This window comes from Topomyia yanbarensis, chromosome 3, assembly GCF_030247195.1.
Source record: "Topomyia yanbarensis strain Yona2022 chromosome 3, ASM3024719v1, whole genome shotgun sequence".
Taxonomy (NCBI): Eukaryota; Metazoa; Arthropoda; class Insecta; order Diptera; family Culicidae; genus Topomyia; species Topomyia yanbarensis.
In genome coordinates this window covers 312,587,049-312,659,137 of record NC_080672.1, presented here as the reverse complement: position 1 = coordinate 312,659,137, position 72,089 = coordinate 312,587,049, and the positions used below count along the sequence as shown (strand labels likewise).

General features: G+C 38.7%; 3 protein-coding genes across 4 annotated transcripts; 2 read left to right on the top strand and 1 right to left on the bottom strand.

The window, feature by feature from the left end:
• Positions 1–11,333: 11,333 nt before the first annotated feature.
• On the top strand, positions 11,334–12,663 carry LOC131691924 (cuticle protein 19.8-like). The gene has a single exon (XM_058978685.1). It carries the CDS (start codon positions 11,459–11,461, stop codon positions 12,416–12,418), a length of 960 nt encoding a protein of 319 aa, XP_058834668.1. The 5' UTR covers positions 11,334–11,458; the 3' UTR covers positions 12,419–12,663.
• A 16,346-nt stretch (positions 12,664–29,009) lies between these two features.
• Positions 29,010–52,678, bottom strand: LOC131690397 (citron rho-interacting kinase). Its single transcript, XM_058976127.1, has 6 exons — positions 52,264–52,678; positions 52,045–52,142; positions 51,830–51,982; positions 49,173–51,019; positions 30,239–32,379; positions 29,010–30,144 (listed from the first exon to the last, which is right to left on the bottom strand). The coding sequence occupies exons 1-6, from the start codon at positions 52,499–52,501 to the stop codon at positions 29,102–29,104; spliced, it is 5,520 nt and encodes a 1,839-aa protein (XP_058832110.1). The 5' UTR covers positions 52,502–52,678; the 3' UTR covers positions 29,010–29,101.
• Positions 52,679–56,101: 3,423 nt separating this feature from the next.
• LOC131689896 (transmembrane protein 134) lies at positions 56,102–60,166 on the top strand. 2 transcript variants are annotated; one of them, XM_058975253.1, is made up of 2 exons: positions 56,102–56,699; positions 57,011–60,166. In XM_058975253.1, the coding sequence occupies exons 1-2, from the start codon at positions 56,497–56,499 to the stop codon at positions 57,324–57,326; spliced, it is 519 nt and encodes a 172-aa protein (XP_058831236.1). In that variant the 5' UTR covers positions 56,102–56,496; the 3' UTR covers positions 57,327–60,166. The 2 variants fall into 2 exon arrangements, with proteins under 2 accessions (XP_058831236.1, XP_058831235.1); XM_058975252.1 differs by having other exon boundaries at positions 56,978–60,166.
• Positions 60,167–72,089: the final 11,923 nt, after the last annotated feature.

Below are 72,089 nucleotides of genomic sequence, written 5' to 3'. Positions count from 1 at the left end.
AGCTCGGCCAACCGACTCGCACAAAATTCGGCCAACCTACACAGAAAAAAATATTTTGTAATTTTAAATTTATTTTCATGCACATATTTGGAGCATGAATATAAATGTAAAAATTTTTACACGCTCATTGCTGTAAAATGAATGACATGTAATATTACACGAAGGAAAGTGTAAAATTGTATGCTTTTTCATGCTCCATTTGAGTGCATTGATTTTAACGTACTTTTCAATCAAAGTTTTGATTCAATCTTTGTATGTTTACATTCGTATTGATTTACATGTCGTTTAAATTTCATTATTTTTTTGTGTGTACCCCAATGCATATTTTTGATCACGATTTACAAAAACAAAAGTAAAGTTACACTGGAAACCGTTATACCATTTTGTTGGGTTTTGAATACCCTTTCCGGCGGCACCACGTTTCTGGAAATCGGATGTAAATTGATTCATGTTACACATTTAACTTTACAAAAACAAAAATTTACTCGTCAGCGCCCGAAAAAGAACAAACGTGCTCCTGTACAAACGACAACGCAAAAGCACCCGAAATTATGTCGGTACATGGGCGACCCAATACCCCAGCGAAACCACTATAGATCTACTGCGCATTATTGTCTTTTCATAAAAGACACTCGGCCAACCAGCCCCGGTCTCCCCTACTCCCACAGATATTAATCCACAAGGAATAGCAAAAACTAACATAAACCATTTAGCGTAAGATGTTAGCTGAATGATTCTTGGGGTTAAAGCGCAAAGAAACAAACAATTTAGCACCGGGCAATGATCTGCTATAAATCATTAGGTTCAGCTTTGGATTTCAGACAACATCCTCAAATGACGTTGTACTTTTGAGTGATTTCAAACACCTTCTCCCCTATCGTAGCCTTTCGCCACAAATTCCCCCTCCACCTTTCTAGAACACAATAGTAAGTATTATGAAACGAAATAAATTAGAGAATTGGCAAACTATTTACGGTGAAATAATATTGCAAATTGTTTCCGGTGTTTACTGAAAATTGGAAAAAGTGAATAAATAATTTAAACGAAAAAATTATCTGACAGTCCCATTCGGTTTTTCTTATAAAAAAAAACCTGTTTTAATCCACCTAGAGGTGCAATTGTGCCTTTCTCATTTTTCCAAACTATGATTTAATAGCTGGTTCGTACAATATAACTTTATGGAAATGTCTTTCATTCTTATTACACTTGGTAAGTATATATAAGAGCACCTTTTTGCATTCATCGCGGTATCGGTTTGAATCGGAGTTTTCTATGTGATCGACCTCCACAACCCGTAACTCCGGTGCTGGAAGTCGGATGGAGATGGAATTTAATATAAGTTTCTGGGAACGCAACACCTTTCATTTGAGACTAAGTTGAGCAAATCTAGCCATTTTCGAGAAACCAATATAACCGTTATTCTGACTTTGGATGCTTCCGGATCCGTCGATGGTGGCCAGTGTGGCCAAAGAGACTTTGAATGACTGTTGGGGACCTAGATCTACAAATTCAACAGTTGTGTTTACATTTTGGAAAAAAATCACCTTTTTACATTCATCGCAGAATTCGTTAGAATCGGGATTTGCTGCGTGATCGTACGTATCACCCTGTAATTCAGGAACCTGAACTCGGATCCACACAAAATTCAACAGCAGCTGATGGACCTTTAATTTAAAATTAAGTTTGTCAAAATCGGTTCAGAAAATTCCGAGAAACCGATTTGGACAAATCAACAAATTTTGTTTTGTAACCATACTCTTCAACTCGTAATTCGGAACAAGATGTCGGTTGAAAATGAAATTCAATAGCAACCTATGGGAATATTATACCTTTCATTTGAATCTTAGTTTGTAAAAATCGGTTCAGCCATCTCCGAGTAACCGATGTGGACATTTTGTTAACAAATCCGCACATACACACACATACATACACACATACACATACACACATACATACATACACACATACATACACACAGATATTTTGCAATCTCGGCGAACTGAGTCGAATGTTATATGAGACTCGGCCCTCCGGGCCTTGGTTAGAAAGTCGGTTTTTGGAGCAATTGCATAACCTTTCTATATAAGAAAGGCAAAAGAATAATATTTAATTAGCTTAATAAGCATGACTTCAATGTTATCTTCATGTGATTATAATTTGCAAAGGTTGGTGGAATGCGTTTGAACGTGTAGGGAATGGGGGTTTAGTAGAGTGGGTGTGGAGGATGCGTCAGAAATCCTTCATCTTATTTCGGTATACGGGGTGGATGAAGGAAATCTGGGCGTGAGGGTGATCCAAGAAGAGGGGAGTAATGAAGGAGGGAGGTGTAAGGGCAAGGTGGGGAGGGGGGGGGGAAGGGGCGGCTACGCAATACTCAACTGCATATTTTGCCTTCCATTTGAGACTTGGTTTGAGAAAATCGGTTCAGTCATCACCGATGAACCGATGTGACTTTAATTGTGGAATATGCCCGGAATTCCGGACTTCCGGAATCGTCGATAGTGGACAATATATTCAAAGAATGTTTGATTGGCAATCAGTGATCTAGATCTACGATTAGAAGTAATTTGGTGACCATTTCAATAGTTTTTAGCCTCTGAGGTATCCTTACTAACACCCCTGTAACCCCGGAAGCAAGAGTCAGAACCGAATGAAATTCAGCAGCAGTCAATGGCATTACTGTATCTTTCATTTGAAAGTAAGTTCGTAAAAATCGGTAGAGAATTCGTTGTGGAATGGGTGTGATATTAGCTTAGGAACTTGGCGGGTTCCCCGAGGGCGTCATGAACCGTCATAGGTGGCCAATGTGGTCAAAGCTGCTTTGATTGATCATTAGTGATCGAGACCCGCAAACTAGAGTAATGTTACATCAATTTTAATATGTTTTACATCATTTGAACATTATGGTGGTACCAGTTTATATGGGAATTTGCTGTGTGACCGCACTCTTCAACCCGTAACTCCGGAACCGGAAGTCGGATCAACTAAAAATTCAATAGCAGCTTATGGGAGCGTTATACCTTTCAGATGAAACTAAGTTTGCGAAAATCGGTTCAGCCATCTCTGAGAAAATTGTGTGAGTTTAAATGACACACACACACATACACACACACATACATACATACACACACAGACATTTGCCGATCTCGACGAACTGAATCGAATGGTGTATGATACTCGGCCCTCCGGGCCTCGGTTAAAAAGTCGATTTTTACAGTGATTGCATAGCCTTTCTTTATAAGAGAAAGGCAAAACATAAAATGAGTACCAATGAATTTGGTCATCATTTGGATAATCTGTATAAGGAAACACTTTACAATTGAAAGCTGACTTCTATAACAACCTGCCATGTCATAAAGTACACAACAAAAATAAATGTACCGTAAAACGGGGTATCTTTGATCACCGGGGGTTTGATCAAATGAGACGTTCTTCAGTAAAATACGATAAGATGATTCTAACAAAATCATCGAAATAAAAAGAAAACCATATGCTAAACATATCTAGTATCTATCGGCAATGATTATTTCGTCATTTAATGTACATTTTATATACTCAAATTTAAATTGAAAATGACACAACTCTCCTGCATCTTTTTAATTTGTTCAAACAATCCCTCGTATTTTAACGATTTCAATCAACATCAACTGAACTGATCAGTTATTTGGAAACCGTAAATATTTTTGTTCAATAATTCATTTAACATATACGAGAGATTTTTGGTAACTATTTAATTTCTACTATTTTCCTGAAAAAGTTCGATAAATGTCAGCTGTATCCTTCTAGGCAATCTTGCTTTGCTTCGAGACGTCACAATATCAGGTCATAAAATTACTTGCAGATATGCAATTTACACAACATTTCGAGCGTTATTTCTCATTTCGATATACATATACGATATACACGCATAAGAATCAGGCCTTTTTGAATCAACAAAACGTTTAGTTGAATCTAAAACGTGGCGAATGACTGTTTCAAACTGAAATGGGCGTTTTTCGAAAGCATGTATTTGGTTTAGTTTAACAAATACTTCTGTTTACATTTTCAATAGAAACATTGTTGAATCAAAATAAAATTTGTTAGATCTAACTGATCCCTTTGTTAAAAACCAACAGAATCTTTGTTTAATTTCAACTAAATTTGAGTTGTTCTCTCCTTTGGTTGATACAAAAGATTTGTTTTTGTTTCTTCAAACTTGTTTGTTCGGTTAAACTTATCATGATTTTGTTGTTTCAAACGAAATATTTGTTGAAACTACTGAAAAGACAACAAATGAACTAGTTGGTTATTAAACCAACAGTACTGATTGAATCAAACCTGAATCTTGTTTGTCACTATATCAAACGGGAAAATTGGTATTTAAACCCAATTTTTTTTTATTTTTGCTAATTTTTTTCCTGCGTGTTCGATATACAGTTACCCCGAAGAAAAGGAATGAAAATTTGCAATAAAGTAATTTTATTCTTATAGTATAACGAACTAAAATACCCAACAATTTGAACGTATCGAATATATGGGTACTAGTACTTGTTTTAAAAATGCAAACTGTTATACTTACTTGAGTTTAAGAAAGTTATTTGAAAAACTTTAGAAAAAATTATCAATGTTCCCCCGTTTTACGGTAATGTTAACGACGTGTAAACCAATACAGTTGTTAACATGCATTACTTGAATCGAAAAGTTGATTGAAAATTAAGATAAAATCAATGAAAATTATTAGAACATTTAAAACCATGTGCTTATACACATTTATGCATATGATATTACTCATCATACACTTTTCAATCATATAACAATAAATAGAAATCAATTGGCTTTTCAATGATTGAAACTGTAATTTTCAATCAACGTGAAAAATTATAGCAACATTTGTTGAAAAAGCAGTAATAGAAAGATGCAATTTTACATCTATTTTTTGCTTCAAGTAACTGCATGAACATGTAAAATGTAACATTACAAAATATTTTCTTCTGTGTACATATTAAAAAATTACTAATAATAACGGTACAAATTCGTCGCTGTTGTACTGTCTTATCGTCGCTGTTGTGCTATCTTATGACAAGCGCCATTTTGCACATATCGAAAAAAACGATTTATAAAATTTGAGATTGAATATCTTGAAACTTGTAAATGGTGTAAACAGTTCAAAGGAGACAATTGATGCTTCTATCTATTCTGTATTAATCTCTCAAATTTTGCGAAAATCAGTTGACTATGTGGCGAGTTTTTACTATAAATGTAAACGAAAGTCGCGCTCACACGTGTCATAGGTGTGTATTAATGACAAAATTTGTATGGCATATCTAACTCAGTTTACCCCAAAATGGCGTTGGTCATAACATAGCACAACAACGACGTTATGACCAGTATCCAGTATTATGACCATTTGGCACCTTTCGAGAAATTAATTTTTATATTTATTACAAAAGAAATGTACAGGATTCGCTCAAACTTTGAAAACTCATATACCAATCGACTCAGCTCGACAATTTGGGACGTCCGTCCGTACACTAATGTCATGTAATTATCTCAGCAATGGCCGAACCGATCTTAATGAAACTAGTTTCAAATGAAAGGCCTAGTGTTACCATTTGACACTATTATTTATAATTTTGTTTGAATAAAAAATCCGACACGCGAAATGTCACCAACTTCAGACCGTTCGCACAACTATTGCACTGACATCTAGCTGTTTATAAATTGGCTGAATGACAGTTCGGAGTATTATTTACAAGCGTACAAAAGCATTTTGCCAAAAATGAGCATAAAAAAGTAATTTGTGATGGAATTCAAAAGAAGGAATGGTATCACTTGGCCGAAAGCGGTTGAACTCCGAGCATCATGTTTTCTACCGAGAATTTTTTCGAATTGAGCAATTCATAAACCATTCGTTGCTAAGACTTTATTTAAAGTACTTAGAAAAATACGTTCTGTATATCACTTTTTTGTTAGTGGATTGATCATTGATCCGTATACACCAAGGTTTTTTTTACGCGGGGGATACGTACCGTGTAAAAAAATCACGTTAATTGGAAATAAAATGATTGAAATGAATGAAAAGGATAAAACTAATAAAAAATGAATTGAATAAAGATGAATAAATAGAACAAACGAATCAAATAAACAAAACGAATATAACTGATAAGATGAATAAAAAGAAAAACAAAATGAATTGAATTAAGCTATGTTAAAAAGTTATAAAATAATAGAAAAATAAATTGTGTCAAATAAATAATTTGGACGAAATGAATAAATCTGAAAAAATTATCAAATTATTAAAATGAAGAAACATGAAACATTTATAAACTGAAAAAACCGAATAGAATGCTTAGAAGGAAAACAATGAATAAAATAAGTTAATAAATGATATGAATAAAATGCATGAAAAAATAATCTGATCAGAATGAATCCAATGAATGAAACGAATAACATACATTAAATGAATCCAAATGAACAAAATGAATAAAGAGAATGCTGAATGAAATCAATAATTAAAATAAGTTAATAAATGATATGAATAAAATGCATGAAAAAATAATCTGATCAGAATGAATCCAATGAATGAAACGAATAAAATAGATTAAATGAATCCAAATGAACAAAATGAATAAAGAGAATGCTGAATGAAATCAATAATTAAAATGCAAAGATCACATACTTAAAATTAGTCAAATGTTCAAAATTTTGGATAAAGCAAATGAATAAACCGGATTGTACGAATTTGAGAACTATTGTATCAGAAAGTTATGAATTGTTTTCGAAAATCCCATCATCTGAAAAATGGCTATTTAGTATGCAATGAACTTTCCAAAGTTTTCATTCTTTTTTGTTTTTACCTTTTCGTTTTCGTTGTTCTTTTCTTGGCGGCGTCGTTTAATATTATCTGGTGTTTCTACTTTATTCATGGACCTTAATTAGTTATAAGGAAGTTATAAGGAACCTGGAACGTTCAAATTGTTTTGGAATTCAATATTGGATAGTAAAGTAAGACAAGATCACATGTGCTTTCAAACCCTTTAAACAGAGAGCGACAGACGGGGAATGCGATTTGTGAATGGGAAAGGTAGACATTTCAGACTTTTCATTTGCATCGATGTAAATAGTGTGAAGCTATGCTATGTCGATAGCACAAAAGCCAGTCTCTTTTCAGTTATCCTTATAGCTTGTATATTATTTCGTTCGGAATTTTCGTTCAGGAAATATGAATAAATGAGTGCTATACAAACCAATACTTCGAAAAAGAAATGGTTCTAATTTTCAGGATAAGTATTTAATTTGTTGGAAACGCAAGCGGCCAATGAAAGTGGCACTTGACATAATTTTGCTCTTGATGGATGGACATACTTGACATTACAAGTCTTAATTTTCTGCGGATAAATATTTTTCTAGTTACATTGGTTATCAATTGAATTGTACTTAGTATAGAGCAAAAATGGACAACAATAAGTTAGAAGAAACATTGTACTTAGATCCCCCATCGAGAGTGTAATCTTTGGAAGACTTCTTTTCCCGGAGCTAATTCGTAGATATTTTTAGACACTGATCCCTTATTCTTCATAATACTTCATGCCAATACAATGAATATATATTTTCAATAATACATCACAAAAAAAATGTTCTTACTTTTCACATAACATATTTGAGCATATGATTCATTTAAAATTCAATTCAGATACGAAAAGTTTAAATAACGCAATTTTCATCTTCAAACATCCATATTACCCAGTTGGGTTAAATATTTTTCTAGATAGCCATGAATTTTCTTAATTATAGTGTATATAAAAGCTCTGAATAGAACTGAATTAAATTTAAGTTGATGTAGTTTTAGATTTTTGGTCGCCTACCTACCCATAGTTCAACGTTTCGGGAAGATACACCTTTCATCTTGATGCTGTGAACATTTGAAAACAGTTTTAGTTTTGTCACAATTCAATCATTTTGCAAATTTTCTCATGACTACAAATGTTTTATTTACCAGATAGAATGTAATATTAAGCTTGTTTTCTTCTACACAAAAATGAAAAAAAAACTATTTACAGAGTAACGGCAGACAAAAATAGTATTGTTTTCTCAAACCTCAACAATTACATCGCACACGTGATTGAACATAAATATTTCAGATTATCAGAAGATCTTATCGAACAACTTAGAAATGGATAGAGAAGCAGCAAGAAAGATTTGAGTCGTGACAGTTACCACGAACACGAAGGAACGGAGGTAGAGAGAGAGAGAGAAAAGAGAGAGAGAGAGAGAGAGAGAGAGAGAGAGAAGAGAGAGAGAGAGAAAGAAAGAGCAAGAGAGAGAAAGTAAGAGAGAGAAAGAGAGAGAGAGAGAGAGAGAGAGAGAGAGAAAAGAGAGAGAGAGAGAGAGAGAGAGAGAGAGAGGGAGAGAGATGAGAGTAAGTGAGAGTGAGATACAAAATACAGCTGCTCTCGCTGATCCTACGACTATAATTATATGAGAAATCTTTTATCTCACTACTAGGTTGATTACTTGGTGATCTATGAATTAATATACCCCCCATCATCTACCTTACGGTTGAACGCAACGCCTTATTCAAGGGATAAATACATAAACTCTAGAAAAAATTTCACTATGAGGTCAACTTACAAATTATTTTGTCTTTGAAGAAAACTTACATATTAATTTTTGAGAAATAATTTATATATTATTGAGGTAATTCACAGAACGTTTTTAGAAACGAATTCCTTGAATCACGTAGATGCGTTTCCATACCCCAATATTCAAAATCGGTTTAGTTTAGCCTCTAAAACATCAGTAAAGCCATATTCTGTATGTAACGGTCTCATTTTTAGATAGTGGAAAGTGGTAAGCGAGGAATAAAAATACAAAATGTTTTATATCTTCGCCGCTCGTGAACGGATTTTGGCAATCTATAGCTTGTTAGAAAGGTATTTTCATAAGCTTTCTAACTAGTTTGCGCAATGCTGTCACCTTGTTGCAAAGTTATTCACTTTGTTTTGACAAAATCAACAATATCTCGGAAAGCAAACAACATATCGAAAAACAAAAATAATGGTATCAAATAGTCACGTTAGTCCTTTCATTTGACACTAGTTTCATTAAGATGGGTTCAGCCATTGCTGAGATAATTACATGACATTTTGTACATACATACACACATACACACATACAGACATTGTCTCAATTTGTCGAGCTGAGTCGATTGGTATATGAAACTCGGGCCTCGCAAAACGTTTTTAAAGCTTGAGCGAATCCTATACCTTTCTTTTGTAAGAAATGTAAAAAATCGTATAATGGTATCTTTCGCTCTATAATGTAAAAATGTGAATTAAAGGTACATTGATTGAAATAGTAACAAACATGACAAACAATGTTCCATAAATACCTCCTCGCCTCAATGCGACTGCACGCTCCGCCAAATAGATCTTTGCCACACACATCCAAAGCCAACTAGGGCCACCATTTGTACACCTTGTTTCTTAAAATTGATGTGCTTTGTGTGTTTCAAACAGCCTGAATAATTCAAAACCGACCGAACCGAACAAACTGTATCTTTGAAATCAACGGTTTAGATGCTATTGATTTTGAGCACGAAAACGATCTTTTAAAACACTGTACGCTGAAATATGACACCGAGCAACGTAGGTAAATGCATAAGATCACATAAAACGTATTGCTTAGCTTCGACGCGATGTGCTCCTAGTCGGCGTTCCAATATATTAAATTTCCAGAAGTTCTCTAATTCCAGTTTGTATTTGGGTATGTCAAATATGCTCGTTCATTACCTATTCGAAATAGTGATGTGGGTTGACAACTTCGAACCGGAAGGATAGCGGTGGAGTCGTGTTCAATAATCCCAAAACAGGAATTTGGCGATCTCGTATATTAGCGTATCTACGTGCGAAGGACAGTGTTTTCAATGAGCAATGAAATAAAATTCAACATATGACAATTATTAGCAGAATTCTATCATTATCGCGTTTAGAAGTGCCAGTAAGTACCTCTTCTATAAACAGAATCTTTCAGGGTATTCAATTACTTCCAATCAGCGGTTGGAATATGCGATCATTATCACGCCAAGCAGTTTACCGCTCATCCTTTTCTTTTTTTTTTTGATTGGTGGAAACTCAATTTTTCACAAATCTACAAATTGTCTACTCATTCGTGTGATTTTCTTTGGCAGCATTTGTTATTTTTAGACAGCAACAAACGTTGTAGGGTAATTTGCCTATTATGGCAGTAGAACCTATTGTTACCCTATTTCGTACCTCTTCAATTCAACCCGCTTGGCTTCCGGCCAAAAATTCATGTCGTAGAAGGCGCATGAAAACATACGTACCTAAATCAAGATTTTTGGTGATATCCAGCGAGAATCGAAATATAGAGTTAGACAGAATAATTCTACGTCACTACCTTTGTAATAACAATTTACCAGTCCGCATTCAGAAATTAAACAGCTTTCCTACTAAATAATTAACTACATAAACTCATCCGAATCATGGTCAACAATCTCTGATGCCCTTTCAAAACAAATAAATGATGCAATCTTACACTCACAGCAGTGCAAAATCTACAAAAATGTCCTTTCTGTCAGCTGCCGGTTTTATGCTTCTCCTGTAGGCCCACCTCCGTAAGAGCAGTTCTCACTGAAAGCAGCAGATCAAGGTGAGGGCCGGATCTTCAGAGCTTTTTTTGTGTTTCTTTCTGCGGTTGTGTTGCGTCCTGCCATACGCATGTTGCTATAGGGAACCATCGGCAGGTACTAAGCTAAAAGAGACGACGGATAATTATCCATCTGCGAAAGCTGAACTAGTTCTGTAATAAGAATAAAGAGGTTGATAATCGACTTTGACTTTTCGCGCATGCTTTACACCACGCATGGGCTTGTCTGGGATACTTGAACTTCAAAGACAATCCGGAATATTTATAGATAGCATAGACGCGAATAATATGTGAGATATGTAGCAAGGTTGTTGCGGCCAGGCCGAAGAGTTAATTTAGCCATTGTTTCGTGTTTCTCTAAGCTACTGGTTTGCAGGTTGGTGCTTTCAACCGGTTTACAGATAAGGGAAGTCTAGAGAGATGTTCTGATCCCACCCTTTTTTCCATCCTGTCTGACGCATGTTTATACGCTTTAGTACGTATGTGCTCGCAAATACCAGAGAAGCCGGTTCCGATCAGGCGGAATACCTAGTTGCACAAAAAATCACGTTTAAAGACTACTTTTATTGTATCAGGTTCAATTTTTTTTCCGCTACTAAAATTGATATCGCCAAAAGTATGCTGAAGAACAAGAACGTTGTCGACGTGAAAATAAATGTCTCGAAGGATGCCAAGCCGGTATGATGGAACAAATAGGACAGCAGTATAAATAGTCCAGTAATTCGACTCTCAAGGCATCAATCGTGTTCAATCCTCCGCAAAAGCGAGTACTGGTATACCAGCAGCGCTAACGTTTAAAGTATTATCAAATATGAAAGTGTTTATCGTGGTCTCATCTCTGCTGGCTGTTGCCACTGCTGCTCCATCGGTGTTAACGCAGCAGGTTTACGCTACCATCCCAGCTACGACATACATCGCTGCCCCAGCGGAAGTGACCAGCCAATTTCACGCACAGGATGAACTAGGTCAATACTCATATGGATATAGTGGAGGACTTTCCGCGAAGACGGAGACCAAGTCTCTGGATGGAGTGACTCGTGGATCGTACACATTCCTGGATGCTGACAACAAAGTGCAAACCGTTAGCTATACCGCTGATGCCGCTAATGGTTTCCGCGCCGAGGCCAGTAACTTGCCAGTTGCTCCAGTTGAGACCCGAGCTGCTCCTGAACCAGTCCAGGATACTCCCGAAGTCGCCCAAGCTAAGGTTGAACATTTGGCCGCTGTTGAGGAAGTGAAAGCACGTAATAGCGCTGCTGATGAGGCAGATGCCGCAGAACCAGCCTCCGTTGTTGTGAACTCTGCCCCGGTTGCCGCTATTACTCCAATCACCACCTACAACGCTGCCGTCCCAACTATTGCCTACGCTCCTGCATCTGGTTTCTCCTACTCCACTTCTACTGTTTCCCTGAAACCACAACCTGTGGCCATTTCCACATATGCTGCCCCAATTGCAGCACCAACTGTTGAGGTCAAAGCTCCAGCATCCTTTGCCTATTCCACATACACCCACAACATCCCTACTGCCGCTATTCAGTACAGTGCTGCCCCAGTCACCACTTACGCTGTGAACGTGCCAGCTCCATCGTACGCCTACGCCTACAGTGCACCTGCCTACTATACCTCGGCCAACTTCGCTCCATTGATCGTGAATGCTCGTTCTGCTCCCGTCGCCGTGCCAGAACCTGTTCAGGATACTCCCGAAGTTGCCCAAGCTAAGGCCGAACATCTGCAGGCTGTGGCCGAAGCCAAGGCTCGCAACCTACAGTAAACACAAATATACGCGCACACCGGTGGTCTCAAGTAGACCTCAACGGAGAACGACCTACCAGTAACGCAATCTAGCTCACCGGAAATAAAACTGCAAAACTATTGTAAAAATGTACAATTTCGAAATAACTGCAACACTTTAGCTTATATATGGAATGTAAATTATGCAATCGTTAAAAAGGACGCACCTGTGCTGAAAAACGCAAATAAAATAATAAAAAAAAACAAATGGATGTCAAATACAAATACGTTTTTCGTTATTTCATTCACATATTGTATCTACCGATGCATAGAGCTTCAAAACAACGTTTTGGGGTACTTAATAATTCAAGTCAAAACTGTCCGTATAAGCGAGTTTACATATTCCACATTGTCTGGCAATATTACATTTTTTTAATTTATCATTGTATGCTATGGAAAATTTAACTTTTGAACCGAAAGAGATAGAGCTTGATCGTCTTCGACAAAGCTGTAGAGAAGAGTATCTTTTATAAATAATTTGTAACATAATTACAATTTTTACCCTTAGTGAAGTTATGCGGGTTCAAAAACAGGCAAGAATAAAATCAAGATCAGCCATAACTCTTTACAAAATAATCACGGCTATTTGAACTCTTCGGGAAAGTTGCGTTTTGCAATGATAAAAAACACCTTCAAACATTGCACTATGGTCCCGAAGCTGCGTTTAGGAAGACAAAACTCTTTGCGCCCAAACCGTTGAATTTAGATATACTATGTCTTCGGCAAACTTTCCTAGAACTTTCTTGCCGATTTTTTTAAATTAGTTTAATTAGGGTGGTCCTTGTAGTTAGAGTGTTCAAATTATGATTTTTTAGATGTGTAAAATTCAGCTACATAATGTTCTACAACGTTATAAATCAATCAAATTGAAACAAGATTTCTGAAGAAACAATATGGCTATCTCTAAATATTTAAGGTAAGGTCTTTTTATGTGTTAATTTCTCGCAAATACTTTGTTCAAGAGATTTTCAGAGCTTTGAGAAATGCATATTTTTGCTGAAGCTATGAAGTTTCTATCTCTTTTGTTGGTGTAGTTACAGGCGATTTTCATCACAAAAATGTTTTTTTTTCAAAGCTATATATCTTCCAAGATTGCAAATAGATTTTCAATCTGTTAATTTCATTTGAAAGATGCTAACTTTTTTAGTTTTTAGTTTAAAAAAAACTGCGGAAGCGTTATTTCTGTAAAAAATTAATTATTTTTTGAAAATTGTATGTTTTTCAACAAAAAACCTGTATAACTTTTCAAATAGACGAGATAATAACTTTTTTTCAGTAAAAATATGCACCATATAAAGTTCTAAAAGAGCTGTGAACAAAGTATTTACGATAAATGCATGTACGAAATGGTAAATGACAAATAGTGATTTTAGGGGTCACGTTCTCATCGTTCAATCTCTTACGGTCAACCAACAGAGAAATAGTTGATTTGTATGATAATGCTGAAAGCCACCGGCAATTCTGTTGAATATGTGTCACTTTTTGAAAGAACAGTCTTCCGTACATCTAAATGATTGCGTGGATTTACAGTACACAGTGGGACGAGCCCGGACTTAAGTCCATATATGAAGGTTATGCGATATTCTCACTAGTATTTTTCTCGTATCAGATGAGCCATCAGAGACATTTTCGCGAGATTTTAGGTGATTTGAATGCAAAATGAAATTTTGACAGCTTTTTGAAGGGCATAACTCAAGTGTTTTTGCTGTATTTGACCATAGGAACTACATAGGTTATTCTCGTTTTTCAAAGAAACGGTTGATTTTATGAATTGCATTACTTCACCAAAATTATCCGTGTGATAAAATTACATCGTAAAATTGCCAAAAATAAGTCACTAGTTGGTTTAGTTAGTGTTTAGATAACTGTTTGTCATGATTTTTTATTGAATTCGAACTTCTAAAGCGATAACAACAACGACGCCCGTAAATGCCCGCGATCACACTATGCTCATTCGAAAGATTTTCATTTTCTCTTTAAAATGAGCCTATGCTAGTTTTGCGAAAACTTGCGATAAGCAGTCAAAATTTGAAAAAACTGTGAATGGAGACGCATGGTTATTACTGATATTTAATTTGAATATTCACTTTATGACTAGAATAATGACACTAATTTATGCACAACTTTCAAATAGCATTTAGAGCATGATCTACAAGGGTTTTACTAGTGATCAAGAGTAAGGAGCCGAATGGGAAGTATGGTTTTTAAGTGGTAAAGGAATTAAGAATGTTTAAAATTCAGTAAATATTTTCAACCATTTGAAATCTGTCATAAAATGTTTCATGAACTATTTTTGCTAACTTACGCAATAACTGTCAAATTGAGTGAACACAGTTCTAGTCATTTGGTGAGACTATTTTTTCCGAGTTTGCATAGCGCTGATATAGCTTAAGGGTATGCGATATTATCCTAATAAAATAAGACCATTTCAAACTGAACCATATACGCGAAAAAAGGATTTATTTTAATTTAAGGTATGAAATAAGCAATCTAAGCAACTTAAAACACACCTGCGAAAACAAAATCGTTAACCATCTTGTTGATTAGTGAATGTAAATCAATATTCCACTAAGACGCTCAAAATGTTTATTTTGAAAATGAAAAAAAATGTAGTTTTCATGCCAAGTAACTAATGAATTAAACGTTTCAAAACTAGTCGATCACATCTTATTTGATCCCTAAAAATAATAGTCATTTCTAAAGCCACATAATGAGAATCAATTCGTTTCAATACGGATAAATTAATAAGTTCCAAAATTACAATTGAAAGAAATCTTCATAAAAGACAAAATATTTACTTTTGAGCCACTCTAATGAGTAGTAAAGTTAATTTCTATTTTCTACAACCAACATAGGAATTCAGCGCACAAAAATGTCTTTAAAATTTTTTTGAACCTTCACAACAAAATAATTATTTTTGAGCCACCCTAATGTATAATGATTTTTTTTTTTTGCAAATGTTAATATCAAAAACGATTTAGCACACGAAAATTAACATACACAAATTTTAAGAACGATCTAGAAAAAAAATTTTTTTTTGAGACACCCTAATGAATAGTAAATGTTCATTTTTGAAATGTTTTAATATCGAAAACGAATTCAGCGTACCAAAATTACATAAAAACGTCCTATATGAACCGACACGGAAAAGTTTGGACTTTAGTCCACCTTTTGTTCTAAGTCGTGCCACTGTGCAGTAGTGTCAATTGCCAACTATCATTAAATCTAAATGGGCCAACAAAAGTTATCTATGCCCACTCAAGTTAATCCGTTTTAGTTCTAACCTGTGCTCAAAACGAGTGCTAGAAAGAAAATGCTTTTGTTCATGTCTTGTTTTCTTAAAATGAAAGCTTGAAATGAGTTTGTTATTCATAGCAGCGGAAATTATTGTATACTTTTCCAATATTTTTGCAATGTTTGTAGTATAAATTAAATATCGATTATAATGATGGCTGTCGAGTGTCAGCAAGTTAAGGTAAGGTTCTCAATTCTTTGTTACTTCGAAACAAATGAATGTAACAGGTCTGAAAATCGCTAACCGCAAACTGGCAAAATAACCCATAAAGCATAATTCCATAGCATTTCTATAATGCATGTTGATAGTACTTGCTTTATTGGCCATGTAATAGATAACTTTTATTTAGAATTTACCATAGTACTATTAACACTATTATAAACTCAAAAAGTGACACATAACCAATAGTATTCCCGTGACTTTCGGCATTATGACACATATTGACTATTTCTCAATTGATTTTCTTTTGTTATTTCATACATTGATTTATCGTAAATACTTTGTTTGCAGCACTTTTAGAACTTTGTATGGCACATTTTTTTGCTGAAGTAACAAAGTTATTAACTCGTCTATTTGAAAAGTTATGAACGATTTTTGTTTAAAAATGCACCATTTTTGAAAATTAATTTGATTAAGCTGGGGCAAATCCGACCTAGTAAATGGTTTTGGCTGTAAAATGCTCATTTTACATCGGATCGTTTTATATAGGGTGATGAGCCTATTTGCGCCATGTTTCTATTATCACGCTACCTATATGAAGCCGTTGGTTAGAGCAGTGTCCGCCATCTTTGTTCAACGCATTGAGCCAAATGGTAGCGCAACAATAGGGGCACTCGATTTGAGGTTTTGTTGCGCTCAAACAGGAGAATTTAACTGTTTTCAACGCATTTGTGTTATTAAATTGGTTCTTAACAACGAAGCAAAGCTGTTGATGTCAATTTTAACGCATTCCATTGATTGTAGGGTAAGAAATTAACGAATTAGTGAGGCACCTTGCTTAGTATGGTGAAAATAGGCACTTTACCCTACCAAATTAAAGGTTAGACATCTGCGCAACTTTCAATACATAGCATTTTATTCACATTTTGGGAAAATTTTGCGATACAAGCGGTTTACGAAAAAGTTCAATTTTGCTGTTTTCAAAACAGGTGGAGCAAATCCGACCGCCTAAGTAATGTCAAAATCACGAGCAGTAGCACGTAAAGATATTCCCATTTGCACCGGAGCAATTGCTCGACGAATTCGGTTGGTAAATGACTGGGCAGTCCGTAATATAGACGTAATATAACTGTGGTTCGCCACAGTGGTCCTTAGCCTCTTGTCGAGTAACTGCTATCCCTACCTCACCGCGGTGCCAGCTAGGGTACGAGTAACCATAGGAAAGATCGGGTAACCAACCCCGGTGGGACCATAGTCGTATGCTGACAGGGAAGGGGGCCTCCTCTTTTCGGAGGGTGAGTCCACCCGAGCGTCTTTTGCCCATGTTAGGGGCGGCTCAAAACAGCGTCTGTTATCCATGTTAGGGGCGGCTGATTATCGTCCTCGTGTCAGCGTGGGACTCTAAATAGAACTGACATGATGGTCCTCCGGAGAGACAGGGGGTTAGGGAAGGCCCAACAAGCCGCCCTCGAAAACTAACCGTTACGAACAATGCAGAAGAAAATACGAATCGGAACAATCGGCAAAGACCTACGCGACGAAATAAGGACTGCGATTGGAATACTCGGAACATGGAACTGCAGGTCACTCTGCTTTCCAGATTTCGACAGGATAATCTACGACGAACTCCAACCACGCAACTTTGTGGCACCATTGGGAACCGGCTTTGTAGTGCTGGGTAGGATGCGTCAACGCGTGATTGTATGGACTCCGATAAACGCAAGGATGTGTAAGTTGAGGATCAAAGGCCGTTTCTTCAACTACAGCATCGTCAACGTACACTGCCCACACGATGGGAGCCTCGACGACGAGAAGGAAGCGTTCTATGCGAAGCTGGAGGAGGTGTACGACGTCGCAACGCAACGGGACGTGAAAATCATCATCGGTGATATGAACGCTCAGGTAGGACGGGAGGTAATGTTTATACCGGTAATCGGGCCAAACAGCTTGCACACCGAATCGAATGACAACGGCCAACGATGCGTGAACTTCGCAGCCTCCCGTGGCATGGTAGTTCGAAGTACCTTCTTCCCCCGCAAAGATATCCACAAAGCCACCTGGAGATCACCTGACCAACGCACCCAAAACCAAATCGATCACGACGGGCGATTCTTCTCTGATATCACCAACGTTCGTACCTACCGCAGTACGAATATAGATTCGGACCATTACCTAGTTGCAGTATGCATGTGCTCAAAACTCTCAACGGTGTACAACACTCGTCGTAGTCGGACGCCAAGGCCCAACATCGCGCAACTTCGGGACGCCGGGGTTGCCCAAGAGTACGCACAGCGGCTGGAATCAGCACTACCCACCGAAGAACAGCTGGGCGCAACTACTCTTGAAGATGGCTGGAGGGAGTTCCATTCCGCCATAGGAAGTACTGCTATAGCGGCACTAGGTACAGCGATCCCGAGTCGAGGAAACGACTGGTTCGATGACGAATGTAAGCAGTTAATAGAGAAGAATGCAGCACGGGCAAGGATGCTGCAGCACGGAACAAGACAGAATGTGGAGCGATACAAACAAGCACGGAACAGGCAAGCCTCGGTCCGCTGGAAAAAGAAGCGCCAACAGGAGGAACGAGATCGCGAAGCGATGGAACAACTGTACCGCGTAAACGACACCTGGAAGTTCTACGAGAAGCTGAACAATTTGGGCAAAGACTACGTTCTGCAAGCCGATATGTGCAGGGACTTAGACGGCAACTTTCATACAAACGAGTGTGAGGTGATTGAGAGGTGGAAGCAGTACTATGACGAGCACCTCAACGATGAAGCAGCAGAGGACGAAGGCGGTACACAGTGGCGGATTTCCCTAAAAACCTGGCCAAAAGTCGAAAATGGTTTTGATTGACCTGCAAAGGTACATACCACGGTTTTTTGAGCCGTAGATTACGATTTTGATGTCAGATTTTCAAAATTCCTAATGGCGGCTACAAAATGGCCGACATTTTAATCTAAATATAAGCAAATTTTCATGAATGAAGATTTAATGGTTCCAATGTATGCCAATAACGTTTATAATGCATCGAATTTTAAATTGTGTGTAGTTAAATGATAGAATTTGTTGATTTGCACGCATTAAGATATTTGGGTGTCTAGATGATGTAGGTATTGTGAGAATTGATTTTATTAGTCATTTCTAACGATGTATTGTGAAATATTATATAACATAGCTTCAAAACTTTTTAACTCTGTACGATTATTACTCAAATACTGTCCGATGCACATATTTCTCAAAGAATGAAAAATAGTATTTTTCTAAATTATAGAAAAAAGCCGATTCTGCGACGAAATGTATGGAATGAAAATTGACAACAAGTTTGCATGCAAATTTCAGTGACTAAAAAATGAATATAACAAAAATATGAATACAAGTGAAATTCACTAAGATTTATAGTTTTATTTCAATTTTTAGACCGAGGTTTTGTCCAAAGTCCATTATTATGATGAAGCATCCATATAAATTCATGCGTTATACTTGGTCAGAACATGCTTGTACTGCTTCCTGGTATAGTTTTGAGCAACCACGTTTTGTTGTTATGCTTGCTGACATACTACGACTGACAACCTTCTCACAAACAAATTCGCCAAGCTGGAGTGTACGCCAAAGTGAACTTTATGGCCAAACCACGGCTGGAGATCCCAGTATTCTTTTGTACTACTTTACTGATTTTCGTTCGTAGTATCCAGTCATATATTTCACCTGTAGATTTGTTCTGCTTTGCATGATCAAACGTCATAGTTTCCCGGTAACGTTTAGGCATGATATTCATAATCGATTTTTGAAATTTATATCCTTTGGCCATCACTTCTGTTGACCTCGTTGGTTTGCAATAGGATCGACCAAAATTATTTGCGTCTTTTGCGTGTCACTTTTGATAACTTTTGAACATGTTCATGAAACTCGAGGAAATTTTCCCCACTAAATATACAATTCTTCCTGATCAAAATGCAGTATTGTGCGACTCGCAATGACAACAGCAGTAATTAAAAGTATGAGTCCAAATTTTAAACTGAAAATCTTATAATCCGACCTCGTCCCACTTAATCAAAGATTACTCAAAAACGGGCAAATTCGGACAAGAATTCTATAATGTTACAAATGGAGAATCGTTCACGGAACACAAATTGCTTTGAAACATATTGGACATACGTGGACAAAAAAAGTATTTCAATAATTTGGCAAAAATGTGTGATGAAACTGACAGCTACAAAAGCGTGAAAGTTATTGACATTTCCTATAAACAAACAAAATAATATCTTTTAACATCAATACATATAAATAAAGTACATACTGTCAGCATAACTTTTCATTATTCTATAATCGAAATCGGCACTTTTATCAAAGTCCAGCTAAACTTGAATAACATTGATATTTCGAGCGCTTGATAAAAAAATGTGAACAAAACGCGATAGTTTAACCTGTTTGGATGTGCCAACACCTCAAATATGGAAATTTTGGAGCGTTTCACTTAAAATAGCATGCGGCAGCACCATCTGAAGGACAATATATGTACTAGAACCCAAAGTACGACCATAAAATTTTCGACTTTTGGCCAGGTTTTTGGGCAAATCCGCCACTGTGCGGTATGGCAACGGATCTTGGAGCACGCGCAGAAGACGATAGGCTGCCGGCCACTGATCACCAAGAAGTCAAGGAGGAGATCGGTCGGCTGAAAAACAACAAAGCTGCTGGAGTAGATCAACTACCCAGCGAGTTATTAAAATACGGTGGTGAAACACTGGACAGTGCTCTTTCTGGGTAATCGCCAAAATTTGGGAGGAGGAGACTACAAAATGTACCGTGCACAAAATTTCATGCGCGCGTTCAACCTCAAACATGCTTTGCCTTTGTGTACAGGTTCGCATCGAACACCGAGCCCAAGCGAACGATGTGCAAACTTAGGTTTAAACACCATGTGCGTACATAAGAAAGGCACACACAAAATAGAATGAGTCAATGCTAGTGATGATGGGCGAGAGAAAGCTAGTATCAAGAACCTGTGTGTACGAACACCGCGTACGTACACGGGGTTCGGTTGTGCAGACGAACATGTGCTCGTGTTTTGGTACGCATTAACGCGTTCGAGTTTGCACACGAAATGATGGTGTAGGATGAGCACAGAACTAGAGCGAACATGGTGTTCGATGTTTATTTGGGAAGACTGTGCACGAGTACGGTTTTCCTGATAAACTCACACGATTAGTCAAAGCGACGATGGATCGGGTGATGTGCGTTGTTCGAGTATCAGGGACACTCTCGATAGAAAGTGTAATAAGCGGGGATAGATACGAATGACACGATCTTCAGGAAGTCCGTCCAGTTTCTTGGCCTCGCCGACAACATTGACATATTGGCACGGAACTTTGAGGCGATCTCGGAAACGTGCATCAGACTGAAGGCTGAAGCCAACAGGATTGGACTTGCCATCAACGTTTCGAAGACAAAATACATGAGAGGAAGAGGTTCTGGAGACGACAATGTGACCCTCCCATCCCGAGTTCGGATTTACGGTGACGAAATCGAGATGGTCGACGAATTCGTGTATTTGGGCTCATTGGTAACCGCCGACAATGATACCAGCAGAGAAATTCAGAGACGGATCTTGGCGGGAAATCGTGCCTACTTTGGACTCCGGAGGACGCTCCGATTGAACAAAATTCGCCGCCACACGAAGTTGATTATCTACAAGACGCTGATTAGACCGGTGTTCCTCTACAACCACGAGACCAGGACTATGCTCGTGGAGGACCAACGCGCCCTTGGAGTTTTCGAACGAAAGGTGTTGCGTACCATCTATGGTGGCGTGCAGATGGAAGACGGAATGTGGCGCAGGTGAATGAACCATGAGTTGCATCAGCTGCTGGAAAAATCGTCCATCGCGCATACCGCAAAAATAGGACGTTTGCGGTGGGCTGGAGACGTTGTAAGAATGTCGAACGACGACCCGGTGAAGATGATTCATGAGGGCGACCCTACAGGAACAAGAAGACGGGGCGCACAGCAAGCACGGTGGATCGACCTGATATAGGACGACCTGCGGACCCGTCGAAGACTGCGAGGCTGGCGACAAGCAGCAATGGACCGAGTGGAATGGAGACAGCTCCTGCATACAGCAAGAGACAACAAGGCTCTAGCCTGAACGGTAAGGTAAGGTAATAGCTCGACGAATACAGCATTTATCACGTTTTTTGTCTTTCATTTGTAATTATGAACCATTATACAAAAATGACAATTTGATAAATAAACATTTTCTTAGCAAAAAAAGCTGTCGGATTTACCCCACTATTTGGAGGTCGGATTTTACCCACCGCGTCATTTTTCATTACAAAGCAAGTAAAATAAATTATGAAAAAACATGAGCCAAATTCATCTATAAACTAAGTAGGACTTAATTCAAAGAATCTAAATATAAACCTTTTCTATGCGATAACTTTAACAATAAGAAATATCCTGTAGTTGATTTTGCACAAAAATCAAATCAGAAGTTGTAAAAACACACTTATTGTCGTTTGAGCATCTCATTGTAGCCTAATAAAATATGGCCGTGCCACCATTATGATCATTTTCGATGCTCTACACGACAACACTGATATTACTTTGCGTAGTGCTTCCGATTTTCAATAACAGAGGGGGTCGGCTTTACCCACACGGTGGGATTTTCCCCCCACCCACCCTATTTGTTACACAAAAAGCGCTCTCGCAGTTTTTTCACAAAAAAAATAAAAAGGTTACGATTTTTCATATGAAATTAGCAGATTGAAAAACCATTTGCAATCTTGGAAGATATGCAGCTTAAAAAAATAGAGATGGAAACTTCATTGCTTCGACAAAAATGTGCATTTACAAAAGTTCTAAAGGCCACCGGAACTAAGTTTTTACGAGAAATTAAAACATAAAAAGATATTAATAGATAATCAATTTTTCAAGAACCACCCTACCTTAAATATTTAAAATATCATAACACATGAACCATTAGAGATAGCCACATAGTTTCTTCAGAAAAGTTTCTTCAATTTAATTAATTAATAACTTTGTAGAATATTATGTAGCTGAATTCTACATATCTCAAAAGTTCATACTTTGAACACTCTAACCACAAGGACCACCCTAATTAACCTAATATAAAAAATCGGCAAAAAAGTTCTAAGAAAGTTTGCCGAAGATATAGTATATCTAAATCCAACGATGTGCGTCATAGTTTGTAATACCAGCAGCCATGCTGTGTACAAAGTATACATATTTTGGAACCTAATAAATATACCTCAGTCTAGCGAAATTTGATTTAAAAAGTATTTACCAATTGGTTGCTTGAAGTCTCTGTTATACGTTCAACAAGTTGTGCGGCCTGGAATGTTTGAATCATCGCACTATTCAAATTTTCTTACCATTATATTAGAATTGAATGAATATGGCGTAAAAATAAATTCCTTCAATTTTGGTCATCAAACAGTGAGATAACACGGTTCTCACAAGCCTCCTATCTCATGCCCCCATGCGAGTCTAAGTCTATTGATGATTATTTGGTGTTAAACTGTGATGTCCCGTTCCATTTTTTTTTTTTCAAAAATTTCTGCGCAATGATATTGTTAGAACCCAAAATCCCTGCCATCTTTTGAGTTTGTTCTGTTCCCAAGCACAGTTCGTTGGGATAATTCGATCAAAAATACTTCTTTTCAGCCAAAAGATGTTATTTTTTTTTAAATTTCACAAAACTTTGGTTTTAAACTGTGAAGTCTCGTTATATATTTTTTTCAAAATTTCTTCACGATGATTTAGTTGGAACTCTAAATTCCTGCCATCGTTTTATTTTTTCTGCTTCCAAACCCAGTTCGTTGGGAAAATTCGATGATACTCATTTTCACACACAAAGCAGAATGCCAACACTCGTCGATCTGCCTGTCGGTTGGTCAGTCAGCGTTGACACCATGTGCGCTTTACTAGTTTGCACAGCGATAGGCAATGTCAATACAATAGAAGTATTGCGTGAATTGAGCTAAGGCCTACTGAGGTATTTTTGTCATGTTTCCTATGTTGCGGCGAAATGTAGCACTTGAACCTTCTGATCCGTTTGAATTGACCGAGAGGCGTATTCTGGCTGGTATGGCGTCTTCGATACTGAGGTACAGTGTTCCAGTCGAAAGGGCTACACTGAAGATGAAGCGAAATCGAGATAAGCTGTACAACGTGTTCCGCCCCATGGTCATGTCACTCGCAAGCGTGTACAGAACCATATCGGGGAAGGCAGTATGTGTCATTGCCGGGATGATCCCTATCGGTTTTATTTTAGCCGAGAATATCGAGCGTTACTTACAGAGCAGTACGAGAGGTGCGAAGTGATTGGCGAGACCTGATTCGGCCAAGTGACAACAGGAGTGGGGTAACGCGGAGAACGGAAGACGGAGGCTAAACCAAAAGTTTTTTTTTTCAATTCGTTTATTTGATAAGGCAGGTTTGCGTTAGCTTAAAGGAGTCAATTTTGTTTTGTTTTACATTTTAAATTACTTAAAACTAGGGGATTACATATTGATTTTTGAAATTAAACTAAGGCGCATTTATAGCTATACATATACACAAGGGGGTAATATCATTTTCGTAAAATTAGGGGGTCATTTAGTTTTTATGGCAATATGGTTTGACATTTTTAGCAATGAGATTATTGGAGCAAATAATGTTTAACTAAGGGGAAAAATTTTTACGACTATCTTAAAAGTAGAAATAATTAGAGGGCGTGATTAAATTTTGTAAAGATTCGGGGACATTAATTAGAGTTATTTTATGTGGTAGTACAGTTGGGCATTTTCAACGAGATCATATGGTCGGTGTTAAGTCAGACCGGACCAAGTCGCAAAACATCAAAAAATGAGTTAATGATAGCACTGGATAAAGAATTTCTTCATCTACGTTCCACTTTTACCAGATTTGAAATATGAAACAATAAACAAGAATTATGGTTAAAATTATTTTCTAATTATAATGTAATGGATGCTGCGATTCAAACTTTAAACGCGTTTTTCTCGAAATCAATGCACTGTCACTTAGTCCGGTCTGACCTAACACCGACCATATAATATAATAATTAAAACTAGAAAAGGCAAGAAGAGCTAAATGTTTCGTGAAGATATTTGGGGGGTGGGGGAAGGGGTGTTATTTCTGTGTATAAGAGTCAGGGGAAGTAGGGTGGACAACGATGGCAGGGGGAGAATATTATTTCAGTTTCAGGTTTCGGGAGATCAACAGATGAATTACAGAATCAGGGTGGCCTTCATCAGGGAGAATCATGTACTGGGACGCCGGGTGGTCGTTCTCAAGATGGCAGGGGTTTCTCCAGACGATTTCGTAGTGCGGCTCAGATGTTGATCGTCTCCAATACGTCGGAGATGTGCATCCAGCGTGTAATGGTTCGACATGAGTCGGGACATCACACAAATGAAGTCATGACCCACATCCATCCCCTTGAACCAAGGTTTCGTCGATACCTTAGGGACTATCGAATGTAGCCACCTTCCTAGCACCCCATTGCTCCACGAGGTTTGCCAATTTTCGAGGGTTCTCTGATGAGTAATACTGAAAAATATGTGGAAACAAAATGGTCTTTCAAAAACGTCACCTTCAATGGCACCCACCTTAGCTAAGGAGTCCGCCTTCTCATTGCCCGGAATGGAGCAATGAGAAGGGACCCACACCAAGGAAATCTGGAAAGATTTGTCAGATAAAGCACTCAGTAGCTCCCTTAAAGTTTTTATTGTGGTCGAACATTAGGTCCCGGTTTCTTCAGAAAGTATCTTTATCGGTTCGGTCACGCCCGGAGTAGAAAGGTGTGGATGAATCGGAGTACGTGGTCTTTGACTGCTCCAGATTTGCGGAGCGAGTGGCCGGCTCTAAGCGCAGAAGATATTATACAAGAGCTGTGTAAAGAAGAAAGGTCGTGGATTACCGTCAGTTGAGGTTGAGGAATCGCTTAGGCACTAGTGGATTTGCAGAGGAAATGGGAAAAAGATTTGGATGCACCTTACCGGTTATCACTGAGTAGACTAGGACCACCGAGCAACTGAGGGTAACCAGTTACCTACAGAAACTGGAGAGCACCTACCGCGTGATGTGCCTCAGAGTGATATCTGCCTACCGCACGGTATCACACGATGCATCCTGCGTGATAGCGAGCATGATGCCAGTCGGGCTGGTCATTCGGGAAGATGAGGAGTGCTTTGAGCCACGTGGAAATAGGGGAGCCCGCGAGCGCACCAGGGCGACCTCGGTCGCCAGATGGCAGCGTGAGTGGGACAACTCCTCGAAAGGTAGGTGGACTCACCGGTTGATACCTAGCATATCGAGCTGGGTGGGAAGACCCCATGGGGAAGTTCACTTCCACCTGACACAATTCCTGTCAGGCCATGGCTGTTTCCGTCAGTACCTCCACAGGTTCGGGCACGCGGAGGTCCCAGTCTGCCCGGACTGCCCAGGTGTAGATGAAACTGCCGAACACATACTGTTCGTATGTCATCGGTTCGACGTCGAAAGAAGAGCAATGCTTGACGTCTGTGGCTGGGACACAACCCCTGATACCCTTATTCAGAGGATGTGTCAATCGGTGGAGAAGTGGAACGCAGTCTCGGCCGCTACCATCCAGATTGCCAGTAGGCTACAGGTAATCTGGCGAACCGAGCAACAGACGACGGGCACGGCTAACTAGTGATTGGTTAGCAGGAGCGAAAAGGCCAAGCGCAAAATAAGAGAGTGAATGGTCTGTTCATGCCGAGGCAGGTTGGCGCAGCGAATGGCAACCGCGTAAGGGGTAAACCCAGCCACCCCGAAGCAAGACAGAAGAGTGAGTGTATAGGCGTATAAGTGGAATGCCTCATGCCAAGACGGGAGGGTCGTAGCGTAGTATGTTGGAACTAAGCTATCGATGCCTCATGGCGTGGCAGAAGAGTGAAAGGGTGAGCATCCAAGTCAGTCTCACACTGCATGTTAAGGGTGAGCATAAAAGTTAGCCTCACAGGTTGGTAGAGGCTAGCACAAAAGTCAGCCTAGCAAGGAATGAAAAAGGTGAGCACAAAAGTCAGCCTCGCATGGTATGTCAGAAGTGGGGCCTAAGAAAAATGTCCCACATGGGATGCCAGAGGGAGTGACAAAGGTAGAATAGAGTGGCACGATTGAGAGTGAATCAGGTGATAGGGTGAGCACCCAAGTCAGCCTCACATGGTATGGGTAGGGCGAGCACAAAAGTAAGCCTAGCAAGGAATGAGTAAGGTGAGCACACAAGTCAGCCTCGCATGGAACGTAAAAGGTGAGCACAAAAGTCAGCCTCATGTGGGAGTGTTTGAGAGTGAATCAAAGTGCGATTGAGAGAGCACCCAAGTAAGCCTCATACAGGATGTATGAACGCGTGAGTGAGAGTGAATGAGTACATTTAGTACAGCCATCCCCCCAGAAGTAATACCGAGAGGTAGTTCCTGGGAGGAATGATGGCGGAGCCCAATGGAGTTTAGTCGGTATTAATGGCTGGTCACCATTTGAGTCCGACACGCCCCCAGTGCACCCCGTGCGGTAGATTGGACCCTACCAATAGCACGTTTACTGGGCTAGGACATAAAGGTCTTCTCCATTGTAAAAAAAAGACTAGGACCACCGTCAAGAACTAGAACTAGTAGATCGCGTCGAAACGGGGAGCTAAATGGCTCACGAATACTAGCATCGGTATCGGGGGAAATTCAGAGCCGAGGAACGCACAGTCGGAGCCAGGGTCTATCTGAGTATGGGCCCTATTCTCACAGTCACTTCACCTAGTGACTAGAAGAAAATTTCCTTCTAATCACTAGGTGACGTGAATGCGATAATATAACGAAACGTACACCGGTATCGGGAGATGTCCACCACCGGGGAGTTCACAGTCGGAGTACGGTAATATCACCGCCGAGAAATATGCGAGTAGATCTCGATAGACCTATAAGCTAAATGGCTCAAGAAAACGGGTATCGGTTTCGGGAGAAATTTCGCCGCTAGGAAATTCTCAAACGGAATATGGTGAATTCACCACCGGGGACTATCCGAGAAGATCGCGACAATGCTGGGAGCTTAATGACTCAACGGGTATCGGCTTCGCAAGCAAATCCGCCGCCGGGGAATTCTCAGTAGGAGTAGGATTTGAACTCATCGCCGGAGACTGTCTGAGTAGATCGCGTAAAGCGGGAGCTAAATGACTCACGGAAACCGGAGATAAATGACTCATGAAATCAGGAGCTACACATTCAATTCGGCACGGCAATTTCCCAACAGCCGCGTAGTTAGCAAATTTAGAAACTAAGATCTCAGTACAGTGAGATTTGTTTGCTGATTTTCGGTGAAATATTTTCCGAGTACCCGCCATGAAACGTAACTTTTACTGAGATCCCAGCCAAAAAATTGTTTACTGAAATCTGAACTGTTGAGATTTCAGCAAAAGATGCGAAAAAACAGAGATTCGGCAAAAAATAAGTGTGTAAATGTCTCACTGAGACTAGAACTAAATGGCTGACGAAAACAGAAGCAAAAAGACTCACAGAAACCGAAGCTAACCGACATGCGGTGATTTACCGCTGAGAAATAGCCGAGTGGAGCTCGGGGCTGAATGGGTCAAGTACGCAGATGTTCTATAGGGCGTAATAGTTGGAGATAATGACGGAAAGCAAGTGGAAATTCGGGAGCTAGATGGTTCAAAGGAAGGCTACGAGTTAACTGCAGAAAACTCGTGGCCAAAGAAACAGAGACGATGAAAACGCAACAAACCTACCCACAACAAAATAATTCTTAGAGGTAGTTCCGTTGGTAAAAACGCCAAATGAAAAGCAAGGAGGATTTTAGTGGTAAGGCACGAAAGTAAGTCCCACTCAGAGCCAACACATTACAGGCTAGGCTTCTAACCTTACTATAAAAACACGTACACACGTAGAAAACAGAAAAAAACAGGCCCAAAGAAATATAAGTAGTTAGAAATAACCTTTGCAAGGAACGGCATGTATAATAGTAAGCGAGTCACTACGGCACCGATTATGACCAACAAGCAGAGTTAACCGGTCATACAGATTTACTGATACCATTTTATTGGGAATTTCGAAACCACCCTAATAACTTATTTCAGAGAAGTAAAATCTTTATTAAGCACACATACTTCTAAAAACAACAGTCCGTAATCTAAAATGAGTGTGTATGTTATTGAAGTACTTACACGGCTTGCCCAAGCGTCGATATGGTCTCATTGCTCTGAGCTACCGTCGTTGGGTAACTGGCCATACTGGACAAGGTTTCCATCGAACTACCAACGCCCGGTGATGTTGTTTGCAGCGCTTTGTACCCATCAAGTTTAATAATTTCTTGTTCCCGATCATGTCCACACTCGCAAGCCACATAAATACTAGTTCGCGCAAAGTCATAGAATGACAACAGTTTAGGCGAGTTAAGATTAACAAAAGCCCTTCGCTCATCGGCAGATTCCTTGCGTTCGCGCTCCTTTGTGTACGACTTACTTACGTACATCACTTGCACGCAATCCGAATGGGCAATAAATAGGCAAGACTCTCGGTACTTGAAATCGAGTGGCTCCTGTAGCCAGTTAATGTTGTCTGGTCGGGAACGACACCCGTACTCGTCTACAAAGATTCCAACTTCTTTGAAGCAAAGCAGGAACTCCTGACTGTTTACTTTGAAGACTGCCACCGGGGTGCAAGATCGAATGTCCCTCAAACTGGAGTCCGACATATCCAAAAACTCCTCCGCACCGAACGATATAAGATCGATTTCAAAGAACTTATCCGAACTTACAATGGCGGTGTGTCTGGTGAAGAGTACCGACGAAACTGGTAGAACCGTATCCAAACCCCGAACCGGTTTAAATCGTCCCAAAGTAACATCAAATTTAAGAATGACTATCCGTGAAGAAGTGGCCGCTATCGCGATCGCATCCGATAATTGTTGCGATGAAACTTCGTCCATCATGCGAACCAGATGCCACCGTTCGCTATGGGTCCGGTTGGCAATCGAAAGATCCAGTACGAAAGTCTCCAGCTTGGGAGACAGACAAGAGGAAGCTTGAGCACGGCTCTGCAAGTGACGTACATCGCACTGATACAGGTACTCGCCGTCGTTGCCGATGATGATTGCCTTTGGAATGTGCTGCGAGATTGCAAAGGCCTTCACGCTAGATATGCCCTTGATCTGCACGGACTCCGCTGTGTCCACGTTGTAAGAATGTATTCCCGTGTCAGTAGCTGTTAAAAGAAGGAAAAAAATGTATATTGAAGCTACAAAGATAAATCCCAACGGATAAAGTAGTATAAATATGAGCACAGCTCCGCCACTTACCTAACAGTACCACGCTTTCGTTTACATCGTACACATCATTGATGATCAAATTTGGTTCGAGTCGCCGGGTTTTGAACAGCAAATCACCAACATATTTATCTTCTTCATCATCAGCCTTCTCATCTGCGCTACTAACAGGACCCGAGTCAGTTCCCATCAAACTAACTCTATCTTGTACCGATTCCGTATCGCTAGTGGCGCCACTCTCCTGCAACAGTTCATTTGCCAACGAATCCAAATCACCATCTCCTTGGCAATCATTACTTACTCCCGATCTACACTTCCGGTGAACATTCTTTGCGCAAACCGTACACTTCCAGTAGGGATGACCGGCCAAAATATGCCTGTCGCAAACATTACAGAGTTGGATGGGATTTTTTGAGGAGGAAGTTTCAAGCGTCATATCAAAAGTGTGCGCTTTTGTCTTTCCCGTGTTACATGACTTTTTCGACGTTTGCCTCTGCACCTTCGAAGGTGTTCTTTCCGGTAGAGGGTTTTCCCTGACGATTTCAGCTTCCAACTGCTGCTGATTCTCTTCGTCTTTTTTAGCCTTTTTCAGTGATCCTTGCATCGCAATCATATCTGTCTTCGTTCGCAAAAGTTGCTCCTTTAGCTGGTTGGTTCGCTGACGTTCTTTCTGTAGCTCTTCCTGCAGCCTTTTGTAGCTGGTCGTATTTTCAATTATGATCGGATTTGGAGGTACATTTTCCTTCTTATCATGTCCACTAGTGCCAAATATTTTGTCAGCGAAAGACTTTTTCTTCTTATGTGCACTTTCGTCTACGCGAGCTTGCAAAAAATCGATGAGTTTTTTGTACTGATCTAGTGTGGCCTCCGATTTGATGTTTCGTTCTGAATAGAATGTTTTTTGTTCAGCAAGGACCTTCTTGACGTGATCGAGTTCGTTGTTCAGCTGGTTGATCTGGTTCTTGTAGTCTTTAATCTCATTATTTTGCATGGTTATGTGTTCCTTAGCCATAAACAAATCGGTTAGCACTTTGGAATTCTCCTCCTTGAGAAGTAGGTGTTCATGTTCATAGTTTGATACAACCTTCTGAAGATTTGCTGTATCCAAGTTTAACAGTTCTATACGTTCTTGAACTTCGAAAAGACTAGTCGTCTTTTCAATAAGCTCTTTCTGTTGTTCGACCATTTGCTTCTGCAGATCTTCGAACTTTTGTCTCAATTTCTGATACTCAGACTCGAGTTGAGCAGTTTTTGACTCGTTCATTGTTTTGGACGATTGTTCCTGATGCAGTTCCTGATGTAATTTGGCAATTTCCGAGTCCTTTTCATTCATTTCTTTCCATAAGCCGTTAATTTTCTCTTGGTTTTCCTTGTTCCGTTTTTGCTCTTTAGTCAGTAGAATCTCCAGTTCCGTTAACTGAGTCTCGGTGATACTGCAAGCTCCCTTCAACATGTTGAAATTCTTGGTAACGGAAGACAACTTTTCCTCTAATTGTTTTTTCGATTCCTCAGTACTCGATAGTTCCTCCTGGCATTCATTCAACTCACGAAGGAGTCGTGAATTTTCCGAAGTCATGACCCTCAAATTATCATTAGCCTGGCTAGCTTTGAGTTTCATCTCATCCAACTTATCCTCCATACTCTGTAACTTTGCTGTAGCTGCTATTAGATCAGCTTTATCTGCAAGCCGCCCTCTTTCCGTTGAATCTCTAATATTTTTCTCCTTTTTCAAATCATCCTTCAACAAACGAATATCGTCCTTCAAATCTTCAATCTGCTTCACCTTATTTGCAACAGTCTCTTCAGCCTGTTTAATTTTAAATTCTGCCTCTTCCTTTTCCTTTCTTATCTTGTTAGCACGTTCATCTGCCTGTTCTACTTTGCGACCAAGAATAGAATTGTCCAACTTAATCCGATCCAATTCTTTTTCCAGCTTCCACAGCGACAAATTGGCAGTCCGAGCCGATTGCTTATCCAGAATCGACTGCTCCCGCACGACATTCAATCTGCCTTCCAAACGCTCGTTTTGACGTTCCAATAGCGATGTTGTCGTCGATGTCGAATCCGATCCGCTCGCAGCTGGTCCAGTCTTGAACTGATCGATGATCTTCTCCAGGCGCGAAACAACCTCCTTCAATCCGTCAGCTCGTTTGCGCTGCAGATCTTCGCTTTCTCTGAAAATGTGGAAAACAAATTAGATTTGTTACTCATTACATCTCTATCGCTTCATTTTCTGATCTCGATATACTTTCGATTTGATTTCAATTGAATAATGCAATTTTCGGAGGGGTATTGGCATATGTGGGTCTCTCTGGATAATAGAAATTATCATCTAATTTTGAGACGATTATAAAACACCGGCTGATCAAAATAAAACAGAAAACAACAACAGTCTATAGCGTGTGCGATGCGATTACTGCAAGTACCATCTCATTTTCATTCATTCGCGTGTTCATTTTACCGCTATTTCCATATGAACAATTACTACACATGCATACGTACGCACATACTGTCCCAAGCCAATATAAAATATCGATCAGTTATCAACCCGAACACAAGTAGGTATGCGGAACTTTTTTTGCTTTAATTGCAACTGTGTAGTTAAATTCGGACCCATTTAGCCGAGGACAGAGAAGTGTGCGGTGATCCTATCTGAGCAATTAAACAAAAGCAAGAAAAAAAGTTCACACGTTTTTGTGTTGTCGGTTGGCCATAGTTGAACAATCGAACGATAGCGTATGATATTTTTGTGTTTGATCACTTGTACAGCGAATTTTTCATCGCTCGATGTATAGATGAACAATAAAATATGGATCAAAACAATATATTGTAGTACAAAATTATGATCAAATCAATGCAGATCAGCGAACGAGATGTGAACAACGCTCACTGGAGTAGCCGATAATAAACGTATTTTTGATTTCATGATATGGTAATTCGAAGAGCGTCGCCACACAGTGGTCCCAGAATGAAAAAAGTGGTCATAAATGTTTTCTTCCTTTCGTTTACATTTTTGTGCGTTCAGGAATTTTTCTTCAAGTAGTATATTATCTGTGCTGACAATGCTGTCTCTGAAAACATCCTTTATAAACAATAGCAACAAAATATTTCACTATGCCATCTTATATTACACGTCAATTTGGAGCACTTTTGCTTGAAGCCGGTTACACAAAGTCAAATATTAGACAAAGAAATAACATTTCTCTATCTGCGAGCAAACAGACATACGATTGTGCTTGTATACTATTCGCCAGAAAGCCGTTCCCCAGAATGTACTATTCCCCAGAATGTACTATTCCCCAGAATGTACCATTCCCTAGAAAACAATTCTCCAGAATGCCCCATTTTCCAGAAAGTCAATTCCCAAAATGCCCGATTCCCAAGAAAAGTTAATGCTTTTTTCGAGAGTTGTCCTACTGGAGCTTTAGAGCTAGGTTCTCGGAAGGGCTCTCCGTCAGAATCACACACTACAATTTGCAGACGAGACAGGCAATTGCACCCACTAAAACATTGCTTTAGGCCAATTGCAGCGGGCCATGATTCTGAATGTGATATTCATTGTACGGTTCTGGTATGTGCGGGCGTAGGGACTCGCGATAGCGTGTATCACCGCGAAGGGCTCGAGCATTTGTACGCTAACGTGTTCGATCGCGTGTGCGTTTTTATGTCGCGTGTGCTAACGTGTATGTAACTTCGCGTGTATGAATTCTATTTTATAACCGTGTGCCTTTCGCATATTCGCGTGTGTTCTAGAATGATCGCGAGCGGACCGTGAATCTGAAACTTATTTTTTCGTGGACGGTTCAGATTCTAGAAGAAAGTGGGTTCTTCCATATCACTAGAGTTCCCAGTCATGACGCAGTAGAACGTGTCTAGTGGATATGAGCTTAATTTTTTGATTGGTCCAACTGGATGTACTGTTGTACCTAAGTTGCTAGAATGAAGAGTGATTATTGGACGTGACCGATTCATGATCTCGCGCGTGTGCAGGTTCGCGTTTGAGACCACGTTTGTAACTTCGTATGTACTAAAACGTTTACATAATTATCGGAATGTTGTCAAGTATGCGCGATCGCGGGCTTAGGTGTGCGTGGATGATCGCGAAGGGCTTAAGCGTTCGTATGTCGACGTATTTGTCGCGTGAGCTCGCGTATATGTATTCAATTTTGAAAGCCTGCGGCCATTCATATATTCGCAGACCGTCATTTTAGTTTTCGGTGTACGGATCACATTCTGACAGGGAGTGTGTTACCTCATATCGCTAGAGTTCCCGGTCATGTCGCCATGAAACGTTTTGTCTAGTGGATATGGGGGTTATTTTTTCTTAATTTTTCATTTTTTTTTATATTTAATATGAACCTATACTATACTGTTGGTACCGAGGATAAAGACTTCCGGACGATCACGACTCATGATGTCGCGAGCACGGGAGTTTGTAGGTTGGCGCTTGAGATCGCGTTGGTAAGTTTATGAGTGCTGATACGTTCACCTTATCACCGGGGTGTAATCATGTTTGCGAGTTCGTGGGCGAAGGTTGCTTGGAAAATCGCGAGGGGCTCTAAGGTTTGTACGCTGGCGTGATTTTGTAATATATTTGCGTGTGCTCCTGAATGGTCGCGCGTACCGTGAGTCTGATATCAAATTTTCGGTGGGCGGTTAAAACTCTGGCAGAGATTGGGATCCCTTATATCGATAGGGTTCCCGGTCATGTCACCATGAGACGTGTTGTCTAATAGGTATATGAGCGTATTTTCTTAATTGGCCCAGCTGAAGGCATGGACCCAGGCTTCTAGGATCAAGGACAGACTTCGTACGTGACCGATTCGTAATCGCGTGCGCGTGGGAATTTTTATAGGTTCCCGCTTGAGACCGCGTTTGAGAATGTGTGAGTTTTAAGACTTTCACTATCACCATCTTTGCTGACCCAGCTGAAGGCGGGTGTAGAATAGCAGTATAGGATTCGAAAAGAAGAAATAAAAGATAATATATGAGAGACGTAATAGACTAGACAGGTACAAGATACAGCTGAAGCTATGATCATCACATGAATGACATACATTTGTACTTCAAACCTTGCTAATACTTGAATAACCAACCACCACACATAGCACAACCTTTCTCAATTATCTATTTGTTACTGGTTGATTGTTGGTTATGAGCGGGTAAATAGAAGAAAGGTATAGAACCGAAAAACGGCTCATATCAGGCCTCCTCGATACACCACTATCCAGACGTATTGTAATCAACATCTTGAAGCGGGCTTCTTATATACATCAAATCCTGAGTAGTCATAATGATTGGTGGATTATTAACATGAGAGCTAATTAACCTCTAGTAGTAGAACTTGGTGCAAATAGAAACTAAAAAGAGCAAAGGTCCTTATATTTATATAACTCTATTGAATCTATTGTGGCTTGATGATGTTTACAATACCGTCAATCCCATCAACCTGCGAGAGGGCAAAAAAATAATAATAGTATTCTCATAATAAAAACATTTTGCAAATTTTCTCAGGACTACAGATATTTATTTATCAAGTAGGATGTAAGAATCTTATCACACAACCTAGAAATGGTTAGCAAAATAGATGTGAGTCGTGACAGTTACCACGAACACGAAGGAAGAAAGAGACAGAGTGAGAGTGAGAGGGGAGCGTGTGAGAAATGGCAAATGATGGTTAGTGCCGTGACTTTATATTTATAGGTATATTACACCTTTATTATAAATAATGCAACTAATATTACGTAAATCTTGCAAAAGACGCAAATTTGCGCTGGAATTTTGGGATTTTAAAATACAATTGTTTTAGGTGCTGCTACGAGTATAATTATATTAGAAAACTTTAAACTTTACTAGGTGGATTACGATGATCTATGAATTAATATACCCTCGAGCATCTACCTTACGGTTGAACGCAACGCCTAATCCAAGGGATAAATACATGAACTCTAGAAAAATTTCACTATGAAGTCAATTCACACAATATTTTGTCTTTGAAGAAAACTTACATATTAATTTTTAAGAAATAGATTGTATATTATTAAGGTAATTCGCAAAACGTTTTCAGAATCGAATTCCTTGAATCACGTAGATGTGGTTTCATACCCCGATGTTCAAAATCGGTTTAGTTTAGCCCCTAAAACACCAGTAAAGCAATACTATGTATGTAACGATTTAATTTTTAGTTAGTAAAAATTGGTAAGCGAGGAATAAAAACACAAAATGTTTAATGTCTATGCCGCTCGTGAATGGTTTCTTACAATCTATAGCTTGTCAGAAAGGTATTTTCATAAGCTTTCTATTTCTGCCTAGCTTGCGCGATGTGATAGCCTTGCTCGAAAGTTATTTGCTTAAAACTCGTTTTGTTTTGATAAAATCACTCATATCTCAGAAAGTAAATAACATCGAAAAATAAAAATAATAGTGTCAAACTGTCACGTTGGGCCTTTCATTTGAAACTAGTTTCATTAAAATCAGTTCAGCCATTGCTAAGATAATTACATGACATTATTTTACATACATACATGCACACATACGCACACATATATACAGACATTGTCCCAATTTGTCGAGCTGAGTCGATTGGTATATGAGACACGGCCCTCCGGGTCTCGGAATCAGTTTTCAAAGTTTGAGCGAATCCTATACATTTCTTTTGTAAGAAATGTAAAACATGTTTTTTAAATTTTTTCAATGTTTGTGTTACTAAATGGTGCAAACATTATTACACATACGGTAAATTACGAACGGTTGTCAAACAAATTGCGTGTTTGAAATACTTATACCTGTCGTTTTGTAATAAAATTAGCAAGTAGTAACTTAACACTTAACGTAACTTAACTCTACGAATGAATCCCTCATTTCCAACAATTGGTCGGTGTTAAGTCAGACCGAAAAAATAAAAAAAATTAGTTAATGATAGCAATTGTCATCGAGCCCCTCGTCACTGATAAGTGATAACGCTGCCAGCTCAGCCGGAAAGTCTACCCGTTAGGTCAATAACGACGATAAACGGACATACACAGCGAAGACAAGTAAAATCAGAACAATAGAGTAATGAGATAAACCCTTTAGTTTTGGAAGCATGCTTTTCTGCTCCATGAAGATCATTAAAATTTATATTGGATTTATTAACTAAATTAATATTATTTTTGTGCTTAAATCTAAGGTTTGTAATTATTACATGCAATTTATACTTAATATTAACTAAAATTAACTTAAAGATAAACTTACAACTATTGTTAACCTAAAAGTACGAGGAGAGAGTGAACTATTGCTATCTTAAAAGTAAAGGTGAAATTTATATTTATATTGCATCATCATCAACGCTAATTTACCAATTGCTCATTTAGAGACCGAAAGTGGTTAGATCTACGCTATAGTGGTCAAAATCTTGCCTGTACACGTAACGACAAAGGGCACTAAACGTAAGCAATCACAATTCTAACCTAAAATGTAAATGAATTTATAATTATGTTTATTATCAGGAAATTAAAGTTTGGCGTGAAACGAGTGAATCCTCCCTTTAATGCTTCGAACGAACAAATAAGGCCGCCTACTACAATTTCGGAAATATCGCTCTTAGACTCTTGTTACCTGGAGTAACAGCAATGAATAAAGAATTTATTCAGCAACATTTCACTTTTGCCAGATTTAAAATATGAAACAATAAAGAAGAATTATGGCAAAAAAACCCAATCACAACGTAAAAAATGCTGCGATTGAAGGAATCAGGAATCAGAATATATTAGCTTAAATGGCACGTTCCCCGGATGTAGTCGGGGATTTGTTGCCTTGGTGGTAAATAAGGTATATTCGATTGACTGATTACAAAGCACTTTCAGATAAATTGGCACTAGTTTATATGAGCGTTCTCCGTGGTTATTTCAAAACAGGGCTGTTTCTTGCCCAAAAACTTTCCCAAAGATACCACATGGGTAAAAAAAAACCCGCGGGACATTTACTTTTGATCGTCTATCACCGTTCTGGACCACTGTGCGTCGACAGTATCCGTGCTCACACCATAACAACGTGCTAATAAACAGAAAGATGCGAATAGGAAATAATGTTTGCAACTCACAAGTAAAACAATGTTTTGTCTGCTGCTGAGATAACGATCCACTCACTACCGGCCTTGTTATGAAGAAACACCTGCCGAAACCAAACGAGGAATGAACCAAATAAGAAGTTTTTCGCGAATTTGCATCACTAGCTTATTACATCCATATAGTTTTTGAGGTCACATTTTTGATGTGATTGAATTCTGCAACGACAATTCGAAACGTGGAGGCGCGATTGAGCCTATCCTTTGAACAAGAATAGCAGACGCTACTATAACAAAGGGCTTCAAATGGGCAATAAGAAAAAGGGATATACATACAAAAATGAAGTAACTTTTTTTCGGAGATTTTTGAACCCCCAACTTAGAAACTACGTAGTTTTTGCCAAGACACACCCCCAGCCCACGCAAGAAAAATTCCCACATTTTGGTATTTTCGTATGTATTTTTGTCTTACAAATTTGTTGATTACGGCTTTACCTTTGTATTCGGGCCGTACATTTGTGCATTCAAATCGCCCTGAAAGGCAAAAACATTCGGGTGAAAAATTTTGTAGGATTTTTGCCTTTCTCATATGAAGAAATGCTATACAATCACTCCAAAATCGACCGTCCAAACACGACCCGGAGGTTCGAGTGTCACGTACCATTCGAATTAGTTCGTCGAAATCGGAATATGTCTGTGTGTATGTATGTGTGTAGGAGAACATGGGGAGACTTGACCAAGCGCAAAATTCTATTTTTGGCTATGGTGTCTTCTATTCGATTCTTAATTTTTTTTCAAAAATATTTTTATACTTGTTTCGACCCCGAAATGAAAAATCCTTTCCTTACAGAAAATATTACGTGATTAATAAATTTGCATTAAATGATGTAATTTTTTATCAAACTTTGAATGGATATATCTGCTCGACTACTAATTACTTTTTTTTCAAGAGTTGTTCTACTGGAGCTGTAGAGTTAGGTTCTTGGAAGGGCTCCCTGTCAAAATCACATACCACAATTTGCAGACGAGACATGCAATGTCGCCCACTAAAACACTGCTCTAGGCCAATTGTAGCGGGCCGTGATTCTGAATATGATATTCATTGTACAGTTCAGGTATGTGCGGGCGTAGGGACTCGCGATCGCATGTATCATCGCGAAGAACTCGAGCACTTGTACGTAAACGTGTTCGATCGCGTGTGCGTTTGTATGTCGCGTGTGCTAACGTTTATGTAACTTCGCGTGTGTAAATTCTATTTTATAACCTTGTGCCTTTCGCATATTCGCGTGTGTTCTTGGATAATCGCGCGCGGACCGTGAATCTTATACTTTATTTTTGGTGTACGGCTAAGATGTTAAAAGAGATTGAGATCTTTCATATCATTAGAGTTCCCGGTGATGTCGCCATAGAACGTGTAGTCTAGTGGATATGAGCTTTATTTTTTGATTGATTCTACTGATTGTATGGGCCTATGTTATTAGGACCGATAGTAATGGTTTCCGTACGTGACGGATTCATGAGCGCGCGAAAACGGACGTTTGTAGGTTCGCGTTTGAGACTTCGTAAGTGCTAAAAAATTTCTCCTTATTACCGGGGTGTTATTAAGTTTTCACGATCGCGAAAGTTGGTGTTCGTTGTTAATCGCGAAGGGCTTAAGCGTTCGTACGTTAACGTGTTTGTCACGTGTACTCGCGTTCATGTGACTTCGCGTGTACAAGACTGGATTTTGTAACCGTGTGGCCATTCTTATATACGCGTGCGTTCTTGGATGGTCACGCAGACCTTCATTCTGATACAGTAAAGACCCGTTTTTATCAGCCCCTTGGTAAATTTTAAGCTGATAAAACAAGGACATTGATAAAACCAGGGTATATATTTTTCTGTCCTTTTAATAAACCGAAGCTCTTGAAATACTCTTATTTGTTCCTGAGATATAGCCTAACAACCTTTTCTGATTATTTACTTTAAGTTTCCCTTAAGGGGGTCTGACAGAGCAAAAATATAAAAAAAAAATAATATTTTTATTTTTGCATTTTTCGGATTTCTAAGATATGAAATATATGCCCAAGAAAGGATTTACTCGAATTCAACTTGGTTCGTCTACTAGAGCCCATCAAACTACCAACTATCAATGTTCATATGAAGCTGATAAAATCGGGTCTCCACTGTAGCTAGTTTTCGGTGTACAATTCACATTCTGACAGGGAGTAAGTTACTCCATATCACTAGAGTCCTCTGTCATGTCGCCATGTAACGTAGTGTCCAGTGGATATGAGAGCTTTCTTTGTTTTAATTGATCCAATTGAAAGCATGGACCTAGTCTGCTGATATCAAGGAGAGAAACATCCGAAAGTGACCGATTCATGATCGTGCGACTGCGGGAGTTTTTAGGCTTACACTTGAGACCGCGTTTGAATATTGGAGCTAAGACATTCACTTTATTACTAGGATGCTTAATTTTTAGCGTGTGGTACAGATGGTAGAAGAGAGTCCGTTTCCCATATCACTAGAGTTCCAGGTCATGTTACAATGGAACGTGTTGTCTAGTGAATATGAGCGTCACTTTTTTGATTGGTTCAACTGAAGACATTAGTCCAGATTGCTAGGACCGAGGTAAGACTTCCGGACGTGACCGTTTCATTATCACGCGAGTGGTGAGTTAATGTTTGAGACCGCATTTGGAAGATTAAAGATGCTACGTTTATTTAACTACCGGGTTTTTTCATGTAGGCGAAATAGCGGGCGTAAGTATATGTGGATTATTGCAGTTTAATCATCAGATCCTATGGTTGAATCATATTTTGATTGTTTTTGTATAGCTTTCAAACGGTTTACAATATCGCCTTGATATCAATGGGAAAGTTATAGGAAATAGTGTGTTTTAGTTTTAAGAGATTTGCGTCAAGCCGGCGCTAATCTATTCCGACAATACGTTAGTGTCGGTTTCTGATGAGGCGAAGCCGAAACGCAACATAGTATGAAATAAGGATTTGTGCCCTCCTGTACAAAGACTGGTTTTTACCAACAAATTTTCACCCTAGTGAGAAATTTTGGTTTTTACCAAATTTTCCTCCTTAGGGTGAAATATAGCATAGTGCTTTCGCATAGGCCTGCTAAGCCAAGACAAGTTTCGGCTTCACTTGTGTCTCATCGGCATAAACAGAACTTCTGCTCGAACGGGGCATCACGTTTGATCAGTCGTTTGATTGAAACACATAGTGTGTTTTAGTTTTAAGGGATTTGCGTCAAGCCGGCGCTAATCTATTCCGACAATACGTTAGTGTCGGTTTCTGATGAGGCGAAGCCGAAACGCAACATAGTATGAAGTTATAGGAAATGTTATGGGCCTTACGAAAAACTGATTGAGGTCGATGGAGAAACGCGAATAACTTCTGAAAAGGTCGTAATAAAACAAAATAATTGTGTTGCTAAAACAAAAATTAAAATATCTCGAGAACTACCACATTTCAGAAAATTTTTGTTGTAAGCATTTTGATTTAAAATGGCTTTTAGAATCATATTCAAAAATAAAATTGTACTTTTAACTGCAAATAGTATGAATCATAAAAATTTGTCAAAAGTTGTTGTCAGGAAAACTTTTTTATTAAAAGCTTCTCCATGATCCAAATACACTGAAAAAGCTTCTTTTATGTCTTTAAAACGATAAACATTAGACTTTTGACAATTTATGATGGGGTAACGCGAATAACTTTTAAAAGGACATAATTACATGAATTAATTGTTTTTGTTAGAACAAAATTTCAAATATCTCGAAAACTATCGCATTTTGGAAGATATTTTGTTAAATGCATTTTGATTTAAAATGATACTTTATATTCTGTAATAAAATTACAGTTTTATATGTCAATTAGTATGAAATTAAAAAACATGTATAGTTATTGTTAGAAAAACTTTTTTGCTGGTAATTTCTCCATCATGAAATTAAATTCAAAATGTTTCTTTTCTCTTTAGATTGTTGTTGACAAAATATAAAAAATTAGAAAAAATGGGTTTTTTGCAATTTGTCGTTTTATTTTTGATTTTGTGAAAAATGACATTTTTTTCAGTGCATTTTTTTTCGTGCAGAAGTATTCATTACCTGTATTTCGTTCTCAGATAGTTTTACTGTATAAAATAGTGTAATCGAACAAAAAACAAAATTTGAAATTATTGCCCGTAGAAACGTCTACGCCCTTTTGAAAAATTGCTCTTAAATCAGAATATTGAAATTACCAGAAAAAATCATGGAGATTCATAAATCGAACACAAATGTAAAGTTTCGTTCGAATCGACGATGGTCATATTTTGCGGTCGGCTGGTTTCTCATGGAATCCCTCATTATTTTTTGTTATGATTTTTCAAAATTCTCTTAGTCAAGTCTTCCCACGCCTTGGTCAAGTCTCCCCGCAGTGGGGAGACTTGACCAAAAAAAAAACGATCTCAGAAAAACTTTTGTAACTTTTCAAAAATTAAATTAGAAATTCTGCAAAAAATCATGAACACGCACAATAACCACAGAGAACAGACATATAAGCTAGAACAAACTTTCCCGAAAAACCTGTGTAAACATTTAAATGAAAATACGTTGAAAGTCATCATCGCATACAGGATCGCATGCGTGAGTCACCATTGTATCCAAGTTTGTATACAAGTCCCGTATAGCGATTGCTGGCCGACCGAAGCGCCGACCAGTGGCAAGTTGCTACTTGCTGTTGTCATTTCAAAGCGACAGTTTTATTTCTTACACAAGTTGAAGACTTTACTTGTATGTCAGTTCTCAGTGATTTAAGCTCACCCAAATTTCCCGGAAATGGCTAGTTTCAAATTAACGCTACAACACTTGCATAAGCTGCTACGGGACCATTCTTAAATTACGTAACGTGTTTAGGGCGGGGAGGGGGTTCAACAATTTGTGACAAATAGGAGAGAGAGGGGGGGGGGGGGGGGGGTAAGCCAGAACGTTACGTAACCGGTTTTTACTGTAGAAATCTTTTTTTTTAAAGAATTTGTTACTTAATAGGGGAGGGGGGATAGATCAATTTGTGACAATTTGTTACATGGAGGAAGGGGGAGCCAACTTTTGCGTTACGTAATTAATGAATGGTCCCTATTGAATTTTAAGCAGATCGGACTTCCGGTACCGTGTTGAAGAGTACGGGCAAACAACAAATTTCCATATAAACTGACAGCACCATGATGTCCAAATGATGCAATATATATGAGGTACTAGGCCAATTCGGATTTAGTAAGTTTTTGACCCATAGAACTGAAACGTGTCAATCAATTTGCAAGTTCTTATTTTTTTCTAAAAGCCTGATCGATAGCGCATATTTTTATGCAACTTTCTCCGCTCTTTTACCATATTGCGTATATTCGGTTCCGCGCAAAATGACGCGAAAGACCCAAATTACCCCAACCCTGGTCCAGTTCAGACCAGATTTTTGGCACAAGAAGTAAATTCGAAGCTATTGCTATTTGTTTTTTTACTTAATCACGGATTATGAAATGAAAAGCTCTTTGATATGTAAAACTTTATAGTGAAAGAGATAGTAAATATACAAATCACCTAAAAAGGAGATTATGTGCTATAACATCAAAATCTGTCAACCCATTTGAAAGAACTTATGTCCTGAAAGCTTGACTGACTCCGCTCACTTTCCCTTCAAACGGGTCTTCGCGATCTTGTAGTACTGAGAACTGACATACAAGTAAAGTTTTCTATGTGTGTAATAAATAAAACTGTTTTGAAATACCACCAGCAAGTAGCAACTTGCCACTAGCCGGCGCTACGATCGGCCAGCAAACGCTATACGGACGTTGTATGCAAACTTGGATACAATGGTGATTCGTGCATGCGATCCTGTATGCCATGGTGATTTTCAACGTATTTTCATGTTGTTCTAGCTTATATGTCTGTTCTCTGTGCTTGTAGTGTCTATAGCAAAAGGTCCGAACGGAACCAAAGCATACACTACAATTCACACACTGATGAAGTGAAAACAGTTGAGCCGCCGAAAATAAAAATCGCAAGTATAGAACATGCTTCGTATAACCCGTTTCAAATATATTAGAATATAAAAATCGGAAATAAACATCAAGCGTAAAAATCGGACAGAGATCCTTCAGCATAAGAATCGCTTAAAGTGTTCACCCGTATAACTCGGCAAGAATAAACCTCCAGTATAAAAACCGGTTAAAAATAAATAAATCGCTCGCAGGCGAATTCGTATATCTTGATGTTCAAAATTAAAAGTCGGCTAAAAAAAGCTACTTTGTAAGAATCGGATATATTTCTTTCCGGTCTTTATACTGAAGGTTTTTTATCCGACTCTTACAAAGGAAAGTCCCAGTCCAATTTTTATGCTTGAAGTTTATATCCGCTTTTTATATTCTAATATATTTGAAACGGGTTTTACGAAGCATGTTCTGTCTTTGCGACTTTTATTTTCGGTAGCTCAGTTGACAGTCTTATGCAAAGCAAGATATTAGATGAAAGACATTTCCCGGAATATATTCACATTCTAACAGGGAGTGAGTTACCCTATATCACTAGAGTTCCCGGTCATGTCGCCATGAAACGTGTTGTCTAGTAGATATGAGGACTTCCGGACATAACCGATTCATGATCGCACAAACACGGGCGTTTGTAGGTTCACTCTTATGACCACCTTTGTAAATTTATAAGTCCTAAACCGTTTACTTAGTCACCGAGGTGTTTTCATGTTTGCGAGATCGTGGGCGTATGTGTGCGTGGATAATCGCGAAGGACTCGAGCATTTGTATGTTATCGTACTTGTGGGTTGCGCAAGCGTATATGTAACTTCGCGTACATAAATTCGATTTGTTAGTAGCATTCAACTCCAACCATGCCTTCGATAGAGTGGAGTACAGCTTCCTTGCAATAATGATGGGAAAAATGAGCTTCAATCAGGAATTGATAAATCTCCTAATGTTCTGCATGAACAACAGCTTCTCCAAAGTTCTGATCAATGGGAAGCTAGGAAGAGAAATTCAAAATTCAAAGGTCAGTGCGTCAAGGTGATCCCATTTCAATGATCTTGTTTGTTGTCTATATACAACCCTTGCTCGATAATTTGCGGAGATATTTTCCTCATTTAACGCATATGCGGATGACATCTGTGTTCGTCGAAAGTGAATCCCAGCTACTTGCAATTCGAAATATCTTTGCCGATTTCACAATTGTTTCAGGAGCAATACTCAACACGCAAAAAACTAACGCCCTAAAAATCGGCACATTGAACATGACACCACGTAGCGAGTGGTTAAAATTGCAGTCCTTGGTGAAAATCCTCGGCATCCATTTTGCCAAAGACTTCTCAAGCACTGTTGAGCAAAACTGGTTTGCGGTTCTACGAGGAATTCAAACAGGCATATGGAAGAACAACTCCAGAAACCTTAATATCATACAGAAAATAACTTTTTTGAACACGTTCATTACACGGTAAACGGCATCAGTGATTCCTCTACCCTAATAAAAATAAATTATACACGAACTTTAACCCATATAGTCCAACGATTCCACATATTCTTTGTATGATTCTCTGAATAAATCGTTAGGCTCTTGGATCATAAGATGTTTATTAGGGTGCCGAACAAATACGGCGGGAAATTTATTTCGCGGATCGGCTCGTTTCTGTGGTATGGGAAGAATTTTACCCGAATTGCTTTCGAAACTTTAAATCTACCTAAACGTCTAGGAGGATTAAACCTACACTCGCACTCTTTTAAAGCCAACGCCCTGCTAACAAACCGCATGATGAAAATCGATTCGGATCTAATATTTTTATAGAGATTTCTAGAGCACAACGCAAACTCTTGAAATCTTTCAGGCATTCCGAGAAAATATGAGAACATCCGTACGGTGGTCAAGGAGACAGCATTCCTAACAGACGAAATAGCTAGAGCACCTTCTTCTAGTGTAATATACAACTACTTTGTAAAATAGCTGAAGGAGCTTAAGATAGTTAGGGAAAATCCACAACGCGACTGGAGGAGAAATTTCAAAAACATTCACTCGAAGCAGTTAAGCTCACGCCGACGATCACAGTGGTTTTCGGTGGCGCATCGTAAAACTTTAACCAACAAGCTTCTACATAGGGTGAACAGGAGAACTGACTCCAACTACAGCCAGTGCCCCGACCAGACAGTTCAACGTAACGCTTTCCTGGCTCTAGATCGACGGCTTTCACAACTTCATCAGGAGGACTGGATATACCCGGTATTCCAAAATAAATCCAGCAGGGTTGTTAGTGTGATACATTTTCACGATAATTTACCGGCGTTACTCGTTAACGATAACGTCGATGAATTATCGGTTATCGCGATACGTTTTGTGTAACTTTTCCGTTTATTGGAGTTAAAGTTGATGCGGGTAACTTTAAATTGTTTAGAAATAAATACCTATTGAAGGACATGTTGTTGGCAGTTGAAAATCAATAGTTTTGGACATTTTCAATGCACAGGGGGTCAAACGATGTGTCGAAATGGATTTTTCGACGCTTCGGGAAAGTTGTTGCACAGGGGAGTCCGCAGGTTCATAGTGTTTCCAAAGCGGCAAAAAGGTGATCAAAATTGTTTTGACCATGAAAAAAAAGAATTATGAGCTATAGTATCTTCAGCCAAGTTCATTTACATTATGTTTCCCACTTTAAAAAAAATTAGTATGGTAATTAATCCCCTTAAGTTGAGAAGCAAATTTTTGTTTTGGTATTTATGAAAATAAAAAAAAACAATGTTGTATACAATATCGTAAGCAATAACTTTGCTGAAGCGACTATGTGTCTATCTGGCGACATTTTTTAAGTTTTCTAAAATACAACCCTGAACATTTTTTTTTCTGACTAATTTTTCCTGCTAAATTTTTTAAATTTCAAAATGTTCCAAGATTTTGTTCTGCATAAGAAAATACAAATTTTTTGTAAAGTAAGTTTATTTGTATCTTTTGCATCTTTGGAGTTATCATTTTCATTTTCATTTTGCAGCGTTTGGTGGGACAAAGAGAGCGCAAGTCAGTCCAAAGCCGATGATAGGAGGGGTAATGGCAGAATAGTCTATACGGACCACCAAAACGCCATGGGAGAGGGACAGGGTGTGGGTTGGGGGGGGGGGGGGGGGGAATCAAAATCCCTAGGATACTGCATCGGTCTGGATCTAGTTGAATGTCGAAAACAAAATAATTCAATCTGCCAGACGTCCGGGTATCCCTTAGCTGCTATCCGCTAACTGAAGCACGCGCCGTTGGGCTACTCGATTCTAGGGACTGCCAGAATCATGGAGATCAATATACAAATCTCTAAACATAAAGATTTCTAGACTGAATCTCGCCGTCAAGCCCACGGTGCATCTTTGGAGTTATCGAATGTTTTATTGCCCAAAAGCAACATTTTGGTATGGAAACCGCAAATTTCCGCAGACGCAGCCGTATTCATGCATATTTTCTACAAGTATTCTCTTCAATGTTATTGTATATGACAAGTGTTCCAGCAAACCAAAAGAACATAGCTAATTATAAATTTAATGTGACATGTAACTAGTTTGTAGCAATCAGGACAAATGATTAACAAAAAAAAGGAAAATCGGAAGTCATAAAGTGCAGATAGTTGACCACATTTTTGCTTTACTGTCTTCTGATTTGTCATCCAATTTATTATATTTCCCGTCATTTCTGTCTCTTCTCCCTATTTTCACTTTGAGCCGGGCATTAGGTCCTCACATAAATAAACTGCCTTGAGAAAACCCAGCTGATGGTAAAATTATTATCGAACAATATTCGTTATCAAAGACTGAACTCGGTCGGACTGGATCAAAGATAATCTGCTAAGTATTCTAAAGATATCAAAAGAGCTGGCGCGGAAATATTCAGCCGTGGCAGATTTCTGGTAAACTTACTTAGATAAACTCAGAATTGTGACACTTTGTCTAAAGCAAACAAATTACGTTACTGTCGACAAGAATTTTACGCATGACTACCGCGTACACATGCCGGCTCACAAAGTCGAGATCGACGGTGCAGTCACCGATTTGAGTTTGACCTGCGAGAATCTACTGAAGTGCGAGGTTAATCGTTTCAAAAACTCCGGCGAGCAAAAATTTTGAATTGCAACCGCACCGGACGGAAAAAAATGATGTTTCCTTTGAGACTCACTTCTTGTACCTTTTGGTAGGAGAGTGCACATTACCATACCCGCGTACCAACAGCGTCAAAGCAATACGAAGCGTTCCCTTAAAAAACGCTGTTAATACTTTGTCACTGTTCTATTTATGTTTCTATGAAACATTTGCAAAAATGTTCGCATTTTTTTAATCGCAGTTGTAATTTTCGTGTCGCTCAACTCAAACGCGTTCGTTGTTTCTTCTTTTATCCACTTTACATTTGAAAACAACACCATTTATTCATTCTAAATAAATTCTTATGTGACCGACAAGACCGTAGCGTAGTTCTTTGGCGCCTTTGGTGAAGTCTCAGTTGTGTGCTTCTTCAGTGTTAACATTGGCGTGGCACCAACCCAACCATCCACACCGGCCTGGGTATAATATACAGTTGGGTGTTGCACCCACATCGACCCACCATCCTTCCCCTTACACCCCTCCCGTCGCTACATTACCCCCTCCCCTGCTACCCACCTATCCGTTGAATCCCCTCACACTAGCATTCGCTTCATCTACCCCGCTAACAACAAGAAATTTCAACATCTGAGTAAATTTTCAATTTGTTCTTACTGATAGCAGCAACAGCTTTCTGTTTGATGTCAGAGGACATTTAAAACAACCAAAACGATAGCAGCCGAAGTAATCATTACCTCCAACATCAAGTTAAGTTTTCAATTTGAGATCAGACTTTGCTTGGTTCCATTTGCCAGAATTCAAATAAGATCAACCTAACATGGCTAACGATTCACTCACCTTGCTTTAAGCAAATCATTCCGCAGCTGTTCTTCCACATGCGTGTGTAGTTCCTGTAAGCTGGAGTTGGCACTTTTAAACTCCTGTTCATTTACGCTCAACATCGAACTTCTGTTGCTGCTGGTGCTAGTGCTACACGAAACACTTTGCTCCTGTAGTTTGGTAATCTCCTTCCGCAAATTGTTACACTTTTGCTGCATCTCTTCGCTTATTTGGTCCGAAACCTGCTTGGCCTCTTCCAGCTGGATGGTCATTCTTCTTTTGAGATTATCCACAAACTTCTGGTGCGAATGTTCTGTACTCTTTACGTCACGCTCATACTCCTTAAGCCGCGAACGAAGCTCTCGATTGTCCTCCTCCTGCTTTCCACGAAGTTCCTTCTCAGTTTTCCACTTCTGCTTCAATTCAATAATTTTTGCCTCGTAAGTTGCCACCAGCTGCTCGTGGCTGTGATCGTACTCTTCCTTGTCCACCAACAACTTATCTTTTGACTTTCTCAGCAGATCCTTATAATTTTCAACCATCGACTGCAGCTGACTGCACTCGTCCACCTTCGTGCGAAGCTCGTTAGATTGCGATCGAAACTTGTCATTCAAGGCATTAAACTCTGTACGTCTTTCAGCAATTTGCTTCTCATAGATCTGATCCGATGATTGTTTGGCTTTTTCCCACTTTTTATATGTTTGCTTTAGCATATCAGCCAAGGTTGCTTCGTTCTTCAGGCGTTGCTCTTCTTCAATTTTGAACCTATTTCGCAGGTTTTTTATATCTGTCTTTGCCGTCGCAAGTTCAGCGGTCTTAGTCTTTAGCAGTTCCTGCAAATTTTCCATTTCTTTTTTGGTGTCACCAAAAATTTTGCTATGAGCATTTAATGTGGCAATTTTGCGATCCCGTTCCAGCAGACCTCGCTGGAGCTGGTGAATTTCTTCATTGTGCTCCTTGATCAATCGATCCTGCTCTTTGATTTTCTGCGATAACCTTGCCGTTGCCATGTGCTCGTCAGTATCGCGATATTTTCCCGCAGGATCCGATTCCTCATAAACGTAGCTATAACCAAGGAATGGGAGGTTTTGTCCGCTGAAATCGTGCACTTTGGAGATCGGATAGGTTGGTTTGCTGGTAAATGCATTTCGTTTGATCGATTTGTCGACGTCCTCAAAGTTGGACGTATCATCATCACTACTAACGGTAGGAATTATCGGAGGAATTCGGTACCTTAGTTTTTCCCAATTTACATCACTGAAGAATGGATGCTTCTTGATCTCAGCGTATCCCATTCGGTTAGACACCTTCGTCACGAGTCTATCGATGAGATCTCTGTAGTGAGAGGAAATCGACACATGCGCCGGATATTCCAATTTGTTGGTGTATCTTCCCTCACAATGAGCCATAATTTTCGAGTAGGTTTCATTCACATTCTCATCGTGGAACGGCGTCGATTCCGTCAAAAATTCATACCCAATAATACCCATGGACCAAAAATCACAGGTCACATCGTGATTGCTTCTGGGTGACCGTGACGTGGTGGACAGGGCTTGCAGTAACTCAGGTGCGACATAATCAGGCGTACCTACCGGTGTAATGCTAGTTACACTGCCGTCCTTGTTTATGGTAATCGCATTGCCAAAGTCCGCCAGTTTTAAGTGTCCAAATCGATCCAGCAGAATGTTTTCCGGTTTGATATCGCGGTGAACATAGCCAAGTGTGTGCAGAGAGTGCAACGCCTGCGTCAGTTCAGCGAGATAGAACTGAGCCAGCTCTTCATCGAATATACCGACACGAATCATTAGACTGAGTAGATCGCCACCCGGAAGATACTCCATCACCAAGTATAGGCATTCTTGATCCTACAAAAGAGAAAAAATAGTTTATTTTTATATTGCGATACATTCTTATGAAAATTTTAAACTTTTAGAATTTCTAGATTTAGTGTTATTTTGTGCCATTAATTCAGTCATTATTAGGAAATAGCCTAAGGGATCATTCATAAAATACGTAACGCGAAAATTGCCTAAAATCGATTCCCCCTACCCACATGCCACAAATTTCTTCTTCCACATTTTTTTAAGCTCAAATATGCAGAAATAATAGTTATTTATTATTTATTCAACCCAACAAATGCAATAGAGAAAACATGTTCAGTTTGCGAGAGATAGATAGACCTAAAATGTAGTAAATTTAACGAAATATGTAGAAATAATTATTCTTACCATTTACTGCCAATTATACAAATTAATCTGTATTATACAGATTTTAGGGCGAAGATGCAAACCATAAGAAACTCTAACGCTTTTTATATTAATTTATATTAAGACTGCTCAGAAATAAATGCACAAAGTATTCTAAAGCGCTTATTTTAAATTTCTTTTTCAATATTGAAATTTTTAGAACGCAATGTTTCAAGCTCCTAAGGACACAAATGCTTTTCTTGGTTTAATACAGATAAATACAGTTTTTTTTTACTACGACCTAGATGTTTAACAAAATTATCTGACAGCTCTGAAATAGTTACGTACACAAGATCTATAACATCTGTGCCAGCTGTTTTCCCCTAATGAAGTGCATGTTATCCGCGCTAATATTGACTGAACCACTTTTTTCTTCCTTTTCATACCTTTGTACTATAGAATAGAAAAACGAGAAGGTAAAACACAAACCTGAAATGCATACTGCAGTGAGGTAATCCATTCTGACCGTCTGGACGCCATAATATCTCGCTCCTCACGAATTTGTGTGGAAGTTGCCATTGCTTTGCACATCTTCTTCATAGCATACACTTCGCCGTTTTTCTGACCACGTTCATACACCAACTAGAAAGTGAGACGAAGCATATTATCAAAGTAATCGAGCGAAATTTCTGTTTCGGGTTTACATGAACTTCTCCAAAGTATCCCTTTCCGATAAGATTCTTCACGTCAAAGTCGTTGACGTTGACTCGCATTGAACGAGTTTCCTTAATTATCGGTCGATCTACGAAAAAAAATATTTTTACTTCAATTTTACCGATAACACCGTCACTAATTACAGATTCACATCATTTTACGGTCGCTGCCATCTACAGTTCACTAGAGAAAACACTCAGCCTACTTACATTTGTTGACAAAGTCTGCGACATTTTTATCCTTCTTTTTGATAGCATCCTTGCTGCACTCATCGTACAGGACAACAAGCGAATCTAGTAGGCCTTCCCGGGAAATTGCCGTCTCTAGCGATACGTCGCTGACTTGATCCATGGTAGCCGGAAAAAGATCCTCCGCTGTCGCAGTCGAACGACCGAGAATCAATCCATTCAAACGCGCTGTGCGCGCGCTTATTTGAGTACTGCCCATTCTCCGGGGAAATTGTTTGTGCGCACAATACAATTCACAAGATTTGTATTTAAACTAACTAATCTGATAAATTTGATCGAAATTAATACGTATTCACTGCACAAAAATCCATTTTTTCCGGTAATATACAGTGCACTTTCCTGCGTAACGAAACATCAAGAGAAACCGTTGAAGAAGCGAATCTGCCAGTGCTGCCAAGTCTAACAGGCACGCGTTCATGAATCACTAATACGCATAGACAAGGAAAATGCATAGACAGGCTGAATCGAGTAAAAACACAAGGGGTCCACTGTTTTTTATGCTTACATCAATGGTATAAAAAAGAATAAAATCAGGATTTACGACATAAATTGAATAGTAATTCTTCAAAAGGGCTAATGAGACTTTTGCAAACAAACTTATTTCGCTCATTATTCCGCCAACGAGTTGAATTTTATGAAAAATACACATGAATCAACATCTTTACCCTTGGCAGAATCAATTTCAAATGTTTTCTGTGTTGAAATGATGACAAATTAAGAGAAATCAGCAAAACAAAAGTTTGTTTACAAATCTTATTAGCCCTATTCAAATGTTGATATGGAATTAAGATTTCTGACAGCTCATTTACAACCACAAATGCAAAGTCAAACCAAAGGAGTTTAGTTTGTTAGCATCACGAAATACCTAACCTCAACCGGCTTTGCAGTGCATTTTTTTTTGTTTTCCTCACGAAATAATGCGGCACCGTTTCTTTTTTAATGGGAGTAGAAAGGTGCATATTCACTCTAAGAACGGTTGGTTTCAAAATTGTCCAATGAAGGACGTTCGTTGGTCCAATTTAGACAACGTCCAAAAAACCGTTCAACAAACGTTCATCGTTGGACCCGTGTTGAACGATTTTGAAACAATTTTTTGGACGTCTCAGTGGGTTATTTTGATTTACGAAATGTATAATAATAAAATACCATCCGATTATTTGAGCCTACTGAATTCGACATAATGTACTAAAAGATCTCGATTTATTGAAACTGGGTACTGATCTTGGTTTACTCCAATGCAGCTGAAGTCATAGATGCGAAGACGAACTTTATTGATTGGTTTAAAAAATCACGTACTACCCCATTAGAACTAATTTCAATATTGATCAGAATGTCGTTTTTCAACTAGATTATATCTCGCGTTTTTTTTAAAGGGCCGATAAGCATGCTGTCAAAATCCACTTTGAGAGGAAATTCTAACCAAACGATTATTCGCAGATTATAAATCACAGCAGTAAACGAAAGAGAAAACTTCTCTTTCACAAAACGTTAACATCCAGTCTCAACGAGCTACGGTTTGTCTGGAATTTTCTCTCAAAGTAAATTTTGACAGTATGCTTATTGGCCGTTTACAAAAAACACGCGAGATATATACTTCGTTCCTACACGCAGAAAAGTTAAATCTGTTTAAAACAAGAAATTGTTTTGTTGATTTTCAAACTTGAGGAATGCTTGTTTCAAACTAATATATGGTTTATTGTATTTTAATTGGAAGCATTTGTTTGTGTCAAACTGTTCACTTGGTTGAAGATCAAAAGCGAAGTCGGCGATAAAACCTGACGATGTACGACTAACTCCCAGCAATGATTCTTCACATTTCCTTTCGATATGAGCCAGCGCTTAGGGACAGATCACTTTAGAAATGTATAACAAATTTGCAACAAATTAGAAAAAATGCATTTAATTTCCATTTTCGCATCAACTTTGCAATCCATCGCAGAAACGTTTGATTAATAATCGTCCTACGCTAATCCACTTTGTTCGACGGTATGTTGAAGGTAGTGCTAGTTTTTGTGAGGTGGAAGTCCTACGCGCAACGCAAAATACTTTATGGATTTCTATTGTGAAGGAAATAAATGCCTTTAATTTCCCTGATTTTAGAAAATGTATCACAAGTGATCTGCCCCTAGACCTGCGCAGTTCTAGATTTCTGTTTTAAGTTCTGATTCGCTCTAGAATCCTACCAGTCTTTCAATTTTATTGCTTGCTAGATTCATCAATATTATTTTGAGCATATTGTTCACTATCCAGCATAGTCACAGCATCATTTACGCGTGCCATAGTACTCAAGAGAGAGCAAGAAGTTGAAGGAAGAAAGTTTAGAAAAGCGTGGAATAGGGTCATTTGAGCAAGCTTAGAGCGTTCCAGCAACTTAATCTTTTGCCTCTTTTGGTATTAGAATGCAAATCACCAGAGTCTGTGGCATGTCCGGACGAGCGTGAAGTAACTTTGTACTTCATGCTGTCGGAACCGACTTGAAGTTGATTCAATTTTTTCGATTCACTTTTCATGGAGTCAACCAGAGAACAAGGCCAGTCAATACCACAATACTTTCTAGTTGAAACGTTAATTAAGATGCTCCGCTCATTTGAATTCGCAAAACTTTTGCTCGTTTGAATATGTCTTGTCCAGACTTTTACTAGAGGACATTAGTGTTCCTTTACAAGAGACACGTTAAGTAATGATGTGAAACTCATTATACAGATGGAGCTACTGTTCCGAGTTTAATTTATTTGCCAAAAATTTTCACCGAAATTGTTCTAGTTGTCATGTCGGTGGTTTGTTGGTGCTACTAACGTCTCCTTTAAACAGTTTTTGACATTTGTCAGTCGGTCCAACTAGCGAATCAAACTCGTTAATTAGACAGAAGTTGTGTCTCAACCAGCAACTCACGGCTGCTCACGGCATTTCCCCAAAATTCCACGCAGATTGAAAGGAACGGCCGCGCTCCGTGAAACACCGCGCTTAGCCTATCTGTCATAATATCGCAATTTTGCATAGCGAAGGGCTGAATGATAGCACATGTTGTTCCAAAAAAACAGCCCTGCGTTATGCATTGTTTTGTGCAGATTGATTATACCAGGTACAAGTGGTGCCAAATTCACTACGTTCAGTATAATTCAAAAGTTCTTTTTAAATTACAGAATTGATAAAAAAGGTTAAATGAGTTAAACTAGTCAATCAAATTATGTTTTTTGAAAACTGTTCTTGCGTTTAAACCAAAATGGAAGGCTTATTACTACCGCTACATTACTTAATTTAAAGCGCAAATAGCAAATACAGTGCTAGTTACACCAAAAACTTACTGGTAACCTTACAGCGGCATTTTGGAAGCAGTTGGTGCGGCGTGTACGTTTCAGTGAATCTCTCAATACTTGAAGGGCACAAATCTTAACTTAAGGTCATGGGTGCGTTTCGAAATCTTCTCACCAGAAACCGACACTAACTTACTCTCGGAATAGATTTGCGCCGGCTTGACGCTAAATCCCAAAACGAAAACACTATTTATGTTCCAAATTAACCCTTAAAGGCGCAAAGCAATTTTTTTCAAATTTTCTGAAAATTGTCTCACAGTTTTAATACGTTACTATAATAATTTTGAGATGGTTTTCCCAATGTTGTTTTAAAACAACATTGCGCATTTAAGGGTTAAAAAACGACTGGCCAAACGTGATGTTAATTTGGAAATCAAAGATTTCTAGGATGGTATTTGATTTATACCTACTGATGCACCCTTCGGTATCATTCGTCGATTAAAAAATCGATGAATGGGCATTTTCATGTCTCTTGTCAAAAACGTCAATAGTTTGAAGTGATTAAATTTGCAAACCAGAAGGAATAAAAACATTTTGCAGCAGTTTTTTATATGATGCATCTGCACAAGAAAAGGTGAACAAAATCGCAAAAAATAGCATTGATTATTCACTCAAGGATTTCTAGACAACAAAAAAGTGATGATGTTATTCTAGAACCGCTCGCTCGATAAAATACCATTGAAACGACTAAATTTGTGCACATCTGCTGGAAGCTATAATAGTATTAGGTATGTGTGCAGTTTAGTGTTTTGGTATTTACAGAGAAAAAGTGAAAATTGACCATTAGCTGACTGCAGTGCGGCAGCGGTAATACAAATTCAATTTGTGGCTTAGCCTTTGCGTGTGTTCAGTATCGGCCAGAAAACAAGTGATAGTGACGATGAACTCAGCCGGAAGTGTCCGTGGATCAAATGCAAGTAGTAATGGCAAAGAGCCCAGCAAACGCTTCTCGATTCATGATGCCTTCGAAGAGGAGACGGACGAGGTGATCAAAGTTTACGGCACGACCGTAATATCAACACCGATACGAGCCAAAGCCCGATCACCGGATGACATTTCGATACGAGTACATCAAGATCAAAGGTAAGCTATCCGTTCCAGTTGTCCGGTGAAAGTTTGGGCTTCTCTAGGTGACGAAATTGGGTCTGCACTATTAATAGTTCAGTCAATTACATATTTGGAAGTAGTTAGCTATATAACAGGTTTGCCTTTCTGTGTAATGAGCTTACACAAATAAAATGAACAACTCCCGTAACGGAAACATGATTCTAGAATCTAGTTTTCTTCTCTTTCCATTCTCCGGCACCCTGTCTTTGCTTTCTATCTTCTATGTACGGTGTTGGGTTTACTGCAAAACATAGGACTCTAAAGTACACCGATGATACCACCTCTAGGGATAGCGACTCACTGATACAGGAGTACGGGAATTTATCCACCAACGACACCTACACCTACTGCTGGCGGCATCCAAAGGTACGGGAAAATTGGCGCACGGTGCTGGCCGCCGCCACCCTGCTGGTCATCGGAACCGGCCTGATAGCGATGGGAGCATACGCTATTGCCGAACCTCACAACGGCTCACAGGCTGCAGTTTTCTTCGTTGCCGGATTTATTTGCTTCGTACCCGGAGCGTACCACGTCGTGTACATCTGGCTAGCAGCTCGCGGTTATCGAGGCTTTGATTTCTACCATCTGCCTTTGTTCACGTAAGGCGGAGATGAATGAGCGTAGATTTACGGTCACCATACGAACAACACAAACTCTGCTCATGCTTCCTTCCCTGGGGAGAAGGACAGCGGAACCGGGATCGAGGAAAAAAACTTTATTACGGCACTTTCTGAATAGTCCACGCGAAAGAAACTGTAGCTCAGAAATGGGATGTGATTAAACTGTAAATTTATTATACATTTTTCTTAAAATTGGACGCGGACATTTATTTAGAAAGATCTTTTTGAAAATAAAAATGATAAGTTATTTTATATCTCATAAGATTTAAGATATATACACCTCTCTATTAAACAATGTATAGTTATAGATTTTCAAAATTAGAACATTTAGTATCGATCGAAAAAATATCGAAAATGAAGACTAACATGAAAGGCCGTCTCACCAAACAATTGCAGTTTGGATCGAATAAAAACAAATCTGAACATACCTAGTACTAAACCAAAAGCTTATTGCTTTTCATATGAATTTAGCTATTTATAAGCTTTCATCTATCTAATACATTCGAAGCAAGAATTGTTTTTTATAAATTTGACTGACCAATACGGGGGTGAACGTTTCAATAAACAGATCAGCATACTTTTAGTAGGAGGATGGAATTAAACTTAGGCTGGTTAAAAAATGTGTACATTGATTTGGCAGAAATTCCAGGGCATTTTACAGGGTTTGAGATGAATTTAAAGAAATTATCTTACTAGTACTCATTTAAATCGTTTTTTAAGATGAATTCATCACCTTTAAATACACTAAACGGTGCAGTAGACACCAATAGTTTATGCCAAAAATAACAGAATTCGAAAAATCTCTGAAGCAAGCAGGCAGTTTTAGTTTCCCTTGTAATCGAAAACAATATGGTAGCAAATCCACATTGATGAATATAAAGCATTCAGTCGTATTCGAAAAAGATCACTGCAGATTGTATTCGTTCATTTGCATACCGTTAAATCAACAGCGCTAACAGTTATTAAAAAAGAACATCCAGCCGATATTCGCGACGTAGAGTAAACCAGATTGGAGACCAATCTTCAACATGTTACTTTTTCCGAACAAAGAACCTATTTTTCGAAAACAGGCTTCCAATGTATACAATAGGTACTAAATTTCAAATGGTTATTCAACTACTGAATTCGTAAGGAAATGCTCAAAAAATCAAGAAAAATGGTAGATCTGGCTGTTGGAATAAATAACATATCTCATCACTAAATGAGGTATCGATCTACATTATCATGTTATTCATACAAGTTAATTGTTACAAGGGACCACCACTTGTCCTCCCTGCTAGCGCCTAAATGTAACAGGACACGAAAAATTATGTGGATTCTTTTATTTTTTCTTAGACTTTGTCTATGCTCAAGCAATATCAACTCATAAAATGAGCGCAGTCAATAGGTACACCAAAAGAAGGAGACCGCAACTAAGCATAAAACCATGAATGGAGCTTACTTAATATTCAAATAGTATCGCGCATCGGATGCATTGCAACCGCGTTATAGTGACGAAAAATGGCACGCGCCACACAATGTTATCGTATTAGGGTTTTAGATGGTACCGATCACAACCTGTTAAAGTGTTTAAATGTGCCATCATCATTTTGATACTCGACGGTTTGGAAAAAAACATTTGTACCCTGTTCGAGGTTGTATTTTACTGAACTAATTGACTTGCTTTGTACGAATGAGAAGCGCATATGATAGAGAAAAACAATATACTTTTCAAAACTTTTTTACACCTCACAACTAAACCCAACTCAGTATTTGTTATGAAACAGGGCGACACTGTACACGCGATTTAACAAATGCAGACATTTCGAAATAAAGCGTTTTTTTTATTCTGCTGGTTTCTCGAGTCTTATAGACATCAAAATCGCAAAAGGCTTCCCATATTAGAATGTTAGAACTACTATATGATATTAAAAAACATTTTTAAATCATCGTTATTGAATATTATTTATTTTAAATGTTTATTCTGATGGATAGAGTAATGCGTAATAGAAATAAATTGTTTAAACGTGAACGACATTCAATTAGCAAAAAACTGGAAGATATGGAAAGTTAATTTAGAACAATATTACTCAAATGAGAGTACTATTATGAAGTAAAAAGCACAGATACAAGTGTGGAATAGGATCATGCAGGCAAAATTAAAGTTTCTCGACAACCTAACACTTTGTCTTATATCGTAGAAATTCGGATGTTTTAGCACCGTTTAACCTGTACTTTCTCCTTCATAATTTTGTTCTAAGTTAGAACAGGATTATGAAGGAGGAAGTAAAACAATTTAATTTCTACGATATAAGACAAAGTGTTAGGTTATCGAGAAACTTTAATTTCCCCTGCATGATCCTATTCCACAATTGTAACTTCTAACGTTAGTTCTAAATAAGCGATTCATACCTTCCAATACCTTGCTAATAGAATGCCGTTAAAATATACTAAACAAAAAAATTGGCTCACTATTAGTCATTAAAAAATAACAAATGGCATTATAACAAACTTTAAGCAAGCATTTGATGCAAAGTAGTCCCTACCTTAACTATATAGTGTAGCAGAAGGGATTCAGAATTTATTTCGAAATAGGTTTATGAAATGCATCGCATTAAAAAATAAATGCTGCTTTGTACTTTAAAACCGTGCAAATTTAATTTAGATTATACGTTGAGGAAAATTTCAAATTAAATAAGAAGGAACACCATTGGAAAGCAGTGATCAATTGTAATCTAAATCAGGCATTGTGCGAATGTAATTGCAATTATCTATTTTTGTTCAAATAATTAAATTAAGCTAACGTAAAATAAACATTTATATATAACTCGTGATTATCCTAAATATTCTCACAATTGTGTGAGTGCCTTCAATTTTTATTGAACGAAAAGATATCCTTAGCAGTAAGAACCGAAAGCTATCTAGATTTTTACTTGGCAGCTCTGGTTTCAATAATTTTGGTAACATTTTTGCCTTTCGCATATAAAGAAAGTTTATGCAATAACTCTAAAAATCGATTTTCCATCCGAAGCCCGGAAAGCCGAGTGTCATATGCCATTCGATTAAGTTCGTCGAAATCGTAAAAATTTCTGTGTGTATGTATGTATGTGTTTTTCTCAGAGAGGGTTGGACCGATTTTCACAAACTTAGTTTCAAATGAACGGCATAACGCTCCCATAAGACGCTATACAGCGAGATAAAATAACTATCGAAATCCATAAGAACTACTTATGAATTGGCGCCACAAGGATCCCATATAGAAATCATAAATGTGTCTTATGATTTAGAGGGAAAGAATAAGCCATACTTATGAATTTCTGAGGATGCTCTTATGATTTCCATGCCATTATATTTAGGTATATTATTCATCATGGTAAGAGATTGTAAATAAGAATACTTTATATTTCTTTTTTCTAGCCATATATTTTAAAAATCATTAACATAATTTACATACGTTTTCAAACAAGTCTCCAGTTCACCTACTTGGAAGCCGCAAGTTTCTGAGCACTATGGTCCGGCTAAGTATCCATCGTAATAGATTCAGTCATGCCGCAATATTGCGTAGACGCTGTCAAATATATACAAATACTATGAGACCATGGTCAATGAACACAACATAAATACTTACATTTACTTTCCACTCATTTGAAACAGCTAGTTTAGTTCAATTTTATTGCAACACACCTAATATGAATACCATCCATTTTGTTGTAACTTATGACATTTTCACAATACTATTCTTTATAATAATCTTAAGACTCGTCTATGGAATCAATAATGCGAACTTATGAAATTCATGTATTCGATTATGGAATACATAAGCGTCTAATGAAATCACAATTGTGCAGGTTCATAAGTCGTGACTTCTTAAGTGCCTTTTCCTCAGGGCCATGTTTAAATGACATAGTATTTTAGGGGGTAGGGGGGATATACCATTTTTGTGACGAATTGTGACGAGGGGGGGGGGTACGGTCAGTAGTTGTGCGACGTAGCATTAGGTTTAATTTTTTTTGACGCACATCAACACCTATTGGTTGAAGAAAACAATTTAATGTACCTCTATTCTTAAGAGAAATAAATGCAAATTCACACAAATTACTTTTCACGCGATTTTTCATGTAGTAAGTTTTTCAATTCACGTCAAAAAATTTGTAAAGACATATACTTGAAAGAATTATACGAAACAAATTTGATTTTTTTCATCGGCCGGCAGCGTTGCGAGGGGGCAGGGTCTTGGAAAATACTACGTTATTTGCAAGGGAAGGTTAGAATTTTGTGACCAAATGCTACAAGTTGGGAGGGAGGGGTCGAAAATCGCCGAAAAAAACTAAGTCATTTGTGTATGTCCCCGGGGAACTCGCCAGGTTTCCGGTCTAATGTCACATTTATTTCCCAGCAAATTCTTAACCGATTTTTACTAACTTGATATCAAATGAAAGGTATAATACTTCCATTCACTGCTATTAAATTTTATTCAGTTCTGAATTTTATTCAGTTTTATTCAGTTCGTAATACCTCATAGGTTAAAAATCTATTGAAATGAACAACAAATTACTTCGATTTGCAGGCCTGGAACACCTGATGGCGAATCAACGATTAGGGACCATTCATAAATTACGTAACGCAAAAATTGCCCAAAACTGACTCCCCCCTCCCCCATGTAACAAATTGTCACAAATTTCTTTATCCCCCCTCCCCTATTACGTAACAACTTCCTTAAAAAAAAATTTTTTTCTTCGGTGAAAATACGTTACGTAACGATCTAGCTTACTCCCCCTCCCCCCTACGTCACAATATGTAACAACTTGTCGAACCCCCCCCCCCCCCCCCCTCAAAGCGTTACGTAATTTATGAATACCATTGGGACCATTGGAATACATTGTCCACTATCGATAATTCCGAAAATCCCGGGTTCCGAGCATATTCCAAAATTAAAGCCACTTCGATGATGACTGAACCGATTTTCACTAAGCTAGTGTCAAATGGAAGGTATAATATGCAGTTTGTGTGAGACTCCCCATCTACCCCCCCCCCCCTGCTTCCTCTCTACCTCTCCTTTCTCTCAATCCCTCCCCCTCCCTTATCCCCTATCTTTCCCTCTCAGACCAACTTCACACCTGCATTCCCTTCATCCACCCCATATACTAAAATAAGTTAGGTGATTCACGACGCATCCTCCCCCTCCCACTAATTATATTCCTTCCCTTCCCCGCCACCACGCATTTCAAATTATGTTAACGCGAAGACAACATTGAACTCACGCTAATTAAACTATTTAAATATTATATTTTTGATTGTTTCAAGTGCGTCAGCGTTGACAAGTTGCTTGGCAGGTTCGTGATAATCGTGCACTTACATATGCTTATCAAGTGTAATAAGAATGTAATAGACTTTTCTACAATGTTATATTGAACGTAACCAGTCATTAAATCATAGTTCGGACAAATGAGAAAGGCACAATTGCACCACTAGGTGGATTAAAACAAGTTTTTATTGGATACTTTACAAATGACTCCACCCGAACGCTTTATTTGTGAGTTACGTTGGTTCATTTGCAAGTTGTTATTATTTCGTTATTTATTTATTAACCTTGAGCATCATTCGCTGTTTCGAAAATAAAATGCATTTTAAAAATACAGTTCCATTTTTGATTCAATATAAATAAAAAATAAATTATCGAAAATTATTTCAGTTGACTATCCTGGACGCACTGCTTTTCGCTTCTTGTGTTAATTTGGTGATGAGCAATGGTCAGGTTTACCCCCTGTCACTTGCTGATCATTTCGTTTGCCTTCTTCCACGCTTGTATTTGTGTCCATGTCGTCGTCGCTAGAGCATTTATTTTTGCTGCTACATGTTTGGTTCTATGTGTGTGTTTTCGACTGACTCTGGTATAGCCGTCTTCTTTCTTGTTTATTTCTTCCCTAGGTATATTAACAAGGGTGACCATACGTCCTGGATTCCCAGGACATGTCCTAGATTTTCTCTGACTGTCCGGGTGTCCTGGGAAGTCGAGGCAAAAGTTTGATTTGTCCTGGTTTTTCTCCTGTAAGCCTAATAACAGGTGTTCAATAAACATAAAAGTTTTTTTCAGTCATGTAGTTGAAAAAACAAATAAAATTCTTCAACGAATTCATAATTTTTTATTAAAAACAATGTTTATTATTCAAAAACACGTCACTGAATATTGGAGAAGGGGCCCTGGTCAGCCGTACGACGCAACTTAGTCGCGATGCTCTCACAAGAGCACTGGAAAGCACTGACGTCCTTCTTCCGGATCCTGGTGGTCAACTGCTTCGTATCCTTGACTCGCCAATTATTTGTATACACTAAAGCACTGAGGGAGCCGAAAAAATTCCCAATGGTTTCTTTCTTTCGGCACGTACGGTATCTTATTCTGCTCAGCGTCTTCTTGGTGTAATGGGAAGACGTCTTGTCCGGCCAGAAGACGTACTTCCCAACCGTATGATGCGCCTTTAAGAACGGCAGAAGAATTTTCTCAAGACACTCCTCCTGGTACACTTGTTGATTGATGGCCAGACCGCTCGGCTTGAACCACGGTTTTGAAATCCCTCCGATACGGCAATGTACAGCATAACATTTCTTTTAAATTTCTGCTTAAACTTATATTTTACGTAGGGGTGTGTGGCCGACTTGTCGCTGGAATAGTAGCTGGCATTTCCTGGAATGTGGGTGTTCTAGAGCACGACGTCTCGCGGTAGTTGTTCGTCATCCACCGGCACTGCGATTTCACGATCGCTATCTGCTCGTCCATGTCATCGGGGGACCGAGTCTTCTTCCGACAGATGATGTCCTCCATCTTGAGAGCTCGATGAATCAAGGCCGGCATCACGCAAACTCGTTTCGTCCTTGTTGTCGAACAGCTTTTTCAACGCTTTCTTCTTATCCTTCGTCATTATCTTCGCCGGCGGCCGCAACTGGCCTTCCGCTCCACGCTCAGGGATGCCAGGATTTGGTAAACTGTACTCACGGGCACGTTTTCGTCTCGAAAGTGGTCTACCGTAAACTTTTTTCCACGATAGGCAAGTGTTTCGCAAAACCGCACAACACGCTCGCGGAGTACTTGCTGTTTCGACGCCATCTTCGATTGAACTGACAGCACCTGAGCGAAAAGAAACATGTCTCCCATTTATAGGGAGTCCAGAGAGCAATTCTCTTGGAGAGAAAAGAATTTACGCTCTTTTCTTATATTACAGGAAGGTATTGAAATCATTCTCATTTTTTATTGAACACCCGTTATATTTCTAATTATTGAGTTTTCGCTTTATTCACTCTACTCCAGAGTACGACAAACAAAACATAATATGTTTATGTTTATTACCTTCACCAACAGGCCCCTTGGCCCCAATGATGGTTTCTTAAACTTATACACTAATAAACTAATACGCTCGTGTTTAGGCCAGTCAAGAGTAGATTAACAAGTTCGCTTCAACTGGGTTACACTTTACTACCATAGTAACGCAATGGTAAACGCAAATAGAAGTTCCGAGCAGTGTTACCAATAGGAAGCTATTCGTTTACAACTCGAGCTGAATACTACATACATTTACTACTGTATTGTACTGAATTTATCGCCAAAGCTCATCTGTTCTTCTAAAAACTTAGTGACCACGCGCGTGAACAGCTCGAATCTCTCAATTATACCATCCGATGCCTTTTTTAATCTCTCGATAGTACCTCGTTATTTATTTTTCCAACTTACTTTTTTTTACATGGAAGTTGAAAAGACTACCTACCTCTAAGAAGACACATCGAAGTTTTGGCGATTCTGCTTCTTCTAGAGTTCTCTTGCAAGTGGCAGTTTTTCGTTTTACGGAAAATCCATTTCATAAAAAGGAAAATGGCAAAACAACAATAACTGTCGTGGAATAACCTTATTGAGCGCTCTCTCGAGCTGGTAATTATGGAACCCCTTTAGGATTAATACCAGTTCCTAATCAGTCCATCTCAATCGGATCGGAAGCTATAATCGCGCTGCTTGTTAACAGTGCAGTGAATCAAACGAATGTTTCTACATACAGTCTGCTGTCTATATGTACCGCGCCAGCAAAGCAATCGAAAAATAACAGTTGTCCCAAACCAGTGTGGAAAATAATGCATCGTTACTTTCATTGATGCGGTATAGATCGTTTATTTAAAAATGATTGAAACTCAGCAGCAAAATTTGAACAATCTTCGATACAATACAGTGGTCGTTTGTCCAATCCGCCCTTGTGTTCGCGAAGTGGAACAATTTATAAAGGCGCATACTCGTAATGCGGTACTGATAGCATTTAAAACTTTGGCCATGGCGAAAAGTTTGGCTATGGGAAACAACATGCAACACGTCGTTGCACATGACAATGTTAGAATCAAGATAGATTGACGATGATAAGACTAGTGTGCGTCTGCACGATCTATCCCCGCGTACAACCAAAAAAATCACTATTGATTTCGAAGTACGTAACGGTGAAAGTTTGAAACCTGGAGAAACTTTTTTCCAGGCATATCCAATGGTGTTCATAAGAATGCGAATTACGTAACCTATTCTTTCATATCTGAACAATCAATACGAAATAGAAGGTGTAAGCAAATCTGAAATCACGCTGTGCACATATGAAGGACAGATCCCTCCGTGCCAAGCCATGTTCGAAATCCTCTAATGAAACAACATCAACTGCGAGCAAACCCAACAACATTAACTAAATCACCAACAACCGGAGTTGCAACTCAGCCACCAACGAATGCTGGAACAACAGAATCTACACACAGCGTGTCCGATCATTGTGGTGCTACTTACCAAACAACTGCCAGCACCCCCGACAATAAAATAAATGACAAAAAATACGGATACACGATTGTGACCCGTTGATCCCACAAACGATTCAAACCAGGTAATCGTGAAAACCCATACAACATCAAGAGGACAGCATGGACGAAAACGATAAACCGAGTGAAAGCGGACTAAGCAATTTACATGGCTTCGCGCATGGGCATGGCTACTTGGGACCGTTGATGTTTCTGCTTTGCTTCAATGACGTGTATTTAGTGCTGAAAACTCCTCGCCTGTTCCTGCACAGACGATCTCATAATAATTCGTCTCATTTGCTCAATTCAGGATTTCCGATTTCTCCAACAACAGCATGAAACTTTCGCTGGTGGTGGTGTAGCAAGAACTTCGCGTGTATGTGTAAATCCTAAAAAGCACGGTGATCGAATTCCCACGGAAAATTTTCTGGTAGAGCTTCCAGACCCACAGAACTTTTTTACTGCCGAAAACCTGTGGAGAAGGCACAGTCGATTGATAGGTAACGGGGGGAGGGAGCCCCCTTTCGACTGTGTAACTAATGGCTTGGGTATATCATGGAATACTGCTTGTCCAGTATTTATTTTTCAGCCGGCTTTCTACGGTGTAGCAATGCATGTCAAAGGCTGTTTGATGGTGTTGGTTGCAGTAGATGAATTTTCTTTAGTTGTTTTGGCGCATGGCTTACCGTATTGTGCCGTCTGGCTACAGAAATGGCGTCTGCCCACGTGCCATTTCTGTTGACACCTTAAGAGGATCTACCCTCGAAAGTCAAGTAAGACTATATAGGTTGGTTTAGCCGCATTCGCACCACCCGAACACCGTTGAGAATGCCAGGGGAAAAGTTTCTCCAAGTGTCGTTAGAGACTGATGCCAGTTCTCCATACTTCGACATAAAGCTTTTGATATAATTCGAGTTAGTGCGAGGTGCCAAATCATATAGGCGAAATTGCGTTAGATCAAGGTCCATATGCACGGGAATCTTAGTTTTGTCGTTTTCATATTCGATGTCGTATTGCATGTTGTTCTTCGCAACGAAGCTTTGTGCCTCGGCTAAGGAGTTGAATGTTATTAGTTTAGTACTACTTGTCTCGTATGATGTAGTTATAGAGGATACGGCCGACTTGGCGGTGGTCAGCTATTTTCGTCCGCGTCTCTTATCACCAATTGTTATAAAGTGATTCATCAGCAGTGCTATCTTTGAAAATGAACCACCTTGGTTATGCAACTAATTTTTTCCGATCTTTTTTTAAATACAAATTATTAAGCAATCTTCATTTCGTTTTGTACTGAATTGCACATATTTTGTCGAATGTAATTTTAAATGTTCTTTCATTTGATGGCATTGTAAAAGAACACGTATCCGCCGGTTGATGCCAATCGAGCTGACATTTCTTTAGACTGAACAAACTAATTAATTTGTTTGTTTAATGTTTATTTGACCAACTAGGAAACGAATCCACTGGGTCCTTAATGCGGGTGGGAAATACGCATGGTCTTGTCTGAGTGAATGACTTTTGAATTACGTATGAGGGTGGAGAATTGACAATTCGCAAGATCAATTCAAATCCAATTACCAATTTGCGGCAATCATTTCAGCACGATGAACAAATGTTTTATGGTCATATTTAATTCTTTACTTTTAGTCCATTAACTCATCAGTCAATTATACTGAGCTAAGAATAAGTACGTACTATTTGGAAACGGGGGGTGTTTGATTCGTGCATGATGTTAATATCGTTCCGGAACGCAGCATTTATATTTTTTCTGTTTCGCGTCTTCATTGTAATATCGGAACGTTTACTCGAACGAGGTGGAAAATTTCAAGTTACGGTATCTCAATATGCTTGTGATTATACCAATAAGGACCATTTATAAGTTCTGCCACACTATTAGGAGGAAGAGATATGACTAATTGTGACATAAATGGGAGGGGAGCACGTCATGTGCTTTGACGCAATCAGCCGTTTTACGCACGATTGCGCTATGTATACAGTAAATTCCATACAACATGAACACTTTTGCTAGTATCGGCATAAAAGTGCTACTACAAAATGAAGGCAAAACTAAAATAATTTGATTCGTATTAGACCAAGGGGAAAAATAACGTGGTAATATGACAGAGAGTTAGTTAGTATTGGGTAATCTTTGCGTGACATAATTTTTGAATGTTCCACCATACCACTTTTAAACTCATTGTTTACGGTCCATTTTACATTGTCGACAACACTCCAGACAACCGGCTGTCCGGAGCTCAAGTTGTTTTCGATGAAACAATCTCAATAAACGATTAGCCAGAGTTTAAACGCCTAGAAGATTTACGTATCCTACAGTCAATAAACTATTCAAACATGCACGAAAATATAGTCTCAGTCGCATCGCTTGCTTGAGGCGAATTCTGACTAACAACCCACCCACTACCCAATCCGTGGTACTTATGAGAGTGTCACTGAGTCGGGGCCTTCCGTTAAGTAAGTACCACATCATCCTTTCTCATCCCAAGTTACGGTAAAGATGGTCGTGGCCCGCAATGGTGGCTCTCAGGCGAAACTCTCGCTTGGGCTGGATCAATTGTTATTCCCAAACAATGCTCCTCAAGTAGTCTGGCTGGAAATGAGAGTCTTCAGTCTGCAATCTACGAAGTATACCGTGCTTACGCAACGCAACGCAACGCAAAAGAACTAACACCGACTCTGTTTTATAGGCTGTGCCTAGTTTCACCCTATTAGGGAGGGTGCTTCACTAATTCATTAATTACTAATTACTCGATCTACAAGCGATGAAAGGCGTTCAAATTAGCATCAACAGCTTTGCTTCCTTGTTAAGAACCAAGATAACAACACAAATGCCTTGAAAACGGTGAAATGCTCGTGATTAAGAGCAAAGAAGACTGGAATCAAGAGCCCCTAATGTTGCCTTACCATTTGACTCAATGCGTTGAACAAAGATGGCAGACGCTGCTCTAACTAACGGTTTCAAATAGGTAGGATGATAATAGAAAAATTGCGCAAGTATTCTCATTATCCTACTTAACCGGCGAGTGGAGAGAACTTAATTTTTTATCGGTGCGTGAAAGAGAGAAGCATGCAAGCATTGTTAACTTACGCTGAATGCGAAACGAACAGCTGTTCTACAGAAACTCGATAGCTGGTGTATGCGTGAAACCTAAAATATGAAGGTTCAATTTCTGAGAATTAATTGACTTTAGGAAGAATTCTTATCAGTATATTAACTATCTTTAAAAAATAATAGATCAACGACATGAATGGCAGATCCCGACTGGCCAAGATATCACGAATGCGGACATTGAAAGATCTAGCTCGGACTTTTAAGGAATCTTATGACCAAATAACATGCTGGATGTCTTGATAACCCTTGTCATACACTCATAGTTCACTATCAGTGATCCCAATATGAAAAAAATGTGCATAATGTGTATAGCCAGCGAACGTAGATCCGGACTCCTACGAAAATTCTCTTTCATGGACGTATATTCTATGCAGAATGTGTAATCTGAATGTGAGAGAAACACACGTAAAGGAATTAATACCTTGCGCATGTGGCTGAAGGGATATCCCAGATACGGAATTCGATTTCGGGCAATACGCAAACAACGCTACTGTATTCGTTCCACGTTAATAATATGAGTGTTTGCGGCTGAACCGAAACAGTACCTAACATACTCAGTTACAGAGAGTATAGTTATTTGATACAATCTTTTTAAGTTTCCTTGATAAACACCTTGCCAAGATCAAATTAATGTGCGATCAAAATTATTTCCCTGGTGACATTTAGTCTAACGATACCGGAGTCCGGATGTATCTTCTTCAAATGCATTATGAATCGTACTACCCTTCAGGTACTTTAATGCGAAATTTAAGCGATCATTCTATCCTTTATTAGAAGCTGAAGTTGAGAAACCAGCTTAATTTCTTTCTTGGATAACTCGAAACGCGAATTTGCGGCCAAAAATATTCAAAGATACCTTGCATTGTTTTTTGCAAATCTGTAGCTCTGTGACAGAAAACACGGCTTGTGGAAAGAACAAATTATAAAAATAGTTACTTAAAATTATACGAAATCATACAAATAGTTACTTAGAAATAACAGTGAAGTTTATTCGAGATAGCAACTGCTACATAATCGTATGGTCCTTTATCGGCCACGAATACACAAACCAGTTGCTCTTTAGAGCGTATGCTAGTTGAATTTTCGCCGAAAGCAGCGTAGGAAAATCATTCGTAACCTTCCCTTTGCGAAAGGCAAATTGAATTTTAATAACAAGCCGTTAACCTTAGTCCAATTATCTGGGCATAGTGTAATGCAATCGACCGATACGAATTGTGGTCGAAAGCTGGTTATATATGAATAACAATCAATGTTACTTGTCTTCTGTCCCGTGGACCAATGCCCTTCTGCAGAAATCAGTTGTATGAATTAAACTATCGAATCTTTGTCGGATCAGCAGATACTTCAAAAATTGCATTTGATTCTGGCAAGACCATTATTTTTGCATGACACTAGTGCATCGTTAAATGTGAGTGGCATATTTTTCTGCAAAGTCTACAGTTTATCGCGTCGTTCGAAAAAAACTAGTTCGAAAAATTGATTCATCGTTTCGATGGCATGACGATTTTTACCTAAGGTTATGTTACAATTTTGAGCGAAAAAGGCTCACCTAAGGCACAAAAGCGTCCTCCACTGCTCTACGGTCAACTCCAATGGTGTCTAAGTCACCCAGAAACCAAGAAGCATGCTAGATCTTTTAATGATAGTGGCGTTCCTTTGCACAGCAGTTCTTGGACTTTCAAGATAAATTTTCAGTTAAGGGGGCTTTTTACTAATTTTCAATAAAAATTACTATTTTTCACCAAAAATTCCGCCTTTTTATGAGTAAACACCTCTTCAAATGAAGACTCAACGTAGGGGTTAGGCATTTTAAACATAGAATGTGCATGTTTTTTTTCCAGAGACGTTCTACAAAAAGCTTCGTCACTGAGTCGTTTGTCGATATTTTTGCATAGAAAAATTACAGCATGTTATTGAAATGATACACTATAATGTACAAAAGTTTTGATAAATTTTCTTCACGCTAAGTTATAAAAAAATCGCAAAAAATATTTTTTCACGCTGAAACCTTTTATCTCACCCCCACTTGCACCAACTGTCCTCGCCGGGTGAACACTTTGAATGTTGGGGATTTTCGTTCCATGACGAGCAGTGTTCGAGGGAAGCCCAAATTGCATTTCGCATATGTTCTAGAGAATTTGAGTTTCTCCGAATCGCCAGCTCACAAAATTTTGTTAGCTGACCGATTGATTTGTCCATCAACTTTTCCGTTCCTTTCCTACCGATACCTTTGTTTTCTTTCTTCAGTTTTCGTAATCTCGTTCCCATACGCTTCTCAACATGTCCGACGCATTCTTTCTTCCGTACTATAATCTCGTCCCCCCAAAAAACAAGAAACAATTCCCAGACGCTCACATATACATAAACCGTCAAGAATAGTGAATTCTTTAAACAATGATTTTTTCATAGACAAGCACCATCGTGGTGCGTCTCGTTCAGTATCTCAGAAACGGCCGGAGATGGGTACCTTTCGGTTCCCAGAAACGTGCCAAGGAATATGATTTTCACCAAATTCTTTCTGTGGCGTATTCTCAGATACATACAGATTGAAATTAAACAAAGAAAAAAAATCGATTTTTTAAAACCGAGAGTAGCAGACCCCCTTAAGGGAGGGCGCAAGGGTTTCAGCATGAAAAAACATTTCTTTCGCGACTTTTTTAGAAATTTGGATCATGCGAATTGTTCAAAACTTTTGAACATTATAATGTATCATTTCAATAACATGCTGTCATTTTTCTATGCAAAAATATCGACAAGCGACATAAGACAGTCTTATGATTCGCTCCGCGTTGCGATATGCGTTTTAAAATTTCAAAGTTTTTTCAAAGAAAC

Coding starts and splice junctions, on each gene's coding strand:
- LOC131689896 (XM_058975252.1), top strand. CDS start 56,497: ATGAACTCAGCCGGAAGTGTCCGTGGATCAAATGCAAGTAGTAATGGC. Junction 56,700..56,977: donor CGAGTACATCAAGATCAAAG/GTAAGCTATCCG, acceptor TGCAAAACATAG/GACTCTAAAGTACACCGATG.
- LOC131691924 (XM_058978685.1), top strand. CDS start 11,459: ATGAAAGTGTTTATCGTGGTCTCATCTCTGCTGGCTGTTGCCACTGCT.
- LOC131690397 (XM_058976127.1), bottom strand. CDS start 52,501: ATGGGCAGTACTCAAATAAGCGCGCGCACAGCGCGTTTGAATGGATTG. Junction 52,143..52,263: donor CGCAGACTTTGTCAACAAAT/GTAAGTAGGCTG, acceptor TTTTTTTCGTAG/ATCGACCGATAATTAAGGAA. Junction 32,380..49,172: donor AATGATTTGCTTAAAGCAAG/GTGAGTGAATCG, acceptor CCACATTTTCAG/AGAAAGCGAAGATCTGCAGC.